This window comes from Vicia villosa, linkage group LG4, assembly GCF_029867415.1.
Source record: "Vicia villosa cultivar HV-30 ecotype Madison, WI linkage group LG4, Vvil1.0, whole genome shotgun sequence".
Lineage (NCBI taxonomy): Eukaryota > Viridiplantae > Streptophyta > Magnoliopsida > Fabales > Fabaceae > Vicia > Vicia villosa.
The window spans coordinates 174,157,376-174,229,464 of record NC_081183.1 but is presented as its reverse complement, the minus strand read 5'-3'; the positions used below and the strand labels follow the sequence as shown (position 1 = coordinate 174,229,464).

Below are 72,089 nucleotides of genomic sequence, written 5' to 3'. Positions count from 1 at the left end.
GGAAAGGGAAAGTTGCATACAACAATCATTCTCTTTTTTGAATCAACAACATTAAAAGGCTTTGAAGTTGATCTAAGATCTACCATTGTTTTTGTTTTCGTTATCAAGCTTACATAAAAGTAAAAGAAGGAAGACACATTGGTTGAATCAACTGCATATAGAGTTCAAAGTTTTCGAACAATATAGCTAAATCTTTAAATCTTTAACGTTAATATGATTTATATGCTTCCTATCACGACTTTTCGGATTTTCTGTGAATTCTTCTTTTTGCAGTTCAAGCTATAACCTTATTTTTCGAATGAACTTTTATTCTTGGTTCATAATTTTTTTCATCATTTTTTAATTTTTTTTATGGTACATTAAATGTGTTTTCTTCATCTTACATTTTTATGCTTTTTGTTCTTGATTTTGAAGTTAAATATTCTAACATTATCAGATTAATCACTTCTTAAGTATCTAATATTATATTACTTCAAATATTTTTCCTTATTATATATTTTTTTGACTTTTTGTTTAACCTTTAGAATCTAATCTAAAGATTCTATCTTTTTGTGATTAATCATATGTTCAGTCTCTAAAATTTGTAACTATATGTACTTGGTTTTAGTAGCTATGTTGTTCAAGAATGTACTAAACACTTCATTCATGGCTTTACGATTTTTGTGTATTTATGTATTGAATTTGTGTACTTCTGCCTATTACATTTTCATACAAATTTGTAATGCTTTCTTCTTGTTTTTTCCACCTTTTGAGTGGCTAAAATATTATACTTGAAATCTTTTGAAATTAAAGATTCTACCTTTTTACCCTATGAATGAGATGTTCAATCTGTTGGTAATGATGTTGATTCTTTAATAACATAGTTAATGTGAATTTATTTTCAGTTTAATTTCCATTGACAAATGGCACGTCCAACTACAAATATTAAAGTTATCAATGACTCTAAAAATTTGTGGAAATTGCTGTTAGGATTATAGATATGTGGTCTATCACAAATGCCAAACAAAGAGCACTTGAAAATGGTTATAAGATGCAAATCTATTTGTTTTATCTCTCCTGATAACTATTTGGTTATTTTTTTTAAACAGAATCCTTCTTTCATATCTCATGTTGTTTATTTTTATTTTATTTTTTAGTGTGATATGAACCAAGTCATCGTATCAACCCATTTGGTTCAAAAGCTTAAGTCCGACTTTATCATAGAAAATTCATACATCTTGTAGAACTTCAAGGTTGCTATAATAATTTCTCTTTCAAAGCAACCACTCATACTTTTAAGTTGATATTTTATGGTGCATCGTCCTCTCAAAGTGTAGATTTGTCTGACATTCTTTCAACATATTTGAACATGATTAGTTTGATTGATAACTTTCAAAAAAATTTTGTCTTGATTTCTTAGTTGGTAATCACATTCTTGATATTAGTTTTTTCAGGTTTGTTATTATTCTCTTCTTTTTTTCTTTTTTTAACTATATCATTTATTTATATATGTTATTGGAGGAATGCATGAAATCATTCAGACCCATATGCCTGTATCAAACAACAAAAATAAAGTTGTCTTTACCATAAAAGACATGAGTTATTTCCATATTATTCATATTTATTTAAGTTGAAGTTATATTTTATTACACTATTTAAGTCAAGGTAAGTTGGCTTGATTATTTCATTATAGTAGGTCTTTGGTTCATTATACTCTTTGGGGGGTGAACTTGCGTCACGGTTATGAAATTACTACAACAATACAACAATATTAATGTCTATGATTATGTCATTATACTAATACAAAATGCAAGAATCTAGAAAATTAAAGGTATTGATGAGTTCTATTTGCCTTTCATTAACTAATGAGTTTTTCCACTTTGTTTCAACCATATGTCTTTATATAACAATATGTGGTATCTCATCAATATTAGCTTATTAATTATATTAAATTTATTCAAAGCATATCATATCAACATACACTTACATATTGAAGATTATTTATTTTAGCAAGACTTAAGTCGCATGTCCCTAATACATTCATGGGGAGCACCCCTAATATGGTTATTTTGTTGCTTGTCTTATCGCTTTCGTTTATTATCGTTTATTGATTTTCTTTCATGATTGCACATCTCTGAATCAAGTTTGAATCAATTCTTTTCTTAGCATGCATAAATCGATGATTATATTTAAGCTTGATCATGATGCTTTTAGTTAATTGCATGAGGCAATGAAATAACAACCATGTGTGTTATTGATTCAAGTTAGGTGGAAAGAAAATTTTCAAAATTATAAAAAATTGAGATTTTGCGTGTTTGATTTGAATCAAGCGCATATTCTAACTTAAATCAAATTGAACAGGGGCAAATCAAAATTTTCAAACACCTTAATTCGAATCAAAATTTACACTTAATTCGAATCAGGAAATTCCTAGTCGCATCTGCTTGATTTGATTTAAAACTGACTTTACACCTTATTCAAATCAATCAGATTTTCCACATTTCTCTTTTGGCTCTAATTGAAGTGATTTAAATCAGAATTTACTCTTAATTTGAATCATGGGGTCTCTGTTTCGAATCAGACTTTACACTTGATTCAAATCATATGAGAAATGGGTCAAAATCTTTTTGCTTTTTTATTCCATTTCACTTGCTTATTTGAATCAAATCATGAAATGTTCTTAATTTGAATCTAACTATCTTTTTCCATCAATTTTTGTGCTTATCCTCAAGCACATATAAAATCATTTTGTCATCATTTTTCACGAGTGAAAAGTCATAATCAACATTGTGATTTTGGTGAAACTAACTTCTTCTTACTTTTGAAAGCTTCAAAACTCTTGAAAAAAAATTCTTTCATCTTTAACCTCTAGTTTGATTTCATATATTGATAATGAGAAATTTTTAATTGATTGAGTGAGACGTTGTCTTTAAACTAATTGTTCTTGAAGATTTGGTTGAGATTTTTAGGTAGCTTGCAAGATTGAGGTTGTTGTCCTTGGTGCTGACAAATTCTAGTGAAAAGAAGCAGATTCTTCTCTTCCGATTACCTTGGTAGTGGCTATGTGGAAGGCTATGGACAAGGTGAAGTTTTTCTCAAATCTTCAGACAGTTCATCGTCATGGAATTGTTAGGATCAAGGGGTGATTACTACACATGAAGGTTTGAAGTAGATTTGTGATACTGGAAGATTCAAGAAGCACGAATCGAGTAAAGATTGCGCAAAAGATTTTGGCATTATGCTATATACACCTCAAGATCCCGATAGGAGATTTATTTTTCTCAATATTATTGTGGATTGGTGATTATTTCAACTCTTGAAGCTCTGACTGGATCAACATTTGTTGGAATGACAGCCGAGGCAGCCAATTGCTTTGACAAGACTTCAATTTGTGCTAATAGAGCAAATTGAAAGTTAATTCCATCATATATGTTTCCTTTACCTCACATACATAATCTATAGAAACATACCTTAGTAGCACTGAACTTAAATATATATATATATATATATATATATATATATATATATATATATAATAACACAAAAATAAAATTCTAAGTATTTACAATTAAAAATTAGAAACTAAAAAAAAGATAAACAGCTAATAACTAGCAAAAAAAAATTCAAATTTAAACCTAAAAAAAAACTCCACACAAAAATTGCCTTGTTGAAATCAACAATTCCCGACAATGGCGTCAAAAACTTGATGACTTCTCGGCAAGTGCATCAATAGTGTCGAGGTAATAATTAAAAAAATTGTCTCCACGAGAATTGTAATTTAACAAGAAAATTAAATGTGATATTAAGAAATTAAAAGGGGGTTTTTGTTCGAAAAGGGCTTTTAAGACGAGAAACTAACAGAATGAAATTCAAGGCGAGAAAAGTGATTAGGTCTTTATTATCGAATCCCCTTATTTTTACCCGCAGATGAACTGTGTATCTATTGCGTTTTAATTAAATTAGTATTTCAATGTGAATTAACATAACCACTACACCCAATTTATTGGTGTGTAGCTCACTAATTTATACAATAACTCCATAATTTCTTAAGTTAATTCAAAGCTAAATTAGACGTTCTAAGGGCTTTAATTCATAAGCAACAACTTCTAATTACCCATCTCTAGTTAATTACAAAGTTGAATAATTTTCCTATTTCAGATAATTAGACTAACATTAAAAAATTCCTAATTATCTATGTAATACGGTGAACTGACATTTTAATAATCGAAAATGTCGCGGTTAAGCATGAGTCGCCACCGACTTTTATTTTATCCAATTTTAGGAAAGGCAAAAAGAACAGGAAAGACCTTTGAAAGAGATTTTGAGTTCGGGGGGTAAATTATGCAAAGGGAAGGTGTAAGGCACCCTTTGCATCCATGGTTATCCATGGGCTCTTAATTGCTTAGCTCACTTTGTTTATTTGAAATGTTTGAAAATTGTCGTGTGTGAATAGTAAAAGATTTCGTTAAGGACTTTAGCTTGTAAATAAGCGTAGCCTTGTGAAAAGTATTTGAAATTTAATGGAAAGAGAGTTTGAATTTGAATTTTGAATTGAGCAAGCAATTAATAGCAACTTACCCTAAGTTTAAAAATTTGTTCTTTTAGCTTTTCGAAGTGAAAGGATCTATCCATGCCATAAGAGGGCAGGAAGCCTTTCAATTGGATTTAAGGGTCATCGAGAAATCGTTCGCCATAAGACTGTCCCTACCATAAAGAGGGCAGGTAGTCTAAGGGAATGATATAATAGTCATTAATCTTTTTAGGCATCATGCGAGGATACCTTAGCAATTGGGACAATCATCTTATAAGGCAACTTCGAGGGACAACATTGATGATAATGAACTGAGGGCAACGTTTGTTTTGCTTTAGGTATCCCCGGAATTGAGGGACTTTGACTATTTTAGTACTATTAAAGGCAACAGGCAACAGTAATAAGGCAACGAGAAGGGTTACCCTAGAGGTGTGTGGGTGCAACAATCACGTGGTTAACTTCGATTACATTTATCTTGTATAATTAATGATCTATGTTCAGTTCATGGTTTGCACTCCCTAAATTACTAACCATGCAGCAATATAATAATAATATATCAGATTAAGTGCCTTTGAGGCCAAACAATACAACCAGTAAACATTTACATAATAATAGGGGAAGGGGACAGTGAAACCAGCGGATCCCTTAATAGGGTTTTGACATAAGTAATAGCTGAGGGTTTTAGGATTACCAATGTTCGTAGCTTTGGCAGTTTGACAATTCTTTGGCTTTGATTGATGAAGGTTGATGGGCAGAGGTTTGCCTTGGAGCATGAAGCATTGACTCTGACCATTGAGAATTAAACAGAAAATAAATAGCATAGGAAAGATTCATGGGCATTTGAAAATAAATCCTAATTGGCAAAATAAAAATTAAAATAATATTAAAACGAAATAAATAAATAACAAAGGTTTAGAAACTTAGCTTCTTGATTAACATAGCGCGTAGTCGGAGGCTTCTGAAGATAACCCTGGAAAATTGGGCATAAAGAAAAAGGATGTGGTGAGTGTATGGCTAATTCAAGGCAAACCCCACTTTGGGGCGAAAAGGCAAAAAAAAATAAAAGTTAAATAATATTTAAATAAGGAAAGATTTAAAAACTTAGCTTTCGTTGGTGGGGGCGCGTAGGCTGAGAATTTCTGATTAAACCCTGGCAATTTGCACAAGAGGAAAGAGGCATTACAGGTTCATAGTCAATCAGTATAAACCCTATTTTAAACCCAAAAGGGTAAATAAAAAATAAATGATGTTACTGAAACCTTGAAAGGTAGGCAAAGAAATCTATTAAATAGAACAATGGATTAAAATAAACATAAAGGTTAATCCTAATTTTTAATTAAAAAAAAAAGTATTCGAATTTTAATATGTAAAAACAATTATTTGTGAAAAATCGGGTTTCTTTGATTAAATCTTAATGATTAAAATTTATTAGGTAAATTAATTTATAAAAATATAAAAGAATTATAAAAAGAAAAAGGAAAGAAAAGAGTGTAAAATTGTTTTTGTAATTAAAAATAAAATTAAAGAATAAAAACACTTAGCTGGGCGCATGGGATCCAGTGTGGAGTGCCTTAGGACGTTCATGGTGGGCGCGCGTCCAGGGACGTTGGATGAGAGTCTCCAGGAGATCTTATGGCAAGGCTTTGAGGTTGCGTCGTGGAGATGCGCTGGACTTTCCGCGTGGGATCTGAAAGCAATATCACTCAACAAATAGTTTGCAAAAAATAACAAAATAAAGAACAGCCACTGGGGATCGAACCCAGGCCTGTTAGTGAATATTCCTTTTCACTTAGCCAACCGTGCAAGTTTCGCTAGCTGTTAATTAATCAATTAATAGATAATATATTAATAAAATATATTCAAATATTCAGAAACAAACTTGTGCGCCCAGGGTCTTCTTCTTCCTGGCCTGTTCCTGAAACTTTCGGCCACGGTTTTTGCGTGTGTTCTTAGACCTTCAATTTCCTCATCTGCAAATCAAAACAAAATAATGCAAAATAATGACCCAGACCAACCTTAAATCTCCCTACGAATCCAATGGGACTATTAGTTCCGGCCAATTTTGCCTCTATTAGGAAGCCCCAACTCAAAACCTCGGAACCCTAACCATGGTGTAATACGATCCCCGCGTCGAAACTTCAATCAAAGTGCCCAGAAAGTTTACCAATATGATTATGAATATGATTATGCATTTAAATTCCGTTTGTAATTCGTAAAACATTGAAATCTAAATCTTAAAAAAGAAGAGTAAACCGGACTCGTATTTTCCAGCATCAGGACGATTAGGTTACTTGTGAACGTCCATGGTGGATCAGATGAGCGTGAGGAAGCTATTGGAATGTTTGGAATGGCTCGAAATCACACAAATCTTGGTCTCCTCATTGCTTGCAAACCACGTTTTTTGTGAGTTCTAGGAGGCTGCCGAACCCTTGTGAAAAATCCTCTCCTCTGTACGTGAGATTGTCCTTGATTTATATGCCAATGAATTAGGTTAAGAATTCTGGATTCAATCTTTGCAAATTATGAAGATTCAGATATGATATATTCTTAATTAGAGTTTGATTGAAAATTTTCTAGGTTGATATCAAATCTTTCCAACCACACCTTAAACGAAATTCCAAAAGATTTTGCCTTGATTTGTGATGAGATATTGGACCAAGTTTTTTAGAATAAAGTAATCTTTTGATTATTTCTAGTATTTATTTAATTTAATTTGAATTTAAATTTAAATGATTAAATCCAAAATAAATAATAAACACTAAAAATAAATGAAATGGCCTATGGATCATGGATGGTCCATTAATCAAGTTTGGGATCAATTTATTCGGGCCCTTTTAGTCAAAAGAATTTAAATTCACCACTTTGGTCTTCATGCATTTCCTCGAAATTTGTTCGACTTTAACACGCCATAATTCCTTCAATATTTATTGTATGAGGGTGTTCTAGGACTTTTGTGTATTGATTTGTATTTGTACAAGAGAAATTGTATGGGCAAATTTTGGGGTATGACAATCTAGATCGATTCTTATGCCCGTAAGTGATAAAAAGCATTAAACACAAGAATAATTTAAATAAAATAATAAAATTAAAAGTACTCGTCATTAAAATATATGGAAGAATTGTTCTCCAATGACTATAATGTGCTCTAAAATCGCTCTTTGAAACTCCTTAGCTGTCACATTCTCTCTAAATTTCAAAACCCTTAAAAAGTAAGCAAACAAACCTTTAAATAACGAAAATACGTGTCAGGAAAAAGCCGTCTATCATGCCGCGATAAGTCAGGGTTGTATTTCGATGCAAGTTTCGTCATGTCGGGATGGGATGCATCGCGGGCACGAAAATTCTAAAATCAAAACCTTATTTTTCTTCACTTTTCCTCACAAATTTCACTAAGTCTTTGTTCTTTCCTTGTGTTGCCTTTTTGCTCAATTATTCACGCTGTTACATGCTTTTTGGTCATAATTCTTTTGAATTCATCCAAATTTCTTCATAATAATCACATAATGACGACTTTTATCACAACTTGATCCAAGCAATTTAATATCTCAACATAGATATGTTTTTTATCACAATTGAAACTCATAAAAAGACCCTAGCGAGTGAGGCAGCGGTGAAATCCAATATTTTGTTGTAAGACTAAAATTTCAAGGCATATTTCCACAAATCTCCACCTTGACTTAAAAACAATGACAATGTTAATTCACCCACCAACCATCTTGCTAGTCTCGCCATACTTGAATTAGTTTCTAGCAAATTTGATCCAGTCCGAGAAATGCTTAAAACCTTAATCTTGGAATTCACTTGGTGAACACATGATTATCTTCACAAGCTATCTTCTCAACCACAATCTCATTGTACTCGACCGTGTCCATTATGAAGTGCAAACGAATGTCAATTTGCTCTGTCCACTAATTATACACTTGATGATTTTCCAAGTGAATGGCACTTGGACTATCATAATATATCTTCACACATTGACGAGTGATCCATAACTCTCCAATCACATCTCTCCAATCATGTCTCTTAACTATATGGCGTCGTCGACCCCTTTAACTAGGGCAATATATTTCGTATGAGTCATTTCAAACAACGTAAACACCAAACTCGATAATGATTCTTAGTGATACCCGTACAACCCTCAAAAGCATCTTTCTTTTGAGCTGCCTTTGTGTACTTCAAACCACCTGTTAATAAACAATTCAAAACCTTTAAGTTACTTAATGTAAATAGTCTCTTCAAGGTCTCCATGCAAGAAATTCTTTTTGACATTAACTCAAGATCATATTAATTCATAATTTCCATATGTACCCACATATAATATTATTTTATCACATGTGAAAAGATTTAATTGTGTTAAATTCCCTTAATCTGAGTAAACCTCTTTGCAACAAGCCTTACTTTAAACCTTAGTTCTTCAATTCCTTGAATAACATCCTTCTTCTTGAAGTTCCACTTACATCCAACCATTATTTATTTTTTAGGTAGTCTCACAAGTTCTCAAGTATGATTCTTCATCAATGAATGCATTTTATCATTCACCTCCTTTAATCATTTTGACTATATTTATTTTTGAATGGTTTCTTGAAGTTCTCCGTGAGTTTTGCAACTCTCTAACCACATATAAAACATAACAAATAAGATCATGATAAACATATCTCTACAATTTCTCTTCTCATTATATCACGTGCCAATTAATAATTTAGAGTTCAAAAATATCTATATATTTCCTAACTCGTAAAACCATATCTTATTTTCTATCATATTTATGATTCAACCTCTCATCCTCTCTCTCAATTTATAAATTACACTTTAAAGTGTTTAAAAGTATTGTTTAAAATTTAGATTACATTCAAATATAATCAAAATTTATAAAATACTTAATCCTATGAGTTCTCTCTACATCTCTCTACATCTCTCTCCATAAACTCTCTTATACAACAACAAAAATTACATAAACCAAAAACAAATTTATCAATTCAGACTTCCACCAATATTAAACTTTTCTTGTAGGAAAGAAATATATACAAGCTAGTTTGACGTTTGCCTCAGAAAATTAAACTCCCACAATCCTATTTTGCCTTGGAAGACAGGAATCTTGTTTGCGTCTAGGTCTTAGCTTTATTCCACAAATTATCTTAGCTCTAAACTAGTTTCGGAAACATATGAAATATTGAGGTATCCAAGATAGACAATTTGTCTGTTTTAGTGCTTGTTACAAAATGATTCCTGTAATTAATACTCTCTTTTAATTTTAGTAATTTTTTTGTCTCTTATTGTATAATACTTCTTGTTAATTTAGATTTATTATGCTTTTAGATCCCTAGCATTGGTTAATTGATCTTCAATTGTCTAGCTTGTAAACACACAACTCTTAATATCATCTATAATAAACAAATGTCTAGCTTGTAAACCAATCAATAATTTATTTATGATCATGTATGAGAAAATACAAATGTCTGTTACTAGTACTACTATAAATTGTTTACATCATAAGAAAATACAAATAGTACTACTGTAAATTGTTTACACCATAAGAAAATATAAATAAATGTCTGAACTAACACATATCAACATAAAATAAATAGTTAGGGCAAAAAAATTCGAACTCGCGATCTCGAAATGATTATAAAAGTGTTTTATTTATTTAATTTAGTTTCAAAGAGAATTATGACAATCAAATTCTGAAACTGTGAATTCAAACTCAAATCTATTAATCAATTTTTATTTTGCAATCTTTTTATCAATTGAAATAAATTGTATATAAAAAAAATGAATTTATTTATTTTTATTTAAAAATGAATTCATATTTTGCTAAACCAAAATATCATCTATAAACAGTTGTGAAGACTAAATAACTGAAATTCATTTAAATATTTTACATTTTGCAATAATTAATTATTATATATATATATATATATATATATATATATATATATATATATATATATATATATATATATATCTAAAATTAAATGATAAACTTATAAATAATAAAGTCATGCAACATCCACCACTTACTAACTGTGATTTGAAGACATTTTTATTCCACCTTTTTTGAAATATGTTATAGTAAAGTGGTGGAAATCATATAAATTTCATCAAATAAAAGAGAGTAACATAGAAAGTGTTGATAAAAAAAAATTATTTCAATCCATGTAATATTTAATTCATCTATGTGTAGGTACATCCGAATACCCGAGTATCCATTTGAATCAGTAATATCTATTTATTCATTTTTTCAAAGTATAAATCTTTTGCCTGCAACGGTAGAAATTAATCCTTTAAACTTTGTAGGATTATAATAGATGACAAACTCTATCTAAAAGATTTAACACTACTTTATCATCTGCATGTATATGGCTGAATTCAAAGTCAAGACCTCTAATTAATCTGGAAGAAATTCCATCATCTTAGCCGAAAGAGATCCCGCCATATTTTCTAAATGCTTTTGAGTATTTTTAAAAGGTAAAATTTCAGTCACCAAACTAATAGATAAAAAGAATTAGGTTTGAATTAAATAATTATATATAATGCTCATAAATTTTAATTTGAGTTGCCAATTTAGATTGGTTTGGCATGTGTTTGATTTTGGGAAAATAATTGATTTTGAATGAATTATTTTATAAAATTGATTTTATTTAAAAATAAATATTAAATTAAATATTTTTCGTGCGCAATTAAATTAATCTCTTAAGCCGTGAATTCAAATTCAAAATCTATGATTAAGAGGAACATCTAATTCAACTGCTATTGAATTATTTAAAAATGAGTTTTAGATAAATTGATTTATATTTTGAATAGATTTTTATAAAAATTAATTAAATAATAAATTTTAATATAAAAATTATATTTAAATATAAAATTAGAATAATTCCAGAAAAAAATCAATTAAATTGTACACCTTAAAATTATACAATCAAACACCTTAAAATTATTAGGAAATCAATTCCACATCTTTGGATACATAAAAAATAAGGGAGCGGAGGAGGATAGAACTGAGCGGAACGGAGCGTAATAGAATAAAGATGTTATTCCATTGTTTGGATATGTCTTGATGGAATAGAGTAATTTTATTATTCCGCCTAAATCGGAGGATATAAAAAATGATGGAAAGCATTCCATCCGTTACCGCTCTATTTCATTCGTTTTTAATCAATTCAAACGATGGAACACAACTTTATTCTATTCCATTATGCTTCATTCCATCGTATTCCATCAATCTAAAATACCCATTAACAATTTGTTTGTTTAAGTGCTTGTTACAAAATGATTCCGGTAATTAATACTATTCTTTATTTTCGGCAATTGTTTTTGTCTCTATTGTATACTTATACATCTTTATTAATTTAGATTTATTATGATTCTTTATCCCTTTTGAGAGGGTGATTTTAGATGCCTTAGTTAGGGATGACAAGCATACCAAAATCCGCGGAGTCCCTCCACATCCAAATTTGAGTTAATGGGTGAAAATTCGAGTTGATTGAGTTTGGGTTCAAGTTCGGATGTCATCCGATATTTCGGGTGCGAGTTTGGGTAGTGTGAAACCCGCACTCGAAACCCAAAATCACATTTGTTTATATATATATATATATATATATATATGGAGAATTGTAAGAAAAATGTATTTTATGTATTTTGCTCCGGGTTTGGGTGAAAAAACACGAACCCAATAGGTGTGGACGTGAGTGTTATTTTGCCACCCAAACAATCTTTGAATTTAGGTTTGGGTTCGAGTGCCGATTTCGGATGCGAGATTGGATAGTGTGAAATCCGCACTCGATCCGACCCATTGTCATCCCTAACCTTAACTTAGCACGGCTTGTAAACAAGATTATTGGGGGAATAATAGTTTTTTTATTTCTTTTAATAAATATTAATGGAGAATCATGATCCAGGTAGAGTTACTTTGTTTGTCATTATAGGCAATGTTAATGTAGGAAAATCACTAGTTGACTTGGTCGATACCATCAATCTGATCTCCTTGTCAGTTATTAAAAAAATTGGCGATCTCGAATAAAAAAGGACAAAAATGACTTTCTAGCTAGACGACAAATATGTAAAGCAACCCTCTGATATTGCAAAAGATGTATTGGTAAGAGTGGACAAATTCTTGTTCCCAGTAAATTTCGTAGTGATGGATATTGAAGAATATCACAAAGTCCCTCTTATTGTAGGAAGACTTTTCATGAAAATGACTCGAATGATGATCGACGTCGAACATGGATAGGTGAATTCTAGAGTGCAAGATTAAGAGGTAAAATTCAATCTTTTGAAACTACGAAACACCCTTAAGATAAATGAATTTGTTTTCAAATATATGCCACAAAAGAAGCCATATAAGAAGTTAAGAAACAGTTACTGTAGCGGTAAAAATGTGACTCGAGCGTTTATCGCGCGCTCGAAGTACAACAGAGTCGCCACCGAACTTTATTTATTCCAAAAGGAAAGGGAAAATATCGATAAAACCCACAAATAAAAAGAAATGATGGATAAGGTGGTCGTCGTAACCAAAATTAGGTTCGGGAGTCGGTTAAGCAAGGGGAAGGTATTAGCACCCCTCACCTCCATCGTACTCGATGGGACCCATTTAGTTATTCTTGTGATTAATTGTTAGCTTATTATCTACTTGCGTTTATTTATTAGGTTGGAAAAAAAGAAAGGGACAAAAAAAGGTTTTTTTATTATTGTGCTCGCCAAGACATTTGTATCTTGTGCCTACGTATTCCCTAGTGCAATGGGAAAGTCAGAGCAATCGTAGTTCGGGCTAAAACGCCGAATTTGTTGGTTGATTTTAGCGAGAGGTACTCGATCGCATTCAAACAATACTATGCGCACATGGATAATAGATTGTTTGCATCACTAAAGAATGGATGACTAAATCGCAGTTAAAACAGGATTTTGGCCATCATCGCATTCGAGTGGAAAACATTCGTGCTTCACATGTGGAAGTATAATTGCATTTGAATTTTGACTAAGTGTCTCGTTTTATGAAAAAAAAGTGTTTTAGAATGTAAAAGGGTGTGAATGAATTGAAAGTTTGTTTGTTAAGAGAAATCAAACATTTAAACAAAAGCTTAACGGCCATCGCCCAAATGTTTGAAAGAGAAAATTGTATAAGTACGTACAACCTCCTCGTAGGTGATGAAGATGATTTGATGAGTTGAAAGACATTTAATTGGATCCAAGTATTTAAACAAAAGCTTAACGGCCATCGCTTAAGATACTTGAAAGAGTGTTTGTTAAATTGATTTTTATAAAGTCTTTAATGGAGTTTAAACATTCGAACAATGGCTTAACGGCCATCGCCTAAATGTTTAAAGAACAAATTGTACAAGTACGTACAAACTCTTCTTTCCATTATAGATAAAATGATTTGAATGTTAAAAAGAATGCATTTTGTAAAACAAGGTGAATTAAATCGAGTTTTATGGAGGTTTTTAATGGAGTATAAACATCCAAACAATGGCTTAACGGCCATCGCCTAAATGTTTAAAGAACAAATTGTACAAGTACGTACAAACTCTTCTTTCCATTTGAAACTCAAAATTCGATTCGAGTAAAAGATATTTTTTTAAATCATTTTGAAAATATTTAGAAAGAAATTCTATATGTAGAAAAGAATACGTATTTTATTTTTGTCTTTTAATAAATATAGTAACATAAAACAAATAATAAACATTTTTTGTGATTTTAGTATTATATAAATAAAACTTTAAAAAAGATTCATTCATTTTCTTGAATAAAGAAAACCATTTATAAAAACTAAAAAAAAGAATGATGGACCAGTGGGGTGTAAAACTTGGAATGAGGGTATAGGGGATATAAAAAAAACAGAAATAATAAATTAAAAAAAACAATGGGCTGGATCCGGTTTAAAATACCCGGTTTGTAAGATAGAAACGGGTTAAGAAACCCTAGAGGCAAATCCAGCGCCTCTCTTCTCATACTCGACTCTTCTCCTTCGTTTTCAGGGTGAGAGTTTCATCTCTCTCGTCTTCACTCACTCTGCTTTTGGTCGACATGAACAACAATGACACCATAAAATCCTTCTCGATCTCACCTCTCTCGCTCGATCTCAGACTCTGCTCTCCAATTTCTCGTTTCTCTCGTGATGCGTTCACGGTTCAAACTCAAACACAAACAAACATATCAACAGAGAATCTAATCCCAAATAAACCAATACCCCATGATTTCAATATATTCAGTGGAGATTACAAGATACAACCGGGAATTAAAATGCAGAAATAAAGAAGACAATCAAATACGAAGAACAAAATGGAAGTGGAGATAAAGAGCACAACAAAATACGATGAAGGCGAATGAAAAAAGAAGGTATGTTACTCTGATTTCTTTATGGTTTTGATTCAGTTTTCTTTTTGTCTTCTTCTTCTGATATTTAGTTTATGGCCTCTATTTTGCGATTTGCTCTGTTGTTCTGCTTCTTTGTGAGTATGGTGAGGTTGTTGGGTTGTGGTTTTAGGTGCGGTTGAGTGATTTAAGGATATAAAAGGTTTCGTTGATTGTATGAGTACGGTGATGTATGAATGTATGCGTCGGTGTTGAGGGTGAATATTGATGTGTAGTGAGGTTAACGAAGGCGGTTATGAATGTGAGTGAAATTGAAGGTGTGAAAGGTTTGTGAAGTTTGTGAAGGGAGTTCTAGTGAAGGTTTAAGTATGGTTGAAGGTTCTGTTATTGTTGTGAGGTTTGTAGAGTGACTGAAGGAGAGGTTCAAGGTGTTTGAAGTGCAGAAGGTTTTGGTGGTAATCGTCGCTGCCCCTTTACTGAATCGCCCCCCACTTTATGGTGTTACTGAGTTGTTTTTTTATAGAAGAATTGAGATGGTTTTGGGGGGAAAGTTTGGTGAGGATTTGAACTATTATAGCTACTGATTTTGATATCTTCTTGATGCAGGGATTTGTTCTACCATTTCTATGCAATGTTTGGCATGCTGTGTGCAGCAAGGGTGCAGAGTTTTTGGAGTGTAGTGTTGGTTCAGGGCAGGCTTGACAAATGATGGTACAAATATGCAGAGTGCTGTTGGTGAAGGCAGAGGCGTGGGATAGAGCAAGAAGTGAAGACAAAATATGTTATTATTTTTTGTTTTCTTTTAGTGTAAAAAAAAAATGTAAATGGACCTTATAGAAGAGAATAAATTGGGCCAAAACACACAAAGCCTTTTTGCATATTCTATTGCCAATCAAAATAATAATAATAATAATAAAATTTAAAATATAACTATTATTAAAAAAGAAAAACAAAACATAATTTGTACTATAATGTAAAAATAAATAAAAAGCTTGCTTTGGATGCAACTTTAATTAAAAGATAAAAAAAGAAATTAATGTTATTTACAAAGTGCTAATTTAGTTAATAATGAATTTAATTATTAAAAGAAATATTTATTTCAATAATAACCAACTTGACTATTAACTTAATCAACACATGATACAAAAAAAAAATCAAATATGTAAGGTGCAAAAGTCGATCACAACTTAGATGTGACGAGATTAACAAATCGACTGGGCCAATGAACTTCACGAACAATCAATTATTAATCAGAACACAGTCAACACAAACGATTCAAATGAAATTGTGAAAAATAGTAAAAAAAAGACTAGGTCAAAAATTGGGGTGCGACAGATGCCCCTATTTAAGTTTCTTCCATCGAAGATGTGAAGAGACTTAAATACAAAGTACACAATTTTTGTCCTAAGATCGCCGCGACAATGCTTATGACATGAATGCAATGGAAACTTTTTTGAATGCAATATGATATGAGACACTCTGAATTCTGTGGGGAATAAAATTTGAAACATGCAATCACATCAAAGGTAATCAGGAGTAAAACTTGAATGAAATCGTAGAGGAAAGACAAGCTACAAAGGCGGTCAGGGTAAAGCATGGTTGAACTTTAGGAGGAGAACATCTGAGATGTTCAAGATAAAACATGAACGAGGCTGTATTAAATGACAATCAAGGTAAAACATGATTGGAGAATATCAAATGCAATCAAGGTAAAACATGATTGGGGAACATCAAAGGACAATCAAGGTAAAACATGATTGGAGAACACGAAGGCCAACAAAGATAAAACGTGATTGGACTTTTGAAAAGAAAATATTCAGAGACATTCAAGATAAAACATGAACGAGCCAACATCAGAGGACAATCAAGGTAAAACGTGATTGAACGACATCGAATGGGATTCAAGATAAAACATGACTGAAGACAATCAAGATAAAACATGATTGAAGAATATCAAGATAAAACATGATTGAAGAATATCAAGATAAAACATGATTGAAGAACACCAAGATAAAACATGACTGAAGAACATCAAGATAAAACATGACTGAAGAACATCAAGATAAAATATGATCGAAGACAACCAAGATAAAACATGATTGACTCAAGTGTTAGATAGCAACCAAGATAAAACATGATCGAAGACAACCAAGATAAAACACGACTGACTCAAGTACAAGATGAAAATCAAGATAAAACATGACCGAAGACAACCAAGATAAAACATGACTGACTCGGGTATTATATATGAATCAAGATAAAACATGATTAAAGAATATCAAGATAAAACATGACTGAAGAGCATCAAGATAAAACATGACTGAAGACAACCAAGATAAAACATGACTGACTCAAATATTAGAGGGGAATCAAGATAAAACATGATTAAAGACAACCAAGATAAAACATGACTGACTCAAGTATTAGATGGGAATCAAGATAAAACATGATCAAACCAGCGAAGGCAATCAAGATAAAACATGACAGAAGATCATCAAGATAAAACATGATTGAAGAACATCAGATAAAACATGAATGAAGCAACAAAGACAATCGAGGTAAAACATGATTGGACTTTGAAAAGGAAATATCAGAGACATTCAAGATAAAACATGATTGAAACAACACCAAAGACAATCAAGATAAAACAGGATTGGACTTCGAGAAGAAAACATCGAAGACATTCAAGGTAAAACATGAATGAGACAGAAAATTTGATAAATGCCAAATAAGTTGGACTTAGACCATAGGGTAATATGTTATAAACAACAATAATTGAGACATTTTGCATGAATATGCATGGTATATGAATTTTTCTATGCATGATACATGAATGATCAATGCAATGCAATTGGTTATGACAATTGAGATAGACTCTTTTATGAGGGAAGAATGGAACTCTGATTCCTCAACACAAGAGCATTTCCAACTTTGTTATGTCACACTAATGATCCTCTTTGAGAAGGACTGATAAACTGCTTTGGGGATTGCTGAAGAAAACTGCCCCGGACTGGATGATTGTTATCTGATCGTTGCTTCAGTTCTTTGAAATGAATGTTGGTAATACTTGCCCCTAATATAACTTTTGAAAAACAAGATCTTTGAAGTAAGGTGCCCCTGATAGGATCACTGGTCAAGTTTCTCGTCTGTTTGAACTTCCTTGAAAGATGAGTACTTACTTGCAAATAAAATGTTCATTCAAAAAATGGTAATTTTAATACAACACTCAAAACATATTTTGAAATTCAAAGTCATTTTATTGAAAAGGTGGTATTGATGTAAAGAAAATGAATCAAAAGTCCAAACACAGTTGTCTGGACATTCAAAGTGATGGATAAACCAAAAGGTATGGTAAAACAAACAATTTGCAAAAATCTTTAGGAGTCAGGTTAACGCAACCTTGTTGTAGTATGCTTTCAAAATAAACCTTGCTTCAATTAGGTCTTTTGAAGGTTGTAACGTGGCTTGGTTCATGGTTTTAGAAACAAAGGATATAGGCTCAAAATTTATTTGTACCCACCCCATTCTTCGCGATGAACTTCAATCCTACGCTCAGTTAATTCAAATTACACATTCAGGTTCCAAAAGGCTTTTGGATTGCACCTATTTAAGCGATGATGACTCGTAAGTAAAGGGAATCTTTGTGATGGCAGTCACTTCTTCCTTTTGATAGTCACAACATTTTATGGTTGTTCAAGGAACTTATTGACTTCTCTTTTTTGCTTTATATCCCTAACTTTGGCCTGAACTGTTTCTTTTTGAGATTACAGTCAGCGGGATGCCCCAATTTTGCCTAAGTCTCCTTCATAGGTTTTGACTTAGCGGGCTTTTTCTTTGAATTTTTTTGTATTGGAAAGATAGTGACTGCCTTGAGAATGATTAATGATAACCATCTTGGTCACTTTTGATTGAAACCCTTATTGAAAGGCGTACTTAATGATTATCTTGAAATTGAATGCACAAACAAATTAACTGAGAACTACCCTGCCCCAGGTTAAAATTGCGGGTTTTTTCGTTTAAAAGAAACTCCAACTTCGAAGGCTCAGAGGGGTTGACAAGGGATTAACTTCCTTATTTCTCCAGTGTTTGGGAATTGAAACAATGCCTGTACATCATCAGCAAAGTTTTATTTGAAAGCATATAATTCAACAACCTTGGTATTTCGCTGTCATCATTCTCCCTTCAATCTTTGCATAAAACACAAGTTTGATAAAGAAAGTGAAAAAGAGATTTTTTTTTTAAGATAAAGCATAAAGATAAACACAATGGGTTGAATCAAAATACGCAATGCTCATTTCATTAAAATTAAACACTCAGGAACAAACAAAGTTTAAATGCAGTACATGAAACAAAACAAGGAAATTGCAAACATAAAGAAACAAGGCCTAATGACTAATCAGTGACGAGGAGGAGCTATCCTGTCTGAAACACTTGGCTTTAGGAAACAACTTGTCATTCTCAACTTCAGCCACTCTTGTCATGCTCGGGTAAAGGATTGTTGACAACATTGGGATAAGTCTCTTCAAAAGAGAGAATCTTTGCATTGATCAACCCTTTCACTATAGTCTTTAGCGCATAGCAACCTTCTAAGTCATGGCCTACAACACCTTGATGAAATTCACAGCGAAGGTCGAATCGGAATCCTTTTGGAGGAGGGTCTCGAAGAGGAGGTGGAGCCCTAGTTGTAATCAAGCCTCTCTGGACCAACACGAGATACAATTCAGTGTATGATATCGGAATAGGATCAAAGCGAGTCCTATCGCGATTTGGATTTTGGTTAGCAGCTTGAGGTTGAGGAGCTTCAACATTCAACATTGAAATTGGACCAGAGTTGTGAGGCCTCTTTTGTTGTTTCCTCAATGTTTTGTTCAGATTCTTGCCTTGCCCCTGATTTCCTTGGCTTTGTTGAGGAGTAGACAGAGAATGTTGACCAGAAAGTTTTGAGAAGGAAGGTTTAGGAAGATCCTTGGGAGATGGGCCATAGGCTTCCACTTGAGCAATCACTGGATGATACTGCCTTTGGGCTATAGGAGCGTGCACTTCTGGTGCAATGATCGGTGGAGAGATTTTTCCTCCTTTCAGCAAGGCTTCCAGAATTCCCATGATATGATTCATCTGGCTCTTCAACTGACTGACTTCCATTCTCAACAACTCTTGATCTTGTTGAAGTTCTTCCATAGTCTTTGGATACATGCTTCTAGTTCAATGTGTCGAGGAATCAACTTGACGATGAACAGAAAACTCTGGAGATGAAGATGGACAATATGAGTCGACCACTTGAATGTATGAATATGGATGCATGAATTATTTTTTTATGCAAAGATGTATGCCATGTCATGTCATGTATGGTTTAAATGTAGTGGATTTCAAATCATACAGAAACATTCTGATTTCTCAGCACAAAGTGGCACACAATAGGATAGTTCTAAGGTTCTTTCCAACGAGGTTCTAGACACGGTTCTCAGAGTTACGAGCTCCTTTTGAAAACTTGATCATCTAGCAAATAACTTCCCACACAACCATGTTTTCAAATGAAGCCTATTCTGAGTGTGGTTTTCGCACTTACCCACGGTAATAGTTACGTTACGCAAGTTGGGCGCGAAACCACCATTTCCTAAAAAGTCATGGTTTAAGGGTTTTTCTAAAGGTCCCTAGAGTTAACGATCCAAATTGAAAACATCATCGCTCAAGTAAATAACTTACTTAACCAAAGACATCTTCTCAAAGGACCTACTCTAGGCGGGGTATTAGTACCTCCCACTTGACACTACGTCAAGCAAGTTTAATACTAAACCACCATCTTATCTTATATGTTTCTTGAGCTCGGGTGTAGAGCTTTGTCCATAAAGTGCCAATAATCAAAATATTCCAACCATACAATAAGAAATCAAACAATAAAAGAAATAAATAAGCAAATAAATAAAGCTAACAATAATACAAGAAAAAACTAAACTAGGGTTGACTCTCTTAGGTAGTCCCCAGCAGAGTCGCCACTTTCTGTAGCGGTAAAAATGTGACTCGAGCGTTTATCGCGCGCTCGAAGTACAACAGAGTCGCCACCGAACTTTATTTATTCCAAAAGGAAAGGGAAAATATCGATAAAACCCACAAATAAAAAGAAATGATGGATAAGGTGGTCGTCGTAACCAAAATTAGGTTCGGGAGTCGGTTAAGCAAGGGGAAGGTATTAGCACCCCTCACCTCCATCGTACTCGATGGGACCCATTTAGTTATTCTTGTGATTAATTGTTAGCTTATTATCTACTTGCGTTTATTTATTAGGTTGGAAAAAAAGAAAGGGACAAAAAAAGGTTTTTTTATTATTGTGCTCGCCAAGACATTTGTATCTTGTGCCTACGTATTCCCTAGTGCAATGGGAAAGTCAGAGCAATCGTAGTTCGGGCTAAAACGCCGAATTTGTTGGTTGATTTTAGCGAGAGGTACTCGATCGCATTCAAACAATACTATGCGCACATGGATAATAGATTGTTTGCATCACTAAAGAATGGATGACTAAATCGCAGTTAAAACAGGATTTTGGCCATCATCGCATTCGAGTGGAAAACATTCGTGCTTCACATGTGGAAGTATAATTGCATTTGAATTTTGACTAAGTGTCTCGTTTTATGAAAAAAAAGTGTTTTAGAATGTAAAAGGGTGTGAATGAATTGAAAGTTTGTTTGTTAAGAGAAATCAAACATTTAAACAAAAGCTTAACGGCCATCGCCCAAATGTTTGAAAGAGAAAATTGTATAAGTACGTACAATCTCCTCGTAGGTGATGAAGATGATTTGATGAGTTGAAAGACATTTAATTGGATCCAAGTATTTAAACAAAAGCTTAACGGCCATCGCTTAAGATACTTGAAAGAGTGTTTGTTAAATTGATTTTTATAAAGTCTTTAATGGAGTTTAAACATTCGAACAATGGCTTAACGGCCATCGCCTAAATGTTTAAAGAACAAATTGTACAAGTACGTACAAACTCTTCTTTCCATTATAGATAAAATGATTTGAATGTTAAAAAGAATGCATTTTGTAAAACAAGGTGAATTAAATCGAGTTTTATGGAGGTTTTTAATGGAGTATAAACATCCAAACAATGGCTTAACGGCCATCGCCTAAATGTTTAAAGAACAAATTGTACAAGTACGTACAAACTCTTCTTTCCATTTGAAACTCAAAATTCGATTCGAGTAAAAGATATTTTTTTAAATCATTTTGAAAATATTTAGAAAGAAATTCTATATGTACAAAAGAATACGTATTTTATTTTTGTCTTTTAATAAATATAGTAACATAAAACAAATAATAAACATTTTTTGTGATTTTAGTATTATATAAATAAAACTTTAAAAAAGATTCATTCATTTTCTTGAATAAAGAAAACCATTTATAAAAACTAAAAAAAAGAATGATGGACCAGTGGGGTGTAAAACTTGGAATGAGGGTATAGGGGATATAAAAAAAACAGAAATAATAAATTAAAAAAAACAATGGGCTGGATCCGGTTAAAAATACCCGGTTTGTAAGATAGAAACGGGTTAAGAAACCCTAGAGGAAAATCCAGCGCCTCTCTTCTCATACTCGACTCTTCTCCTTCGTTTTCAGGGTGAGAGTTTCATCTCTCTCGTCTTCACTCACTCTGCTTTTGGTCGACATGAACAACAATGACACCATAAAATCCTTCTCGATCTCACCTCTCTCGCTCGATCTCAGACTCTGCTCTCCAATTTCTCGTTTCTCTCGTGATGCGTTCACGGTTCAAACTCAAACACAAACAAACATATCAACAGAGAATCTAATCCCAAATAAACCAATACCCCATGATTTCAATATATTCAGTGGAGATTACAAGATACAACCGAGAATTAAAATGCAGAAATAAAGAAGACAATCAAATACGAAGAACAAAATGGAAGTGGAGATAAAGAGCACAACAAAATACGATGAAGGCGAATGAAAAAAGAAGGTATGTTACTCTGATTTCTTTATGGTTTTGATTCAGTTTTCTTTTTGTCTTCTTCTTCTGATATTTAGTTTATGGCCTCTATTTTGCGATTTGCTCTGTTGTTCTGCTTCTTTGTGAGTATGGTGAGGTTGTTGGGTTGTGGTTTTAGGTGCGGTTGAGTGATTTAAGGATATAAAAGGTTTCGTTGATTGTATGAGTACGGTGATGTATGAATGTATGCGTCGGTGTTGAGGGTGAATATTGATGTGTAGTGAGGTTAACGAAGGCGGTTATGAATGTGAGTGAAATTGAAGGTGTGAAAGGTTTGTGAAGTTTGTGAAGGGAGTTCTAGTGAAGGTTTAAGTATGGTTGAAGGTTCTGTTATTGTTGTGAGGTTTGTAGAGTGACTGAAGGAGAGGTTCAAGGTGTTTGAAGTGCAGAAGGTTTTGGTGGTAATCGTCGCTGCCCCTTTACTGAATCGCCCCCCACTTTATGGTGTTACTGAGTTGTTTTTTTATAGAAGAATTGAGATGGTTTTGGGGGGAAAGTTTGTTCTACCATTTCTATGCAATGTTTGGCATGCTGTGTGCAGCAAGGGTGCAGAGTTTTTGGAGTGTAGTGTTGGTTCAGGGCAGGCTTGACAAATGATGGTACAAATATGCAGAGTGCTGTTGGTGAAGGCAGAGGCGTGGGATAGAGCAAGAAGTGAAGACAAAATATGTTATTATTTTTTGTTTTCTTTTAGTGTAAAAAAAAAAATGTAAATGGACCTTATAGAAGAGAATAAATTGGGCCAAAACACACAAAGCCTTTTTGCATATTCTATTGCCAATCAAAATAATAATAATAATAATAATAATAAAATTTAAAATATAACTATTATTAAAAAAGAAAAACAAAACATAATTTGTACTATAATGTAAAAATAAATAAAAAGCTTGCTTTGGATGCAACTTTAATTAAAAGATAAAAAAAGAAATTAATGTTATTTACAAAGTGCTAATTTAGTTAATAATGAATTTAATTATTAAAAGAAATATTTATTTCAATAATAACCAACTTGACTATTAACTTAATCAACACATGATACAAAAAAAAAATCAAATATGTAAGGTGCAAAAGTCGATCACAACTTAGATGTGACGAGATTAACAAATCGACTGGGCCAATGAACTTCACGAACAATCAATTATTAATCAGAACACAGTCAACACAAACGATTCAAATGAAATTGTGAAAAATAGTAAAAAAAAGACTAGGTCAAAAATTGGGGTGCGACAGTTACATAATCGCTCTCCTTTAGAACAAGCTTTATTAGATACTTACAAAGTATTTGATACAAAAGAGAAGCACGAGTTTTAAGAAAGATTGAAAGAGCTGGATGTCGCAAAGGAAATCCCTCTAGAGAAATCCCAAGTGAAAATATTGAAGGAAAAATCCATTCCATACCATACAACATTTAAAATATGTCTTTTTAGAAGACGAAAGTAATAAACTAATAATTATAAGCAACTTTATTTCACTACAACAAGAAAGAAAACTGGTTCTAATACCGGAGAAAAATAATGAAGTAGTAAATTGAAAATCATCTGATTTAAAAGGAATTAGTCTGTCATTCTGAATGCATAAAATATATGAAGGGAATGAGAAATTTCTAAATCTTATTTTTTGACTCATTTAAATTTTTTTAAATTTAACTTAAAAAAATACTTCATAAATTTACATAATCTTAACACTTCAACATATATTTTTTTATCCAAATAATAAATTTCAATCAAATTATTTAAAATTTCTTCAAAAATTATTATTTTTAATTAAAATGTTTCATTCTAACTCAATCTTATAAAATAAATATGCATTATAAGATAATTCATGGAGAAAAAAAAGATCAATTCATATTTCCAATATTAAACTTTTCTCGTAGGAAAGAAATACAGGCTAGTTTGACGTTTACCTAAGAAAATTAAACTCCCACAATCTTATTTTTTGCCTTAGGAAAAAAGGAATCTTCTTTGCATATAGGCGTCACCTTCATTCCACAAGTTATCTTGGCTCAAAACTAGTTTCGGAAACATATGAATTATTGAGGTTTCAAAAATGAACAATTTTGCTTGTTTTAGTGTTCGTTACAAAATGATTCATTTAATTATTACTACTATTTTTAATTTAGGTATTTCTTTTTCTATTGTATACTAGTACTATGCAGTACATTTTGGTTAATTTAGATTTATTATACTACTTTTCGATAGTCTAGTTGTAAACAAACATTTCTTAGAAGAAAAAAAAGCTTGTAAGATAATGAGGGGCAAAATACCTAATTTTTTTTTTATGAATATTGATTTTCTTTTATGATTATTTCTTTTTTAAGTTAAAGGATTTTCTTTTTTAGAAGATAATGTTAGAAGATTGTTAATCATTATTTTCAATTAAAGTCTTGTTTTTTTTTTAAAAAAAATTATTAAAATATAATAAAATCAAAAGAAAAGTATTACATTCCATAACATCTACTAAAAAAATTGTCTAATGTGATTTGGACAAATATCCACACTAATAAGGAATTCACTAGAATCACATTTAGGATTAGCCAAAACACTTATGCATAAATTGACATAAGAATAACACATTTTTACTTTACAATCTAATTGAATAAACATCAAATCCAAAATTTAATCCGAACCTATTGAAGAGTAATTCAATATTCAGAAGATGAGCATTAAAAGTTTTGATATGGGCTGATCTTCTGATGGTTACTCAGAAGATAGTGTTGACCAAAAGATGATACCCTCTGGGTCCTGATAGCATAGCTGTTTAGTAGTAAGGGTACTTTAGTATTTTGTAGTACTGTACTGTTTGTACCCTAAACTTGTTCACTAAGTTTAGTCTGTTAGGGCTTAGGTGGCAATTTTTTCTTTTGTATAAATAGCCTTGTAGTAGCTATCATTTATTATCAACGCAAGTAGAATACACAACTTTATTCTCTCATTAATCTTTGCGCCGTTATTCTCTTTGTCATCATCTTTATTCGTTGTGCACCAACAATTGGTATCTAGAGCTCCGGTTCCAAACACAAGGAAACACGAGTGAACGTGAGTTTGTGTGACTGTATGATTGATTTTGTTTCTAGGAAACAAAGTTGTGTTGAATCACATTTTCTCTTGGCTGTTTGTGGGTTGGGAAACACTGTGTGAGTGTGAGTGAAATCTTTGTCTGCACAAGTTTAAAGATGAGTGGAAGCAACTTGAATACCAAACTTCCAGTTCTTGATGGTAAAAACTGGAATAGATGGATGATTCAAATGCGTGTATTATTTGGTGCTCAAGATGTTCTAGATCTTGTCACTGGAGGATATGTTCCGGTTGCAGCGGATGCAACGAAAGAACAAAGAGAAGCGCAGAGAGAGACGAAGAAGAGAGATCAAAAGGCGTTGTTCTTCATCCATCAATGTGTGGATGTGAATGTGTTTGAGAAGATTGCTGATTTTATGACGTCAAAGGAGGCGTGGGATATACTGGTCAGGTGTTACGGTGGTGACATATCAGTAAAGAAGGTGAAGCTTCAATCCCTGAGAAAGCAATATGAGAATCTCAACATGAAGAACAATGAGAAAATCTCTGAGTATATCTCTAGAGTGATTTTGATCACTAATGAGATGAAGGCTTGTGGAGAAACTCTTTCTGAACAAGTAATCATAGAGAAGATATTGAGGTCACTTACTCCTCAATTTGATTATATTATTGTATCTATTGAACATTCTAAAGACCTAGAAACCATGAGAATAGAAGAGTTGCAAAGCAGTTTAGAAGCACAAGAGTTGCGTCTGACTGAGAGAACTTATGAGAGAGAAGTTGAGCAAGCTCTGAAGGCTTCTTTTGTCAAGAAGGACCAGAAGCATAGACGTGGTGATAGATTCCAAAAGGAAGCCTCAACTTCTGATGAGATGAGATATCAGAAGGGAAAGGATAAGAAGAAAGTTCAATGTTACTGTTGCAAACAGTTTGCCCATTTTGCTAGAGACTGTTTGGCAAACAAAGGAAGGAGATCAGAAGAAGCAAATATAGCCAGAGGAGCTTCAGATGATGAACCTGTGCTATTGATGGCTTCAGAGTCTGACGGAAGATGTTCGTCAGAGTGGTGGTATATGGACACTGGGTGTTCAAATCACTTGACTGGAAACAAACAATGGCTGATAGATTTTGACTCTGAAAGGAGGACAAAAATCAGATTTGCTGATGATAAGTATCTTTAATGAGAAGGTATGGGAAATGTCAAAGTCAGAGTGAAGAATGGGATGAATGTTCTGATCAAAGATGTTTGGTATGTTCCTGGAATCAAAAGCAATCTGATGAGTGTGGGTCAGCTCATTGAAAAAGGTTTCTCAGTTGTTATGAAGAACAGCCTCTTGAAGCTGTATGATTCCAATCAGAAGTTGATCATGCAATCTGAACAGGGAAGCAACAGAACATTTAAGGTGAATGTAGAAACAGCTGAAACAGAGTGTCTGAGTGCTGAAGGCTCAGAAGGTGATAGTAAGATGTGGCACAAGAGGTTGGGGCATTTGAACTATAGAAGCCTGGGGCATCTAAGTTCTAAGAAGCTTGTACATGGAATTCCTAAGATTGTAAAGCCTGAGAAGTCATGTGAGGTATGCATGAAAGGCAAACAACCCAGATTGCCATTTGTATCAGAAGTTGCTCCAAGAGCAAAGCATGCTCTGGGAGTAGTGCACTCTGATGTGTGTGGACCATTTCCAGAACCTTCACTTGGAGGAAATAGGTATTTTGTGTCTTTTGTGGATGAGTTCACAAGAATGACGTGGGTAACACTTATCAAGTTTAAAACTGAGGTGTTCACAGAATTCCAGAAGTTCAAGGTGAAGGCTGAGAAGCAGAGTGGTTAGAAGATAAAGATTCTCAGAACGGATGGTGGAGGTGAGTATAACTTTACAGAATTCCAGAAGTTCTGTGATGATAATGGAATTGAGCATGAGGTTACTACTCCTTATACTCCTCAACATAATGGTCTTGCTGAACGTAGAAGTTGTACTTTGCTTGATATGACGAGAAGTATGCTAAAAGAGAAGAAGCTTCCTCATAATCTATGGGGATAAGCTGTTGCTACTATAGCATATGTGCTCAACAGGTGTCCAACGAAGAGGCTGAAGGAAATTGTTCCTTTAGAAAAGTGGACTAAAGAGAAGCAAGTGTTAGTCATCTGAAGGTTTTTGGTTTTGTGTGTTACAAACACGTTCCAGAAGCTAGAAGGAAGAAGCTGGATGATAGGAGTAGAGTGATGTTATTGGTGGGGTACCACAGTACAGGTGCATACAAGCTCTATTATCCAGAGACTAACAAAGTTAAAGTCAGCAGAGACGTCATTGTAAAAGAATCAAAAGTTTGGTATTGGAAAGAGTCTCAACCAACTTCTGGTGTAGAGATAACTTTTGAAGAAGAGTTAGAGTCAGAAGATGAAGAATCTTCTGAAGATGAGTCAGATGGTGAATCTGATTCTGATCCTGATTCTGATGATGATCCAGAGTCTGGTGGTAGTCATGATTCTGGAAGGGAAAACTCTGAAGACATAGAGTCTGGAGGACAAGCTTCTAGAGATGATCATGAAGGTGGTGACTCTGGAGTAGCTGACTCTGAAGTAGCTCAGCGACCATAAAGAGTCAGAACTATACCAAGAAGGTTTGCAGATTTTGACATGTTGCAAGACACAGAAGTTGACTCAGAAGGAGAGGTTATTCAATATGCCATGTTAGTAGATTCTGAACCAGTGGGTATTGAAGATGCGCTCAAGAAGAAAGTCTGGCTGAATGCCATGAAAGAAGAACTTGAGGCTATAGAAAGAAACAAGACTTGGAAGCTGACAGAACTTCCAAAGAAGAAGAAAGTCATCAGCGGTAGATGGGTTTTCAAGGTAAAGATGAAGCCAGATGGATCAGTTGGTAAACACAAAGCGAGGCTAGTGGCAAGAGGTTTTCTTCAGAAACCTGGGCTAGATTACTTTGAGGTGTTTGCTCCTGTAGCTAGACATTAAACATTCATACTGGTGATTGCGTTAGCTGCAAACAGAGGTTGGTCCTTGATGCATCTGGATGTAAAGTATGCATTTCTGAACGGTCCATTACAAGAGGAGGTATACGTGTCACAACCCCCTGGCTTTGTGAAAAAGAATAAGGAAATGATGGTGTACAAATTACACAAAGCTCAGTATGGATTGAAGCAAGCACCCAGAGCTTGGAAATTGAAGATTGATTCATTTTTCAAGAAGCAAGGGTTTCAGAAGTGTGAGATGGAATATGGAGTCTCTGTACAACATTCTGGAAGCAATATGATTCTGTTGTGTCTTTATGTTGATGACATATTGCTTACAGGAAGTTGTCCAGAAGATCTGATGAAGTTCACGAAGGTGCTGATGAATGATTTTGAGATTACAGACCTTGGGAAAATGTCATATTTTCTAGGGATGGAGATTCTGTACTCAGAAGATGGTATCATTCTGCATCAGCTGAAGTATGAGTTAGAACTTCTGAAGAAATTCAAGCTGGAGAATTGCAAAGCTGCCATTACACCGTCAGAAACGAATCAGAAGTTGGACTCTGACTCTGAAGGTGAAGATGTTGATGCTACGATCTTCAAACAGCTGGTGGGTTCTCTGAGGTATTTGTGTAATACCATACCTGATATATGCTTTACAGTTGGATTGGTTAGTAGGTTCATGAGTAAACCTAAGTGGTCCCATTACCAAGCTATTGTCAGAGTCTTGAGATATGTCAAGGGAACTCTGAAATATGGCATATTGTTTCCTTCTAGGAGAAAGGAAGAATCAGAGTTATTGAGTTATTCTGACTTTGATTGGTGTGGAGACAGAGTTGATAGAAGGAGTACCTCTGGGTATTTGTTTATGTTTCTGGGAGGTCCTATTTCTTGGAGTTCCAAGAAGCAAGCTGTTGTTGCTTTATCAACCTGTGAAGGTGAGTACATTGCAGGCGTTGTAGATGCATGTCAAGCTGTGTGGCTTCTGAACTTATTAGAAGATCTGAAGATTAAAGTGAAGAAGCCTCTGAAGTTGATGATTGATAACAAGTCTGCAATCAATCTTGCCAAGAATCCGGTGTTACACGGAAGAAGCAAGCGTATTGAGACTAAGTATCATTTCTTGAGAAGCCAAGTCCAGAATGGAACATTAGAAGTTGTGCACTGTAGCACCCAGAAGTAGATGGCAGATGTTCTGACGAAGGCGATCAAGACGGATCAATTTCTGCTTTTAAGGGATGGAATTGGCGTTGTCAGCTTTGATTGAAGAATATGAATTAAGGGATGGTATTGAAGAGTAATTCAATATTCAGAAGATGAGCATCAGAAGTTCTGATGTGGGCTGATCTTCTGATGGTTACTCAGAAGATAGTGTTGACCAGAAGATGATACCTTCTGGGTCCTGATAGCGTAGCTGTTTAGTAGTAAGGGTACTTTAGTATTTTGTAGTACTGTACTGTTTGTACCCTAAACTTGTTCACTAAGTTTAGTCTGTTAGGGCTTAGGTGGCAATTTTTTCTTTTGTATAAATAGCCTTGTAGTAGCTATCATTTATTATCAACGCAAGTAGAATATACAACTTTATTCTCTCATTAATCTTTGCGTCGTTATTCTCTTTGTCATCATCTTTATTCGTTGTGCACCAACAGAACTAACAATTATATATTTATCTCAATTAACATATATCAATCAAATTATCTTACTCAACTAAATTAAATAATTGTGAGTAAAAGAATTTAGAACTCAATACCTTAAACTCACTATAATTAGTATTTTATTTACTTAGTTTTAAAAAGAATGATGATAAAATTAAGAAATTGTGAATTCAAATTCAAATCTACCGTATCAATTTTTTTACAACATTCTTTTATCAATTGAACTGAGTTTTATTTATAAAAAAAAATCCAATACAATTTTTTGCTAAATCAAAATATCATCTCTAAATAATTGTGAAGATTAAATAACCAAAAGTTTTAAAAACATTTCTCAATAAATATTTTTTTATAAATTATACCAGGATCGGCCAAGTCCAAGGGCTATCACTTTAGGCCTCAAATTTTCGGACATTTAAATAGGTCAAACTAAACCTCAACTTTTATATAATAAATAAATGGTTCACAAAACTTAAAAGAAAACACAATGACTTAGAGGTAAATAGTCTTAGTAATTATCTTTTGACACACGAAATTAATTAAAGTCGTTAAATTAATGATAATCAATAGTTAAGATTTGGATTAATATATATATATATATATATATATATATAAGTTTAAATTTAATTAAATATTATTTTAAAAATATTTTAAATCAAATAAATAATGATAATGCAATAAATATATATATATATATATATATATATATATATATATATATATATATATATATATATAAATTAAAATTTATTTAAATATTACTATTTAAATAAATTAAATTAAATTTCTCCTTAAACCTTTGCACCGGCTAAAACAATGATAAACTTAATAGTTAAGTCAAGCAACATCTACCTCTTATCACTTTTAGTAAATTTTTAATACATTTTTGTTCCATCTTTTTAGAAATATGCTTCATAGTAAAGTGGTGGAAATCATATAAATTTCACCCGATAAAAAAGAGTAACATAGTAGGTGTTGCTAAAAAACCTTATTTGCAAAACGAAGATACAGATAAAATAATATTTGCAAAAAAAAATAAATATAAAAAGTAAGTATGTTGCAGAGACAAGTATATTTATTTAAGTCTTTTTTTTTTGAATAAGGCAGAAATATATATATATATATATATATATATATATATATATATATATATATATATATATATATATATATATATATATATATAACAAAATAAACGATACAAAAGAGCCTAAAGTGGGAACAAGTTAGCCCCCAATAATACACCTTCTAAAAAATTTTAATTTAGATGTTGTCGGTCATTGATAATTTATTTTAAACAGAAAGAAAAACACAATAATTCATTAAGAATGCATAATACAAATCGTGAATAAAAAAATCAAGCATAAAAAAATCTATGCATCTCAATATCTATGATCGTTTAATTAAAATCAAACCAACATTATAAATCCAAATTTTTATTTTTGTCCTATCATAAGAATCTTAAAAAAATATTTTTGCACATCTTTCAACTAAACTGATTTAACCTATCACAATATTTTTTGCATCTGATATTCTTGCCAAATTTTCAATATGCATACAAATTTTGATTTGAGTTGCCAAATTTAGACCAGACAGTTACATTGAAAACTTTATCCTTTTCATGAAAACTGTTAAACTTTAATCCGACGGTCCAGATTAATTAATCTTTCCCAACTCTTATATCTTAATACTACAATATAAATCATTGACCGATTAAAAAAAACCATTGACCCATTCTCTTATCAACACTAGTCTTCTCTAATATAGTCTTCTCCGCCTCTTCATCTTCTTCTTCATCACACCAAAACACAATCTCTCTCTCTCTCTTCTCAAACCAAAAAACATGGACAGAGAACAAGAAGACATGCAATTCCTCGGTTTCTTCGGTTGCTACAAACAAACCTTCAAAATCATCTTCTCATGGCGAAAAATCTTCTCACAAATCACCTTAACTCTCATCCTCCCTCTCTCCTTCATCTTCCTCTTCCATATAGAAGTCTCCAACCTCATCTTCAAGAAAATCGTACACACCGAACAACAAATCGACCAAACCCAACAAGGCACGCCAAAATACGACAAACTCACCGACATAGTTTCATCGCAGTTCATCACTCTTGTACTCTTCAAACTATTCTACTTCACTTTCCTCTTAATCTTCTCTCTTCTCTCCACCTCGGCTATTGTCTATACAACAGCATCCATCTTCACTTCCAAAGATCTCTCCTTCAAAAAAGTCATGAAAATCGTTCCTAAGGTTTGGAAGAGACTCATGCTCACTTTCCTATGTGCCTATGCTGCTTTCTTCGTTTACAATGTTCTAACCTTTCTGGTTATTATCTTCGTAGTGATGACAGTTGGTGAGAAAAACGGTGGTGCTGTTTTGCTTATTTTCTTGATAATATTCTATTTTATTGGATTTGTTTACTTAACTTTGATATGGCAACTAGCTAGTGTTGTGACAGTGTTGGAGGATTTGTATGGATTCAAGGCTATGGTGAAGAGCAAGGACTTGATAAAAGGGAAAATGGGTTTGTCGATATTTATATTTTTGGTGCTGAACGTTTCGTTTTTCTTGATAAGGTTGGTTTTTAAGGTAGTGGTTGTGAATGGAACATGGTGTTTTGGTTATGTGGACAGAACAGGTTATGGGATATTGTGTTTCTTGTTGCTGTCTTGTTTGTTCTTGTTTGGGCTTGTTTTGCAAACTGTGTTGTATTTGGTTTGCAAGAGTTATCATCATGAGAATATTGATAAGTCTGCTTTGGCTGATCATCTTGAAGTTTATCTGGGAGAGTATGTGCCATTGACAGCTAAGGATGTTCAGCTGGAGAATTATAGGGTTTGAGTTGGAATTAATGGAACTATATGTTATGTTATAAGATTGTTACATGGTACAATGAAACATTAATATGAGTATGTGTAAGTTTATTAATTATATGCTATGTAATTTGTTGATGCTACAAGAAATTGATATGCTTTTATGTGAAATCCAATGACTAATCTCATCTGGTTAGATCAGATTGATAATATGTTCTAATGTGTTATAAAGTAATGTATGGTCATATGTGGCTGCTGTAGCAAATTGAGATAGTATTAATAAATGCTTTGACTTTTCTTGATGAGTTGAGACTTTTTTTTAATTAGGAGTGTCAATCAAGGAAGTTAAAGACCTTTTTTGATTAGCAGTGTCAATGAAGGAATTTAAGCATAGAAAAGTTGGCTAAGTCATGTCACTATTCCATCCCCACATCAACACATTCATTAAAACTAATCAATCTTTTCAAATCTGTAAAAGAAATTTTTGGAGCACAGGATAAAGAGCCTCTTCCTGCAAGTTACTTAGACGGCTCTTGAAAGTCATCCTTGGTGTAGCACCTGACCTTAGCTGATACTTACAACAATAGCATTCCTTCCAAACTAAATTACATGTCTAGAAAACAACCCAACTCAAACTGTTCAATCTTTCTCTCCCCCAACTGCTTTATACAAAAAAAAAAAATGCTTAAGCATATACTAGCTTACATTAGTCCATACAAAACAACAATGACAGGTCAATCTAATAAGCTCTAGAATTCAATGTGAACCAAAGGAACTTGTCTTTCAAGTATAATTATTATTAATCTAGAGTTTACATGTGGCTATTGCACGATGCCCTATCAAGTATGTATCATTCAAATAAATAAAAGTTTACATGTGGGTGAAATCCTTGGGCATGAAGATAAATCTATTAAAATTTGAAGCTTTATATTTGTGTCAAAGAGTTTGTCACTCTGAATTGTCATGGTGTTTAGTAGTCTTGAATTCTGCATTATATATTTCGCAAATCGAAGCTCACAATCTATGTGAGTGTAATTTCTAAAGGAGCATGTTGTAAGATGAGATAAAAGACATTCTGGAACAATTTCTGGGTCCTTCCATTCTTTAATAGGAAAATAGTTTACCGCGTAAGCATCAACCTGAATGATAAACAATTGAAGATTTTTAAAATATATAGAAGTCAAACACTAAAAAAAAGGAGAGGGGGAAATGGTAGTAACCTTAAAGACTTCATGAATGATAAGAGTTTGAAGGTTGGGGGTATTTTGAAGCATTTGTACAAGCCAACGCCACTTGGAAACCGCAAAATGTTCACGGTCAAAGCTGAATATAAGGTTGAGGTGGGTTAAATTGTGAAACATGCCACGAATAGTAGGTGGCGTCCAGTTCTGCATTGAGTAAGAAAGAGGTTAGTATGGAAGAATCAAAGTGATAAATTTGGACAAGTTAAGAGATATTGATACTTACCAGCTGTATGTGGAGATGGTCCACATTATGAAGCCACTCAAGGCCAATAGTATTATTACCGGAAATGTTAGCTGTGACCAAATTGGATAGGCTTGCAGTAGCTGTAGCAGACATCATAGTTCGGGTTTTTATTGTTAAATCATTAGTTTCCAACTCTCGTAAAATGGGGCAGCCAGATAGAAGTTTATGGAGACAGTGCAAAAATGTGAAAGTGACATCTTCCAAGTGAAGGACTTGGAGGGAGGGAAGATCAACGTAACGAACGTAGTTCAATAATATCCTCTTCAATTTGAGGACTGTCAAGGTTTTTGTGGTTAGAACTAAAGAAGGCAGTGTGGCTGGGTAGCAGAGATCGATAATTAGGATTTGGACTCCTCTTGCAATTGGCGCATAAACAAAATCGTGGAAATGGTGTTTGCGGAAGAAGGCGCAGTGGCATTTAAGGTGGAATGAGAGGATGGGTAGGGTGTTATCTCGCATGGTGATGAGGGAATTGAAGAATTGGTGAAAGGCGAGAGTGTCTGGAAAGGGTCTGTCATCCAAGTTGATGTTGAGTTGTGAACGCCAGAGATGTTTCCAACTTTTTGAAAGGATGCTTGTGGCGAAGGCATCTTTGGTCGGAAGGAATGAGAGAATGTGGTCAATAAGTGAATCCGGCAGAGCACTTAATCTGTCCTCTTTCCTTACGATGCGAATCCTTAGCCGCCGCCGCGACATTGCAGTCGACGAATTTGTAACAACAACCGAATCGAGTGACATGACAGTCAACGAGTTTGTAATTGCAACTAGTTGAGTAACATAGCCTATGTTTTATAAACATCTTGCTCTATGTGTTTTACAAAGTTTTCGATGTGGGACTTGTTTGATTAAAATTTGAATAATTAGACTCCAACCCTTCAATTCAACTTACATTTCATGTTTCAAATGAAAACACCTTTAATTTCTTCCTCACATTAACCCTTCATAGGGGATGGATGGTATTTGACTTGCAGAATTGCATCAATGGAATAATATTTATATTTTTGGTGCTGAACGTTTCGTTTTTCTTGATAAGGTTGGTTTTTAAGGTAGTGGTTGTGAATGGAACATGGTGTTTTGGTTATGTGGACAGAATAGGTTATGGGATATTGTGTTTCTTGTTGTTGTCTTGTTTGTTCTTGTTTGGGCTTGTTTTGCAAACTGTGTTGTATTTGGTTTGCAAGAGTTATCATCATTAATATAAGTATGTGTAAGTTTATTGATTATATGCTATGTAATTTGTTGATGCTACAAGAGATTGATATACTTTTGTGTGAAATCCAATGACTAATCTCATCTGGTTAGTTGAGATTGATTATAATGTTCTAATGTGTTTTTTTTTGACCAAATAATGTTCTAATGTGTTATAAAGTAATATAAGGTCATATGTGGCTGCTGTTGCAAATTGAGATATTAATTAATGCTTTGACTTTTCTTGATGAGTTAAGACTTTTTTTTAGTTAGCAGTGTCAATGAAGGAATTTAAGCTGATTGGAAATGTCAAGTAGTTTCTAGTAGTTTTTAATGATAACATCTGATTAATAAAAGAATATTTCAAGTCTCATGATGATTAAAGTTTTAATTGAAATTCTAATCAATCCAGAATCAAAGAGTCTGTCTTGAGGTACTAAAGCAACCAAACACACATCACTTTTCAAATCTCTTATATTTTTTATTAAACTTCTTAAAATTCAATCCAAACAAGTATGTAATCGATTATGAAGTATTTATATTCCATGAGAAAATCTAACCCATTTGTTTAATCGATTAAGCCTTTGATATTAAAACAAAGAGAACGTCTTTTAGTTCACATAATCTATTTTTTCTTCCTGTTTATTTGATTAAAGTTACGGAAATTACTTTAGACATTATGAAAATTATTCATAATCATATCCAAATTATCTTTCAAAATATAAATGTAAGAATATTCCATAAAAATTTAATTAAACCAACTTTTCTTTTTCAATTTTTTTATATTATGGTAAATAAAAATATATAAAATTACAAAATGATTTAAAAAAAAAATCTGAAATAAGTTCATGGTTTCTCCAAACCAAACAAACCGGTTTTTATATTCCATAGAGAGCCGAAAAAACCACCGGTTCACCGCAGGAAGTAAAGCATATCACAAAACCTTCAATTCAACGTTTCTTTGACTTTCGGCAACCTTCTAAATACACTTTTGTTCCTACCTTCTTTCCATTGAATTCATTCAACACAACACAAGTCCAGATTCTTCCAACAAACAGAACGAAAAACACAAAACCACTCTAAGTAGCTTAAACCTAACCTTGCCGAATGGATGTTTCTTCCTCTTCGTCGAGTCACACTGAATTCGATTACTTGTTCAAGCTTCTCATGATTGGTGATTCTGGAGTTGGAAAAAGCACGCTGCTTCTCAGATTCACTTCTGATAATTTTGAAGATCTTTCTCCCACCATCGGTTTGTTCACTTCACTTCCAAACGAAACCCTTATTTCCATTTTCATCATGCGCTTTTTCTTTTTATTCATACATTTTGGTTTTAGGTTTAGATGATTATTATGTTTCCTTTTAGAATACTTGTATGAGGTGTTATTATATAGATTTTGTAAGTGTATGATGTAAATGCGTTGGAGATTTGGATAACAAAATTGATTTTAACTGATTTTTTTTAACTTGATTTTGGTTGGGAGCTAGGTAAAGTGATTTTTATCAATTTGTGTTTGGAATTTGGATCAGAATTGTTTTTGTGTCTAAATGTGGTTATACCAATGTTAATATAGATGTAAACAAACTTTATGTTTCCTTGGGAAGGTCTTGAGTTTTCATTGGTGTAAGAAGTTAAATGAAATGTGATGGTTTGTATGTGGTTCATGATACTGTTTTATCATCCCTACCACCCAATTATAAGTTAAAGTGCAGCTTTCTTCATTTATTTGCATTGACTCTTTTGAACATAATGCAGGTGTAGACTTCAAAGTTAAATATGTTACACTTGGTGGAAAAAAGTTAAAACTTGCTATTTGGGACACAGGTAATGTCTAATGTGACAAGCTGATTTTCTTTTTTTGGAAAGTTATAATACTAAATAATTTAAGGTGTGAAACTTCCTTTTATAATCACAAACCCGTGTGCTGCATATTGAGTGTGGAAGTACTAAAGTTCTCATTTACTTGACCGTTCTGTTTTGAGCTATAATTGCAATGGATGCCATATCGATTTCAATTTTCAAAATTTATTTTTGAATTTTCACCATTGGTTATTAACATATCTTAGAATGACATGTATTGCACCAAACTCTGTAATATTGTTTAAAATCAGAAAATTCAAAATAGACCTTATATTCAAGTTAAAAGACTGAGTAAACTTTAGTTTGCAGAGTGTCATTATCATATTATTAGACACTTATATTTCAAATCTACTTTGTTGAATTGAACGGAAGATTGAAAGTTTCTTGTGTCTATTTAAGAAAACATATATTGTATAGTGCAATGGTTTAGTTGCTATGTGCAATATAAAGTATGAAGCAGTTTTTATAGATAGAGATGAGCAGCTTGTTTTGGCATACTAAATTCTCCTCTCTTTGTTACAAATTTACCTGACTATAAATTTGCAGAATTCTATTCAACCATATCTGTAATAAGCTAGCTGCGTAATTTTGTATTTTCATATCGTGCAGCTGGACAGGAAAGGTTTAGAACACTTACAGGTTCATATTATAGAGGTGCACAAGGAATAATTATGGGTATGCTCCTTGATTTTTTTTCCTTCCATTTCATAGCTATGCATTGCTTTCTGCTTGCTATCTTGTGATGTATGTTTTTGCTGTTCTGTTTGAATTCTGTTATCGTTTTGAGCCGTAAATCATTCAACATGGCTATGTGTATAGTTCATACCAATTTCTATTTTATTTTTATCCCTTTTGGTTTTTTTTTTTTATGGTAAATGGATGGCAAACTTTAATTGTAATTATTGCTAGCATTTCTGTTATTAACCTGCTGTATCATTTATCTTTGGTGACATAGATAGCCTAAACTAATTGATTTAATTTAGAAATTCAGGGATCACGATACTGTTTCCTCTGGTATGAATATCTGTATATTTCCTTTTTAAGTGTTATATTCGTTATCATTATTGTGGAATTCTATTGAACCAAGATTTGTGGTGCACTTCCGTCCTTATAAACACATGTTATGAAGCTCAAAGGAAGGAACAAACTATTAACACTAATACAAAGATAATATGAGACCATTCATAGCTCGGTGACACACTAGAGTCTAAATGACTGATCTTGATTTTCCTTTCTATTAGAATAAATGCTAATTCTAATATTCATGAGCTTTATTTATAAAATTTAGTAAATTTAACCAACATCTTGACACAATTTGTTGGGAGGTGCACCGTTCTATATTTTGAAGTACTAATGATAGGGTAATTCATTTCTGGAGTACGTTAATGGTATTGTTGTTACAAGTGATGATCAAGAAGATATTGAGGATTTGAAGCAATTTTTACTCAGACATTTCAAACTAAAATTCTATGTCGATTTTGTACCCCAAAAAAAAAAATTCTATGTCGATTGCGATACTTTCTTAGATTAAACTGGCTCAATTAAAGACAGTATTGCGTCAATTTTTACTTCTCAGTGTAATGAGAATGTTTTAACTCTTTAGCTGTGGCAGCCACATTTCTCTATCAGTTTATATTATAAACCTATCAATGAATCTGGGTTATGAATACAGTATATGATGTAACGAGGCGGGACACCTTTACAAATCTATCTGACATATGGGCTAAAGAAATTGACCTATACTCAACAAATCAAGATTGCATCAAGATGCTTGTAGGGAACAAAGTTGACAAGGTGCACCATTTATGAATTTGCATGTGTACTACTTTACTCTACCAGATTGTGTATCAAGTTTTGATTTACCGACTCAGTAAGAAGTTTGCTTATATCGTGGTTTAGGAAAGTGAAAGGGTTGTTACCAAAAAGGAAGCGGTGGACTTTGCAAGGCAATATGGATGCCTTTATACTGAATGCAGTGCCAAAACTCGAGTAAATGTTGAGCAGTGTTTTGAGGAGCTTGTAATGAAGGTACATATTCAACTCACCCCATCTCCTCAAAATTAAGAAAATAAATAAATAAACTCGAGTATGCTGAACGTTGGTATTTGAGAATTGAGACATTGATCCCATCCTAGACCTTTCTTGGGGTTCTCCTGTAACAGGAGGGCTTGATTGCGTACTATTTTTTTTTTTTGTCTCTATCCTTCCTTGACGATTTTTTGTTGTGAATTATGTTTTAAGAAAAATCTCATTTAAGTAATGAAACCAATCTGTAACTCAACTGTTCTTGGATACATAGAAACCTTTTTTTTCGTAGATTCATAGTATTTATTATAGGTTGCAGCAAAATATATAACTTAATTAAGAGTATGTTGGTACATAAATTATTAATGCAGTTGAAAGTTTGAAAATGATTCTATAGAAAGGGACAAGAAAAAATCTCAAGAGAATCATATATTTAGAAATAGTACAACTATGCAAGTGACCCTCATGATGTTAGAAAAGAAGCCTGTGAGAAAGAGATCTGGGACAGCCAAAAGAGAGATTGTCTTCTGGCTAGCCACTAAACCTAGCTGTTAAGAACTTGAACCAAAAGATAAGATTAAAAAATTGTTTTGTTCCCACTATTGCTTCTATTTGTTTGCATTAAGTACAACTCAGCACCTTCAAAAAATGAAAGTAATTTTGGATTCTCTTTGTCATTTTCAGATTTTGGATACACCCAGCCTCTTGGCCGAGGGCTCATCTGGTGTGAAAAAGAACATCTTCAAGCAGAAACCCCAAGAGTCCGATGCATCAACTAGTAGCTGTTGCTCATGGTGATGTGATTGTAATGTTTTTAAGCAGCTGTTACCTTTCACTCTGCCGCATAATGTGAATTTCAAGCGCCATCGAACTTCATCACATGTACCAAAAAATTTAATTTTATTATAGCCCGCATATCATGATCAATCTTCTGAATTTGCCTACTTTTTAATTATCTCTTCTATTTTATTGGATGTGAGCATTAGTACCTATCAGCTGCAACTTTCCTGATTTCACATGAGGAAGACTTTTATCTATATTTATGCCTTGATGTTTCAACATGGTAGCTGTAACTCAAAAGTGGCGCCTATATTTGGACATGGTCTGATGAAAACCTCCACCACTTTATAATAATTTCTATACATAATTGAAATGTAACCAAATACAGTAATGTCCACTCTACACGCAAGTATCAACACAGTCCAGGGAAAATATAGAGGATGCTGTGCAAGTGTAACAAGGGATTTGTTAAAAGCAAACTCCTAGGTCTTTTGAAAAATTATCCTCTAATGCGAACTGTTCTAATAGAAGAGATAGGCACAGTTACTTGAAATGAAAATATTTCTTAAATAAAAGTAAAATTGTGCATATTCCATTTTCAAGTGTGTTAACAAAAAAATAGCTTTATGTTTTGAGCTGGAAACATAAACAAAAAGAAAAAAAAAATGGGTTTAGAACCCCTCCAGAACTATCTCGTTTAAATTCTTGTGCCTTTCACTCTCTATCATTTTTCTCGCCTTTTCTATTTATTATATTTTTTCTATTTGGTTTATTTGAAAGGATGGATGGAGAGAATCCAATGTGTAAAAAAAAGTTATTTAATTTAGGGAATTTCTTAATACATCTTAGTGGTAGTGATGGAAAAATACTCTATGAAAATTTGAAAATGTCTTTTAAATTTCAGACACATCTCATATATGCACATCTCATATATGCATTGATGCATTGAAGTAAGCTCCAATTTTATGGTTAAAATTATTTTGAAAATGTATTTTCGAAGGGTACTTCAGAAATGCATTCTTGAACTTGTTGAGTAAATAACTTATTTGAAAAAAAAATTGGAACTTGCTAAGTAAATAACTTATTTGAAAAAAAAAGTAAGAAAGAGAGAGAATTACATATTTCAATGGTCTAGTAGGAGATAACACTTATGTTTGTTAAATAAAATTTCGTCTGGAAAGTATTTTTGGGGACATTTCAGAAATACATTTTCAAAATAAATTTAATCACAAAATTAGAGCTTGTTTCATTAACAATTGAATTGTGTGTATTTGAAACATGTCTAAAAACATATTTTAAAAATCTAGAGAAATTATTGTATTTTCACATGATATGCTAAAAATATTTAAAGTGCATTAAAAACTTCCTATTAATTTATTCTATAAAAAGCAATTATAAACAAACACGACACACCCCATTTCCAAAAAAGCCCAAAAAAAAAGAGGAACCAAGAAAAAGTACCCTCATAGTACACCTAAGGATGGAACCCAAGGCCCACTGACAGCTCCAAAAGTGATTCTCTTTTTTCCAACTTTTTGACAAATGAATAAGAAAATAGGAATATGATGATAAAAGAACTTAAAAAACAGTTATCTCCCGCGAAAAAGCACTTGCCGTGATCATGAAATCATAGTATACACATTTACAACTAACTGTAAAGCCTACACCTCCTCGTGACTCGTCACTCATTCACTCGCTCATTTCCCTTTCTCATTCTTTCTTTTCTTTCTTTCTCTCTCTTTCTCTTCTCTCTCTTCCTTCCCCAAGCTTCCATCGATAATGGTGAAGGAAACAGAGTATTACGATATCCTCGGAGTCTCTCCTTCTGCTTCCGATGATCAAATTCGCAAGGCTTATTATCAAAAGGTTTCGTAATTTCATCAATCTTTTCTTGTTTTTCCTTTTTTGTGTTATGAATTTTGCATTGCAAATTTTGGTTACTTGTTTGTTACAGGCAAAGCAAGTTCATCCTGATAGAAACCAAAACGATCCTAATGCTGCACACAAATTCCAGGTACTAACTCTATGTATATCTTTATTTTTTATTTTTTTAATTTATGCGGATTTGAACTATAATAAATAATTCTATAATTATAATTATGTTGTTGGTAGATTTTGGGCGAAGCGTATCAGGTTTTGAGTGATCCGGTACAGAGGAAGGGGTATGATCAAAATGGAAAGCATTCTGTATCTAGGTACACAGAAACACACCATCATGCTACTTTATTAATTATACACCTCAATGAGCTAGCACGGACACGATACTGACACACTGACACGTCGACATTGGTAAATATTTAAAATAAATAAATAAATTGAATGTAATCACAAGTGTCAGTGTTGTGTCGGTGTCCGACGCCGACATGGATACACATTTATTCAGAGGTGTCGGAGTTACGGAGCTTATCGGTTATTTGTGTGACAAGATTATGTAGCAAATAACAATGATACTTTGGACTAATGGCATGTTCAATGTCCAACATATTTGATTACATTCCATCACTATATTATTTTAAAAGCTAGAACATGTTTATATGTTGGTGTCTGATTCGTGTTTGGAGTATGTGTTGGTACTTCGTAATCGAGATATGATTGAATCACGGTATAAAAAAGGTTTACATGATTGGTATATAGGTTAAATATTAGTCATGACTTCTTTTATTCTCTCATTGCATTATTGTGTATATAACATCATCCAGTTTTCCGTTACCTGAATAAATGTTGAAACAGAATGCTAGAGTTTCTATTCTTGTTGTTATTTTAATACTCATTAATTTTACTCCTACTCTTTTTAAATAAACTTTTTTGCTGGCTAATATAGAGGTATTATAGAGTCACAATTCTACTTGGCTGGTTAGAAAAAGGATAGGAAAAGAGAAAAAGAAAACTTGGGTGTAATGTAATCACAAAATATTTCTTCCTTTAAGGTGAAGATGTTTTCAAAAAATATTAACATGGGTTCCTTGACAGAGAAACTATGCTTGACCCCATGGCCGTCTTCGCCCTGCTTTTTGGAAGTGAATTGTTTGAAGACTACGTTGGGCATCTAGCTGTTGCATCAATGGCTTCTTCTGAACTAGCTGATGAAAGTGAGGATTTGCAGGAAAAGCTTAAGGCAAGTGTGTTCCGAAATTCACTTTTCATATATTATAGCTTTTTTTCTAGACTTATTTATATTTTCAATGTTCTTTCCATATGTTTCTAGAACACAATAAGTAAGTAGTACAACTCCAACTCCACAGTTTCTCCGCTGTTTCTTTATTATAAAAGGAAACATTATTATCTGTAATTAGCCTGGTAGAAGCTGTTCATATTTGATTACTGTAACACTCCCACAAAAATTAAGTCCCAGATATTGTGTTGACACATGGTACACATCAGTGTGATTAGGAGAGCCTAGCAGAAGCTTAGTCACGAGGTAGAATGCTGGAGTAAGGGGCATTTTTTTATTTTAATTTTATAGTAAAGATTAGTTAAGCTATTATTGCTGAATTTTAAGGTTTGGACTCTTTTCCCTGTCTTGCAATGCCTGGTTTCGAACCGAGTATGGAAAGGTTATGATGCATGCATAAAACCAACAAACCACTCAGAAGCTGGAGCTAGGGTTCCATGCTAGCATTTTCTTTGATGTAAAAAAAAAGATTTTGTTTTTTTCCAATCTCATTATGTGATTATTTTTTCTTCCTAAGAATTTAAAGCAAATGTACAATGTCTACTTCTCACTCTGTTCTTTTTTCCGATCTTTCCTTGAATCCTAATACATAAGTACACACACATGTATAATACATCTATTCTTCCCTTGGAATCTATTTTATGAATTTTAAGTTACGCTGTGCTTCAATATAGGCTGTCCAGAAAGAAAGGGAAGAAAAGCTAGCAAGATTTTTGAAAGATTATCTCAGCCAATATGTCCGCGGTGACCAAAAAGGTTTCTTGCAGCGCGCTGAATCTGAAGCACAACGGCTTTCTCATGCAGGTTAGTGAGTTCTAAGTCCTAAACCCATGCTGAAGTTGGTTATTAATATCTTGACTTACCAGCTGTTAATAACGCCCAACATTGCCTAACTAGTTACCCTTGTCACTGTTTGCAGCTTTTGGAGTTGACATGTTACATACCATAGGCTATATATACTCAAGACAAGCAGCTCAAGAACTAGGGAAAAAGGCCCTTTATCTTGGAGTGCCATTTCTGGCTGAATGGGTTCGCAATAAAGGACACTTTTGGAAATCACAGTTAACAGCTGCTAAAGGTATAATGGCTCCAATCTCCATTAACCACCGCTTCCCTTAAGTGTCAACAGCTTATTATTGGAAGTTAGCTATTCCAAACAATGTTTAATCATATTGTGCACATATGATTCAGGTGCTTTTCAGTTGCTCCAACTTCAAGAAGAACTCAGCAGGCAATTTAAAACGGATGGTAGTTGCTCTGAGAATGTTGACTCCCATATTCGTCTTAATAAGGATACTTTGTTGAATTCACTGTGGAAGTTAAATGTAGTGGACATAGAAGTAACCCTTGCACACGTGTGTCAAATGGTGAGTTCTGAATTCCTGTTAGAGATTTATCCTTATCTCTTTTTATATAAAACCTTTCAAATTTTTAACTGCATTAATTAATCTCTTACCAACATACTTCTAATTATGTTACATATTTTTCAACTTGTAAAGCTAATTCTCTTTCTTCTAAAGTGTAGATCTGTAAAACTATTAACTGAAAATAAATTCAGTAACACTTATTTTTAAAGACAAGCGTATTATATAGTTATACACTGTATGCTTTTCTGTTTGTGTAATTGATATTAGTAATTGATCAGAAAACAGGTTATTGTATTCAGTGCCTTTTGTCCACAGATATCATGAAAGACATTGTTACGAAAATATAAGTTTCTTACCGTATGATGAAATGATGAATTTATAGCTATAAAAGCTTGAACCTAATGTACTTAAGACGAGTGATAGTGAATTCGATGACTTCGGGAAATAAAAAAGGTAGAAAATTCTTACTCATATATTTGCTATTGCAGGTGCTAAAGGAAAATAATGTTCGGAAAGAGGAACTTAAAGTTCGAGCTACCGCTCTTAAAATTCTTGGGAAGATATTTCAGGTGCACATATTAACTTATTTAGCATTAATTATTCTAACTTTCATCTTTATAGGAAAACAGGCTAATAATTATTGCGTGTATGTATTATTCTTGTCACCCACAAGACCCCTTCTTAATCAGACTTAGATCATTTGCAGCCAGTTTTATTGTGGAGTTAGATGGAGACCGTTAAATAAGAGAGAAAGATCATAAAAGACAGCTGCTGAGGATCTATTTTGGTTTTAATATAAGCATTATACTTATCATCTCTGATAAGATTTGATACCAATTATTGATGTCAAATGAAAAATTTGATTGAATATTACCTTCTGAAACAACTAGTTGTGTTGAACAAAAAAATAAGACACAGATTTTCATCTTCAGTATACTTACTCTCTTTCTGTCCAAAAATCCTCTATTCAAAACTCAAACAAGAGAGTGAAGAAAGCTATTTCGCAATGATAAGAATCTGTTTTTTTCCAGCTAGTAACTGATATATTATGATGTGCTTCCTTCAGGAAAAGAATGCAAAAGGAGAAACACTGAAGAAGAAACACGCTGTTGATTCTGATGACGAAGGAAGCAGCTCTGATTCATCAGACGATGAATCATCACATAGAGCACTTACCTATCGAACTCCTTTTTTCACTCAGGTATGATAAAAGCTATTTTGATCTAATGACAGTTGTTTCGCATATTTGCATGCTCACGTATAATATCAGCTTTCAAATATATGATAACATCATGTTTATACCACAAAGCATGGGTTGATCTATGTGGTGCTGACATTTTAAATTAAAGGCGTGTACTGTAAACACAAACACTTGTAGTGTCCAATACCGTTGCTATAGTCATATGGTTACGTTTTCATAAATTATCATAGGTATATGTGTGTTGGTGCTTTCATAGGTGTTGAAACTTTGATTACACAAAATGTAAATATTTCTGCTTTTCAGGGTATTGGTAGGCTCTTCAAATGTCTTTGTAATCCAGCATTTGATGTGGATGATGAAGAGATAGTTTACAAAAGCAAATAATCCATATGCCTATGGAATACAAAACCAAAATTTAGCCCTTGTCAATATTTCGTTGGATGATATTACTGAAAGAAATTGAGCATAGTTTTGTGAAGACAATGGTGCAAACCATTAATATTTTGTTGTTTGTTGTAATTACCTTGTCATCAAATTACATGGGCATACTATACATAACATTTAATCAAATGTTAATGCACTTGACTACAGCACATGGCAAACTATGTAATCGACTAGCCATGGTGAAAATCTCTCTGTATGAATGTACTACAGGTGGCTCTAGAATTTAAGAACCTGGAAATTAAAAATTGAAATCTACATTTTTCATTGGATATAAATACATGTTCTACCAACTCTGTTTTGGACCTTTTCACTGTTTCACTGACAATGACTCCTTATTGGTGTCCAACACGTGCATCATAGTCAAGTCATGAAAAGAGCCCCACAAAATTCATGTTTTTTTTCTTAAATTCTAGAGAGTTTAGAGGTTTAGTGTTGTGTTGAGAAGTGGAAGGACCACAAATTTGCTGTTTGTAAAATAGCTATGTTTATTAAAGTTTCTTTTACCAGTACAGATTCCATTTTCCTTCAAATTACTCCATAAAAATCAATTTCTAGAAGTGCATTTCTCATTAAGAAAAATACAAATCAAAGAAATTTAACATCATATTAACATCCTTCCATAAAACCATACAGATTTGAAAGTCTATGTATGATGTCCTACCATAAATTCATAGCCAAACTTGTAATAAACCAATATTTACATCCAAAATATCCTAAACTAGCATCACATGAAATTCAGAGAATACAAGAAACTCCAAAGAAGTTTAAGCTTTTTTACATAATATACAGACCAGAACATAAACATCTAACTTGTACATAATACACAGACCTCAACAAAAACATCTACTAGAGGTAAATTATTTATCAATTCTCTAGGCCTTTCAAGGCACTTCTTAACGGGACTTTACCCTCTCTGCATCAATGAGCAGAGTGAGGGAAAGAGTTTATAGCGCGGTGAGGCCGGATGCAACAAGCACAATGCACAGATGTGAGATTCAAACAACCACTAATAATGAGTGAATGTCTTCCTGAGCAGGTGTGAAGTGCAGGGAACGAGTCACAAACAGCCTGAACAGCTGAAGGAGTGAGTGATGTACACTGACTAATGTTCAAAGACCTTAAACCATCCTCATCATATTCACCATTCACAGATCCCCACATCTTGTTATTCACTTTACTTTGTGCCAATGAGTACATTGCTCTGTCTGTTATGTTTTTGCAGTAGTACAGCCCAAGTGACCTCAAATGAGGACACCTATTCGCCAACGCTATTACACTATCATCTGCAGCAACAACATTAGAGTCAGGGTTGCACTGTTGGTAATCTAGAGATGAAAGCTGAATCACAAAAACTAAGAACTACACAACTAATTAGCAATTAAAATATATAGAAAAATGCTTGCAAATGAAATACCTGTTATAAGGACACAACCACATAAGTCGAGTGTTCTAAGATCAGGGCATCCATATGCTAAACTCATGACTCCAACATCACTGATTTGTTCACACCATCCAAGGTTCAAAAACTGTAACTCATTGCAGTAATGTCCAATTGCCTGGATCATAGATCATAACCATCTTAAGGCTTTGTTTTCATAAAAACATGAATTGATTGTTTTTGTATAAACTATTTTTGTAACAAGAATCAAATTAAGGAAAACTGCTTTAGTATAAGTAAATCTAAACAAACCCTAGTTCTTATATGAAATTGATGACCAATATACCTGTAATGCAGTATCTGATACAGCTTTAACACAGCCACATAGATTCAAAACTTTCAACTTTCTACATAAACTAGCTAGGTAAGCCAAAGCTGTGTCACTAAAGGTTGAACAGCCACTGATGTTGAGTTTTCTAAGATCACAACCACTAAGAGCTATAGCATATAGTGAACGATCCGTAAGCTTGAAACTTTTACTGAGGTCCAGAACCTGCAGGTCGGGACAGAATTTTGAAACAGCCTCAACAGCATTGTCCTCTAGTTGAGGCTTGTCTTGGCGAAGGATTAGAGTATGCAACTTTGTGAACTTAGGAGCTAAAGATAGGACCAAGTTATTCATGTTCTTGCTACACCTAATAATAATAATAATAAGGTGAAGATGAAATAACAGTAATAAAATCATAGCTTCTACATAGAAAACAAAGAAGAAGAAAATATAGGATATACCATGAGAGTGATAAGTGAGTAAGAGCAAAAGAAATGGAATCTCTCCAGCCATGGCAAACATGAGAAGCTGTAATAACTGTTTGATCATCTAAAAGTGACAAAATCTGCATCAAAAGTTCATCTGGAATATCCTTCCATTCTCTAATCATCATCATCTTCACTTCTTCTTCTTCTTCTTTCACTACCGCCACAACTAGTAACTATCATAAGCTTCTCTTAGTTCTCAACTTTTCTTTAATATTTCTAACTTCACCGTTCTTTAAATACAAACAAAACACAAATTATTACTAACCCCAAACACAGTACAAATGACGTCATAGATGGTAAATGGATAAGGCGTAAAAAAATCCAGAACATACACGTTTCTGGTAATATTTAAACGGATATGAACAACATAGGATAGGACACCACTGCTGCTACTGCTAGTACATGACAATATTGTAAAGATATTTTAGACACTTATGTATATAATAATATGTTGTTATCTAATCAGTGTTAAAATATATTAATTAGCAAGGTGTGTTTAAAATATTTTTATAACGATATGTGTACTTATATCGAAATAATGAACATCGAATAACTAGACATGTCACGTTAATTCGCATTGATCACATGTCAATTTTGAATGAGACTGTTCATATGATGCCACAAAATTAATGATGTTCAAATGTTTGAGACTTTAGTATTTGACGAGTTATTCCTAGTAGTAATTTTAATACTCAACTATTTTTTAAAAAGAAATTACTATAAGTATCAATGGAATGCTGAGACCTTGAGAGGAGTATACTCTCAGGGCCCAAACGTTTCACAGCTAGATCACACACGCACACATCAATATTTTAAGATTACAAGAGAGAAAAATATTATATTTCTATCCAAAATTTTAAAAATATTAGATATGTACTTTTACCTTATAAATTTAATATTCAATCATTCTTAGACACTTTCACACCAACACCCACATCGTATTATTTATCAAAAATATTTTTTAAAAATTTTAATAGTTTTTTTTTGTCTAGCTTTAAAATTTTAGTACTTGATCCATTGCATACAATACAGTGTAAACGTAGATGGTGTCAAAAATTGGAGTAAACATAGCATATTACAAGACCTCCGGTAAACTCAACTAACTCTTATTCAAAAATATTTTAAATTTATTAATTTATATATATATATATATATATATATATATATATATATATATATATATATATATATATATATATACACACAAACATATATATATATATATACACATATATATATATATATATATATATAATCTTAATGATTTAAATAAAAATAATATTAATTTTATTAAATAATTTAGATAATTATAAAATAACACAAAATATTATATCTCTCTGTATAAGAAGAATAATAATAAAGTAAATACATATGTTATATTTTATTATAAAAGTTTAATAATAAATGAGATGGTAATTTTTTTAAATATTTATTTGTAAAATATCAATATTATCTAAAATTTATTTTTTTTAAATAAAATAAAACTCAAATAATAATTAATAACAAATATAATTACATTATAAAGAAACACTTATTGAATTTGGCTCAATACTGTTATTTTGGCAGTTTTAGAAAATTAAGATTTTTTTTTTCATCCGTTTTTGAAAATAAGAAAAAATTGTCATAAGGCTAAGTGCAGGGAATTGAAAAAAAATATATATTCTTAAGTACCCTCTTTTGCAAAAATTGTAGTTAGAAAACTTGTTAAGTCGGCTAAACAGGATACCTAACTTAACAAGTGTAAATTTTAGATTCCGCACTTGTTAAGTCAGGTATCCTGTTTAACCGACTTAACAAATTTTCTTCAATTTTTAAAATGTAAGTCGATATATATATATATATATATATATATATATATATATATATATATATATATAGTTTATTTTTTAATTTTTAAAGCTCATGTCTAAAAATTATGAGACCCCATAATTTTGGAGGTCCTGAGTTGTGGGCTTGGTTGCTTTGGCCCAGGACCGGACCTGATTATTATATCTCCACCCAAAATTTTAAGAAATTAAATATATGACTTCTATCTTATAAATTTAACATTAAGTTATTCTTAGGCAATTAAGTGTTTTCCTTTCTTGTAGTGGAGTAGCATTAGCTTTATCGGTCTTCCCGACTTTTCCGATCTCCCCAACATGAATAATACAATTTAGTAATAAGTTATCAGTTTTTTTCACAATTAATAGACTTAATTAATATTTTGGTTTCATATCTTAGTTTAAAATTTCACTTTAATATTTATATAATAAACATTCCTTTTTAATCCCTCGATAATTATTCGGTTAGCTAACTTGCTTCTTCCCATTATATTTTGACCGAAAAAATTGTTAAGTTCTGATGACATGGCAATCTAGTTGGTATAGTTTAATATGACATGGTTTTTTAAACTTCGTATAATGTGGGCAACATTCAAGAGACACAAAAGGAATAAATCCTAATATTCTAATTTGTTGTAAATTAACAAAATGAACAAAGGAAGTGAGCAAACGAAGCGAACGAAGAATCCCCGAATCCTTGAACATATTGCTACTAATCTGAACTTCCTCCCCTTTCATTAAGGATATTCCACACTCTCGTATTCAACGATTCGTAGAGAAGGATATGCCACATTGTGTTGGCATTCCCTCGAAAGAGGGAGATTTTATTAAGATGTCTTAATAATTGAGGTAGAACACTATTTTAAAGTTGAAACGATAAAAAAAACTTCAATTAATCCTTTAAAATAGTGCGTATAATTTTACTCATCGTCTAAAATTATTTTGCTAACCAAATAGACGAGCTTTCTAGTGATGTTTAGAAAGAGATGCAAATAAGTTGGGCAGGGGTGCAAAAACTGAGAAAGCCAAAGCAAATTTAGCACAAGGCCCAAAAAATACCAAGGAGGTTGATTTGTAAAAGACCAATTTGGGTTTTAAGCCAATCGACTGGATCACCTTGGCGTGCTTCTTTTCAAATCAAATCTGATTGAAACTTCCTTTATAAGTTAATCAAATCCACGCATTAATGAAAATTGCTAAAGATCTCTTGAGATTCGATCATCCAACCAATTTTAGCCTTAAGCCTATCAACTGGGTATCCACTTCTAGAAATACTTTGCTCCAATTTTGAAAGAGCACAATCTCCAATAATTTCTTACGATATTTACACGCTTAAATTCGTTAGAAGCTACGTTATAAATAAATAACATTTTTTTATTCGTCTGCATCTCAAACTTCTTCTCTGTTCTTACTCTCTTAAGTGAGTTTTCTCTCTCTCACCATAAGTATCATCATGGCCTCATCAAAAAGCCACAAATTTGGAGATACCCAACCGAGAAATGTTTTTGTCGCTGGTATAATAGAGAGAACACAAAAAAGGAAGATGAAGATCCACCAGAAAGTGATCCAATCATCGTTCATGGAGGAAGCTTCATTAAGAGCTACAAATCATATATCCATATATGCCAAGGATCACTAAGGGAGTTCTTCACAACGGTACCTGATAGAATTTTTCCAAATCTTGTGAAGAAATTTTATTCAAATTTATTAACTGTTGGAACATCCATGAGATCATCCGTAAAAGGGAACAAAGTAGATATCCACAAAGATAAATTTAGTAGGATGTTTGAGCTACCCTTTCAAGGGACATCCTACACGTATGAAGCACCCTTAGGATCTAAGAATCTCAAGCATTCCATAGCCTTAAACTCCATTGTTGTGAACCCTATGGAGAAAAGAAAATTCCATATATAGTCTATCTTCTTAAAACCAAAAGTTCATGTATCCACCACTTCCTATAAAAAATCCTCCTCCCATGGAACTTCAACCTTAACTTTGTCATAAGATATGATATCATCCATCTTTGGATCTTAACTGAAAAAAGATTCCAACCAACTGAGTTGAAGTAATATTTCTCCATATGATACACTATAAAGAAAATTAGCCAGGAAGACTTCTATATGGAGCAATAATCAATAAACTCTCTAGTGTCTTAAACGTTGATAATATGGGAGAAACAATAGATTCATCGGGAAATAGGATTGATTACTCCTCCCCAAAAATATGAAGATTCGCATCAAACATGGAGAGTTAAAGGATGACTCAATATATGAGGAAGAGGACTTAGAAGAATCAGAAGACACGACAATCAACAAGGTCATGGAGATATGTAAGATTCTAGCCAAAGATGTGGCAGAGATGAAGAATATCATCTCAAGGAATGAAGATGCTTATGGCAATGAGTAGTCTTAGTTTCTAAGTGTGTTTGCTTTTCTATTTTCACATTATTTCAGTTCTCGCAATTTCTCGCTTTCCTTACTTTGAGTTCTAGTAAAATTTGATTTAATAAAGTGTTTGATATAATGTGAATTTAATGAGAAAATCGTTTGATACAGGGTGGATTTAATGAAAAATATTTTAATCTAACTAAATCATTATTTTGATGCAAATGAAAATTAACTTTAATGCATATGAAAAAAAATAGTTATGATGCATATGAAGAATAATTTTGATGCATATGAAAAATAATTTTGATGCATGAACGACTATGATGCAAACAAAACAATTAAAACAAAAATAAGATAAATAAATTGCAACTACATGAAAATAAAGGAGAATGAAACGATCATACCAATTACGATGATTTAGGACTTAACTTTCTCCACAAGTAAAGTTAGCAAATAACAACGATAATACAGCAAAAAGAATATAATACGATCAAAAATATGATTGGATACATCTTCCTTAACTTGTCTTGAGAATCCACAAAGATTCCTATACATTCCTGCACAAAACATCAATAGATAGAACTAGGTATCTAATTTTAGCTGGGTCCTTTGGGGTTAGTTGAGGTTCACTTGGGAATCCATGTCATTTTATCACTAGGAACTTAAATTTTCCAAATATGAAAAATACGCCCAATGTGTCCCTTCTCACTACAATAATGACAAATAGTTTTAAATGAAATGCTTCTTCTATTTCTCCTAGTGACACGAGGGTTTTTCTTAAAAATTGTCTCGCTATCACTTGAAGAGTTAGAACAAGAACAAGATAGTGAAGTAGCATGAGTTAGTTATCCTTTGAGATTTTCAATTTTAAATTTTAAAGTTAGACACTCAACACATTCTACTTTTTCTACCTTTTCAACTAAAGTTTCAGAAACATTATAATGCTCTTTAACCTGAAATGTATGTGCGTCTTTAAGACAATCTAAAGCACAATTAAGATTATTGATCTCCCTTTAAAGTGTCAAAATAATTTCTTTTTGGAGATAAATCTTCTTAAAAACATTTATAAATTCTAGATACATATCATTAAAAGCTTGTGATAATTCACTGTATGAATATTTATTACCAAATTCAAAAGTATATACATTTGACGTTTCACCTTTCTTACACACTCGTAATATGAACTTGAGCAAGAATTAGAGGAGGAGCTCTCATCCTCTTCTTCCCACGTGATATAGGCTCTAAACCTTTATAACTTTTTCCTTTCGTCGTGTAGAATTCATTTTCTTTCTTTTAATGATGTTTGGTGAGACTTGGACAAGTAGTTCTCAAATTTATCAATTCTTTATCAATATGCTTGAGCTTGTTAATCTTTAGGTATTTATAGCATTTGACGAATAAACCCATTTCCTCTCTTTTAGGAGTCCATTCGTGAGATTTATCACTTTCTTCCTTTGATTTACTAGCTTTTGATGACGAATCCTTCAAAGAAAGATCATGTTTCTCTTCTTTTACTTTCTTTTTATTTTCCGACTTTATTTTGCTATCAGCAAGTCGTTTCAGTTCATTTTCATGCTCCGCTTACTTTCTAAACAACTTCGTGATATCCAAAATATCAATATTATTAGATTCTTTTATAGCGGTAACCTTTGGTTGCCACTCCCTGCTCATAGATGTGAGTGCACTTGCCCATTAGATGTTTTGAATGATGTCAAAACTAGGAAAACTTTAACATTTTTGTACATTGAACGTTATATCGGAGTCATCTTGTGCACCTTTGCATTAGGGATCTTAAAATGCACCTAGAATATGTATGGAAAAGGTATCATGCATAAAAAATGAATTACATAACATTAAAAATCGATTGCAAGCTTTAAAAATCATTGTTTGTTCAAAATATGTTGTGTTTCTATGTGCTGATTCATGTGTCAACATATGTTGTGTATATGTCAACACATGTATTTTTCATGTCGACACATGTGTTGCAGTTTTAAAGCCTGTAAGTCCATGTGTCGATACATACGATTTTCAGGACGACGCATGTGTTGGTGTTTTAAAGCTTATAGCTTTTGTTTGAATGTGTCGACACATGACCAGATGCAGGTTGACACATGCATTTACATAGGTCGACACATGACTTACATGTGTCGACACATGCTGTTGTTTTTCCAAAAATTTGCATCCTTTTTCACATTTTTAGGGTTCCTTTTTTCCTCCAACTTGTACCACTATAAATACATCATACATGCATCATTTTCAATTTGATGAAACTATAAACACATACTAATATTGCTCATTATCTTCAACCTTGCATCTATGCATACACACAAACAACGTACACATAATCATTCATTGTTTAGGTACCATCTAGACTTGGTTGATAACGTTCAATTTAGGTTGGTTGTAACCTAAGGTTGGGTTGAGAATCATAGGGGGTTTCATCAGAAAAACTATGAGAATTTTTACTCCAAGATCAAGGTGTTGATTTGGGGGTTTTCGACAAGAGTTATGCTATTGGATTCGATCGAGCGAGAGGCTTTGAAGAAAGGGAGGTTCTTGCAAATGAGTAGCGTGAGACGATGAATCAATTGGTAATATTGGGTGACAACAACTCGCAATTTGGATTCGACCGAGTGTAAGCTTTGAAGAACGGTGGTTTCTTACAAAGGAGTAATGCTAGATGGTGAATCAATTGTTGTTTGTTGGGTGACTTGATCAAACTCAAATCAAGGGAAGAGAAGTGCAAGGATCAACACTAATGCTAGCCTTGTTGAGAAAGGGATATGGGGGATATGTATGACAATCACAAATGTGGAAAAAGGCATCATCATGTAGGAGGCAATCAAAAGAATCTGAAACAAATACGTTCTTGCGACGGAAGTGTTGACTCTTAAGATGACGATGGAGATATCGATAAAGCTAATTCTCAAGAAAGTAGATTTTGCCCCAGACAACTTGACGTTGGTGAATATGATATGACAACGAGGATATCCCTCAAATTGGAACTATTATGACGTGCAAGATGATAAAGAAGTTAAAGGAAAGGTTTGAAGTTGTGAACTTTAGACATACACCAAGAGAAAAAAATACGGCCGCTCATAAGCTTGCTAGGGTTTCTTTGTGTAATAAGACTAAATTTACTAGACTGGATCTTTACTTTTTTTTTCATCCGGCCCAACTATAATGGTTTGGTCTTGTTTTTAATTATATGATGTCTTATGATAATATATATATATATATATATATATATATATATATATATATATATATATATATATATATATATATATATATATATATATATATATATATATATATATATATATATATATATATATATATATATATATATATATATATATAGGGAGCGTATCCGGTGAGAACTGATATCTTTTATGAGAAATGAGAACTATTGATATCAGCCATTAGATTTAATTAACGTTTAAGATTTATTGATTCTATATTAAGAGCACTTTACTAAATTTTTATCAATTATGATCAATATTTAAAAATTTCATAAATAAAGTATCTTTTCAAAAGAATATTTCTATTTCTTTAATTATTAAAATATTATCAAAATAAGAGAATCCTTTTCTGAATTATTACACTTAATATTTTAATGTTATCATAAATTTTTTTTTTACTAATGTGCTATTATTTGATCAAATAAGATTAGAACATTGGTGATAAATATATTTTAATCTTATGCTTGAATAAATAATATTTTAATCATATTTATCACTTATAAGATTTATTAATTCCATACAAATAGCATATTATTGTCTTTTTATCTAGTATGCTCAGTATTTAAATTTTTCATAAAAAGATATTATTCTCGATTTTTTTTACTTGTTTTAATTATTAAAATTTTAACACAAGTATAATTTATTTTAAATGGTGATGATCGTTGAAATTTTAAAAAAAGAAAAATTACCAAGCTTGCAAGTTAATAATTCAACCAAATTTATATATATCTAATAATTTTACATTCTTAAAACTTTTAATCAAATTAAAATATATCTGATAAATCAATAATGTATTTTAATTTAAAATAGTCGCAATAATAACTTGCAAAAACAAAATATTTCGAACTTTCAAATAAATAAATCAAACAAATTAAAACATAAGTAATAATTTTGTTTTCTTCAATATTTTTAATCAAATACAAATATAAATAATAAATTTTTGAAAAAAAAAATTTAAAATGGTTAGAATAGTATAGCATGCAAAAAAAAATTAATTTAAAAATAAATAAATCATCCAAATCAAAATATCATTAATAAATTTACATTCTTAAGTTTTTAGTTGAATGAAAATATAAGTGACAAATTAATAACAAGTTATATTTATAATTATGTGAAGAATAAAAATTTATGAATTTGTAAGTTTAAAATTAAATTTTGTATTCATAGTATTATTCAAAATTAAATAATGAACAAATCAAAATCAATTATGAAGAATAAAAAAATATATTATAAATAATATAATTTATTTCATTCAAAATAAATTATAGATCAAATTAAAATGGAGTTAGAATTATAGTGAAAATAAAAATTATTGTGATAACAATAATTTCGAAAAAATTCTCTAATTTTGACAATATTCTAATAATTAAAGAAATAAAAATATTCTATTGAAAATATACTTTATTTATGGAATGTTTAAATATTGATCATAATTGATAAAAATCCAGTAAGGTGCTCTTAATATGAAATCAATAAATCTAAAACGTTAATTAAATCTGATGGCTGATATCAATAGTTCTTATTTCTCATAAAAGATATCAGTTCTCACTAGATACGCTCCCATATATATATATATATATATATATATATATATATATATATATATATATATATAGTTATTTTTATTTAATTAAAATTAAAATATGATTTATACCATTAAAAATAATAATAAATTATTTATAAATTTATTATATATTTAGAAAATCAAATTCAAATCTTTGCCACGTAAAAGAACCGCTACAAGTTTAATGCAAGAGATTGAGTTAAATCAACATAATCGACCTTTTAATGGTCGTGATTCATTGTTCTAATAAATTAACATATTAAGAATCATAGAAAGAGAAACCAATCTAGTCCATTAAAATCAACAAAATCAAAATTTAATGGTCGTGATTCATTGTTCTCATTTCTCATAATAACCAAGTGTTCTCACTTGAGTCGTCCCATATATATATATATATATATATATATATATATATATATATATATATATATATATATATATATATATATATATATATATATATATATATATATATATATATAAAAGGCATATCATATGAGAATGCTTTTTTTATATGAGAATGTGAGAATGAATCTGAACCATTAGATTTTAAAATAAATGGTGGAGATTATGTGAGAATCTTTTTTTTCTCTCTCCTACATCATTTATTTTAGTAATCGAGGAGAGAGAAAAAAAGATTCTCACATAATCTCCACAATTTATTTTAAAATATAATGGTTCAGATTCATTCTTAGATTCTCATATAAAAAAGGCATTATATATATATATATATAAATATATATATATATATATATATATATATATATATATATATATATATATATATATATAATTTGTTATAAATAATGATCTAAAGCATATAATCATCCTATTGGGATGCGTTAAAATTATTTGTGTTATTCTTCTGGAATGACAATCTTTTTTTGAGCATATTACAAATTATAAATTTTTAGATCGATACAACAAAAAAACTTTATGAAATCCTTCAGGAATATTTTAATATTACCCTTGCAATATTTGTGTGATGCATGAAGATCCCAATTGATATTATCTTGAGAGCTTCGTTTTACTAAGAAAATTACAATATTTGCAATCTTTCATAATGCATACCATTAAATTATGAAAATTGGATCATTTTTATGCAATTTTATTTCTCAAAAATGTATGTTACAAATCTTTACATCAATAAAAGGAAAAATAAATTTTTTGTGAAATCCTTTAAAGATACTTCACTATTATTGATTCAGTCATTCTAGAACTCCATAATATTATTGAAGCAATTATTTTAAACATAATTGATGCAATCCTTCTAGGATTCATTAATATTACATATGCGACCTTTTAAAGGTGATTGAATGTTGAATTCTTATGGAATTCATCAATTATTGATAAACACAATAATTGATTTAACTCAATCTTTGAACAATAATTTGGAGATAATTTAATATTAATCTTTAGTGTACAAAGATCACATCACAAACTATGTGTTAAAATTCAATTCCGGACAAACATATATAAACGCTTTAATGTTAAATTCTTCCGAAATTTAACAAGAATGATCAAAGAAATCTAATATGATTGTACATGGTAAATAAATTTCTCTACAAAATATATAAAAAATAAATATAAAAAAATAGTATAAAATTAACATAGAACCTGACTATATCATCACTGAAACGGTAGAGTCTCGTGTTGAAAACGTATTATGAAACTAACCAAAACAATATAGAGATGAATGAGAGAAAGAGAAGAGAGAAAATAATATTGTATTATCATCTTCTTTCAAATACCATTTACATTGCAATGTGGGTCTTTATTTATAGAACCAGAAAAGATGAAAAAACACGAGAAAAAACAAAAAGAAAGATCAACATCTATTAATATAAATATTCATAACACTAACAATTTAATAAAAGATAAATAAATTAGTAGGAGTGGCTACTGATTAAGAGTTTAAACTTAGTGATATGTGTTGAGACTTGAGGGGCTGCTCATGCATATTTGTGCATTATGGATATGGATGGATAGTTGGATAGGAGATATTGATGAGTTTGTGGAGATTCGAAAACGCGAGTAACAAGACAAAATGATGCGTACATATCTATGCCTCTATGAGAGCCGTTCTTTTGTTAATGCAATTGCTTCTCTTATAACTTTTAGTGGTTACATTCAACTCAAGAGTTTGACTCAACCTTCCCACGTTTTACAACCACAACACATCCATCCTACGAGACAGAGTTACGTCTTGAGCATAATAGATTATAAACTATTGTCAAAACATTGTTCATTTAGATTATCCTATTTTATTTTAATCAATTAACATTTTTTATATAATAAAACAGCAAGAAAAACATTTTGTAAAATCTATTTATCGCACTTATGGGACAGATTGAATATTTATTTGATTACGCAGAAAAAATTTGAGTGAAAATTATTTCTGTTTGGAAGTTACCTTTCTAATGCATTATTATATTAGAAAATTTCCTATCCCATCCTTTGAGGTGGAAAAGAATTCTATAAAAAATTAAAAATGTCCTTCCTCTTTTGGAGATGTATCTCGGGATGCATCATTTACATCACTCGACGTACAAAATAAGTGGCATCCCATCTCAAAACTAAATTTAATTTTAGAGAAGTAGCTCTGAACAAATCAATTCAATGTATTGTTTATAGAGCATCCCAGTGAAGTTTCTGAAAATGTATTCCTAGAGTTTTGAAGCAAAGATTTGAAAACATGTCATATTTGCATGTCAGACATTTCTGGAGATGCATTTTCAGAAATGTCAAATGTGATTTTAATAAAACATACACCTGCATGTTCAAACTTCGCACTCGTTTTATCTTGAAACCCTTTCCAAAAAACTTTTCATTCTCAATAAAGATTTCCGCTCTAAAACTTCATTTTTGTGTTTCATCACATCAAAAAAAACAAATGAAGCTGAAATTCAAGATAAAATTCATTTATTTCAAACCTCATTGTTCACATTAGTTTTGTTTTAAAATGTAATTCTATAAGATTTACGGATATGCGTCTCTGGATTAAAAATAGACACGGTCATAGAACTTGACTCAAAATCAGCCTAGGTGAGTGATATGTGATAGGTGCGTCCAAATATACATCTCCAAAATTTGGAGATATTATTATATTTTCACATGGTGTGAAATCCATAAAGTGCATTAAAAAATTCCCTTATATGATGGTTCATTTAACTCACAGGAAAATTAAAGAAGTGTATCCTGAAATCATCTTCTAACCGGTGTTTGAAAATTATCTTTTGAACTCACTCATTACCCTATGTCATTCATTTGACATCTCTACGTAAAAGTTTAAAAAAAAAATTCCAAAACATAACTTCCTAACACAATTGAAAATAGAAGCAAAACCAAAAGATATCAATTGTTGTTACAAAGTCTGAACCCAAACAAAATCTTACAAAAACTAAACCAAAAGCAACACAAGTCCTAATTCCTAAGCAACCAAGAGAATGGGTGCACTAATAGTGAAAATCAAATTGGAATCCTTTCTCATGAAGTACGACAGAAGCTTAACATCCTCAAAATTGAAAATGACTATGTTCTTCCTTTTTCAAATGGACTAAATTGTTGTCAACCAAATAACACAAAAACCAAACCACTAAACTGATGACCATGTTCTAACGCTACATTTGATAAAACGAAAAAAATCCCGAACCAAGATAAGATATCATACCACACTTGCTCAAATGGGTGACAATCAAAAAATAAATGTTCAAGAGACTCTGTCACTTTACAAAGAACTATCATTTAAAATACTAGGATGAAGCAAAATCTCCATTGATGGTAATTTGTTGATCAACAATCGCCATATAAACAATGAAGCCTTCAGCGGAACTAATTTGTTAATTTGTTCCACACCATCACGAGTCTCAAAAGACACTAAAAACTGAAATTAAAACATGATACATGAGCGATGGACATGATAGAGAAGAGGGAACACAAGTTACATCTTACAAGTATTGTTAGGTTTGAAACAAAAGGACCAAGTTTAAGCACTGTCCAAATTTGACACACAACAGCTTTATTCTTGTAAATACAATTGTGTTGTGTAATTTACAAATCACATCAACCAGAATCAGGTGCATGATTCTCAACTCATTCTAATTAGTTCAAGAACCTTTCCAACAAGTTCCCAAAGAAGAAGCTTACTCTAGCCCATCCTCGGGATGTTTCTGGCGCTTTCGTGTGGGCTGGTACCTTCTTCACATTGACCATTACAGTCTGGCCGATTTCTTTACGCAACGCATCAATAATGTTCATGTCCACAGGGTTTCCATATGCATCTCTTACATAGAAAACATTTAGTCCTTTCTCTCCAATGGTTGATACACCTGCCCTACAAACTGTCAAGCCATTCTCTCGTAGAATCCTAGTCACTTCAGACAGCAAGCCCACTCTATCCTTTGCACACAGCTCAAGGCTCACACCCTGTGTCCATCATCCAGAAGATCAATGGTAATAACACTATCATCTTCTATCTGTTATTTTCTTCATCATTCATTTATTAATTCATTTATTGTATGAAGAATAATTAATGTCAAACTTAGAAGATGATAACAATATGCATAATAGCTGATTCAGCTTTATATATGACTGATAATGGCATGCATTTGTCACATTCAACACCATTAATTAGTTATAGCCCTACAAAATCACGACTGCCCAACTTTAGTCTATAAAACTTTTGCCATTTTATACTTTTGTAAGATATAAAAACTGTGTTTTTAGTCCTGTCAAGAAACAATTAAAATCACAGTTTTTGTTAAATAGAGATTAAAAATGAATAGAACTTTAAAAGGACTAAAGCTAGACAATCATGAGTTTATAAGAACTAAAAATATATTTAGCATTTTGTTTATTTTGAGATTATAGAGATGTGGATGATATTACGTGTGGAGCATAAGGATTCTTAAGCTCTAGTGAAGACAAAAGACCATCAACCGTCACCGATTCATTGGTGGATACGATGGTCAGATACAATCTGAGTGGAACTTATCACCATGTATGTATACCGTACCATTCGCAACAAAACAAGCAGATAGCTGCAGGTTCAAAATGTATTCATTTGGTCAAACTCAGAAGACATTTCTGCTGAAGAATCACATGCAGAAAAGAATAGTAGATCGCTGACTTCAGCTAGAAGAACACATACATATGAAGCTACGGGGAATTGTACGTCAAAAGAAATATCCAAGTTCGTTAGTAAAGCAGGAAAGACTTACTAATAAGAGCTGAGAAGCAGGAGTTTATCCTTGGGTTGTTTTTTACTAAGGATTAATGTAGCTAGCATATACTTAAAAATCAAATTTAAACTGTGAGTTACATTACCTCGCTTACTCTTCTTTGAATAGCAGCTTCAATGCATTTGACGACCCTTTCTTTCTCCCCTTCAGTGTCAAGTGTGCACCCATCCACGTGTCTGATGAAATACTCCTAAAATTACAACATCAACAACTTAGTCCACTTCAAATTTTGTCAATTAGTAATTAATTTGATGCATGCGTTAACATTTCATACCTGTGATGCATAAGGGCCGTCAGATGAGATTGAGGCATGAAAAACAACATATTCCATGTCAGTGAGAGTGCAGACAATGTCAAACATCAATTTTGCACGATCTTTGCATTTCACACTAACAACTGAGTAGCCTTTTTCCTCGATACGTTCTATTCTGATATTTGGCCTGAAAGAGGGAGGACAATCAACATTTGTTGTGGTTACTCCAGCACTCTCATAATCCCTATCAGCAAACAACATTTGGTGGAGCCTTCTGTCCATGTGGGTGAAGGTGAAACCCATGGAGAAACTGGTTCGAGCCACTTTCTCATCATCCTCACATCCTCGTAGGATGTGGTTGAGCTGCTCCTCAATAATAGATAACCTTTTTGGGTCATCATCCATAGCTTGGTTTGTAGCGTCATTGACATAGAGAACACATGCTATTCGCCTGTTATGAGTCCAAACTTCAGCTGCAATCACGTTGAATTGGAGGCTTGCAAGGACAGCTGAGATCTCTGACAAGAGACCTGGGCGATCCTTACCAATGAGCTCAATGGCTGTATGATCACCAACAGAGTGCACACCAACTCGTTTGTCTGACCAACTTTTCCCACCTTCTGTGCTTTTGCGGCCCTTTGGTCCTAGAGCCTATTTAAGTGTTCACAAACAAGTTATTAGTATTTGATGTGTGTAACATACTTAAGTTGCTACATGGACGTGTTTCTGCTATATGTAATTATTGATTTTAATAAAAATATTTTGTATCATTCTATTTTTAGTAATTTTAAAATATTATTGATATTTAGATTCTGTTTAGGATATAGTGGGGTAGATACTAGCAGGAATTTGATCAATTCTTTCTTTGAGAATTATGAACACTGTCAGTAAAGGAGTTTGGATGTTCCTAGCGGTGTTTATAAAGTCTCCAAAGATTGGAAGTGCATTAGACACTCAAAAAAGGAGACGGACATGGTGCATATCTGGTTTCTACTCCTATCCTTGCTTTTGAGAGAACAAAGTAAGAATTGGAAAATCTTGCATGCTTCCTTTTCTAAGATGAAGTAAAGGCTACTAAAAGCATTGCTATCATATCTTACTAAAAGCATCTCGAATAAAAATAGAGGACAATGAAGACACATACCTTTTCAATGAAGTCGATAATTTTGATGTCTGTTATCTTCTTTCCTTGCTGATCCGTGACATGAAATACTGTTTATTGCATTAACTAAACATATTAACTACAATTTTTAATATGAAATGTTCTGGTATATCTAAAGCACGAATGTGCATAATTTGTGCAAAGTTTACAAGGTGAGATGACCTTTAATATTTCAGTTGCCGAAAAATGCGGCTAATACAATCTCAAAAATCATAGCTATCTAGGTAGGGACTACAACTGTTCGGTTTATTGTAGCATATAAATACGTCATGGGCATATTCACATATGCAGTCATGAAAAAATTGAAGATCATTCATGTTGATTGCAACCAATATTTACATATGCAATAAATATTTACCAGATTATAATTAAGTAAATAATAAATAACAAGCATGAACAAGACATTTATGTAGTATCGGTCAATGCATTTCCAGTTAAAGTTTGAATTTAATTGCAAACATACCATCCATAAACCATCCACCATCAGAAGATATGTAAGCTTTGGTGATAATGAAGTCAAGGTCTGTTAGGATTTGCACGACTTCCAGCAGAATTCCTGGTTTATTGACACTATCAATCTGCATTATGTAAAATGAAGCCATTATATATTGCAACAACTTATCTCCATGTGAATACTGTGGAAATTAGATGATCTAATGATGATGGCCACTTGATGTAGCCTAATGTGCTGCCTAATTTACCAGGAAATGAAGAAATTATTTAGAAATTCATTGAAAGAGGTTTTAACAGGAGTTCTATCTTCTCAATAAGCTTTCAGTTTAAATTTTCAACTAGTTTTTAGTAAAGAAAATATTGCTAAAGATAACTTTCTGCAAAAGTAAACTAATCATAGGAAATCCAGACGGCGTATCAGAATTGACTGAAGTTTAATTGAAAGAACTTAGGCTAGGTTAAAAAAACAATGCTACATGTTTTTTTCTCTTGTTGGTCTACAAAAAGCCAAAGGGTACAAATGACTTAAAATCCAGTGGCTAGGTTTCCTTCAGCTGACAAATTAAGACTCAGAATGAGGCCATGAAAAATATTAGAATTAATTAATTATTTTGAGGAATTATACCTTGATCAATGTACAATCATGGCAACTATCATTGTCCATAGAGACCCTGCGAAGTGGAAACAGAGTTCACCAAAACGAGCAACTTCTTCTAGATATTAAAAATTCCCACCATATTCCTCAAATCCACGAGTTTAACCTATGACACCACTAGGGATTGAACTGATAGCATCTACCTTGTAACAAAGGACTAGTTTTTTTTTTTTTTGACAAAACAAGAGCTAGTCATTATGAACTAAAAGAAGCTTTTAAATCTATGTTGTGCAATTCTTTTGCGTTTAAGATTATGTTAAAGCAAAAATGACTGAAAAATATGATAATATATAAATATCCATAAATGCCAATACTAAAAATTGTCATACTGTTATTTATTAAAAAGATTTGTGCATTTTTTTAGATTTTAAACTTTTTGCAGATCATTGGAAAAGAAAACAAATATTGTATTTCAAAGGAAGTTAACAGTGAACCTTGGAGGGTTGATTCTGTTGCTGAAGTTCTCATACTCAGGATCAAAGTATGGCCAACAAACTTTTGCCATTCAATCACCTTCTCCTGTCAAGAAACTGCTTAGTATTCCCTTAATCAAAAGCAACAAAATCTAGTTAGAGGGGAAAGTAGAAGTATTATTTTTTTATCTAATCTGCAAATTCCAACAATAAGCACATAGAGGAAAAGAAACAAAAAAGTGATCTTTTCAGGCACAGGAAACCATAGTGAAGGAAACAATTAAGTTTTGGGTTGATAGAATGTTTCTAGGATTTAATTGTTACCAATAAGGTTTCATACAAGAATATAACTACGATCAAATGTTCATTTATATCCTGTCTGTGACTATATGACAAAGACAGCGGAAACTATATTGTCGTTCATGAATTCAAAGATTATTTATTAGTGGCACTTTCCTGAAGATGCACTAGGAAAAAACATAGAGCGTTGTGATAGAGCATCTTGCATGTTGTCTTTAGCAAGGAGATCTCAAATGCATTTAGTCTGGGGATTGTGACATATAACTTTTTCTTCAAGAATGCTATTAAGGAAACTGCCTAGAAACAGGAATGGTGAGTATTGTTCGTATAGTAAGTGGTTTGACAACAGATGAAAAGGCTTATGTATAACAATTCATGTTGTTGATAATAGCCCTTAGCTACAAGTCAGACTTTGTTCTTGTTAATTGAACCTTCCAAGTTTTGTTTGATCCAAAACACCCATTTACATCCAATGGATCACCAATTATAAGGGATATGAACAAAAAACCATGTGTTGTTTAAGAAGGGGCTGATATTCAGTAGTCATGACTGCCAACCACTCAGGATTCTACAAGGCATATTTGTGATAAGTGGGTTCTAACTACTATGAGAAGAAGAGTAAAGTTGAGTCTTGGTTTTGGAATACCATCTACTCCCCTAGTTGTCATAGGATGAATATTATCTGGATGGATGAAAGGGAGAGCATCAAAAGGATTGGAGTTAGCTGGACGAGTGATATAAATTACAAGAGTACTGGCTACAAGGGTAGTAGATGCTGCAGCTGTACCTAATGCAAAATTATCAGATGCAGGGGTGCTTGGTGAGAGGTATCATTGAATATCATTGAATATCATTGAATAGCACTTGCAAAATTTATAATCAGAATTCGATGATACAATCAGAGGTAGGGTGACTCCAAGCAAAGAGTGACTGTGGTTATGCAGTTAAGAAGGCATGATCCAAATAAGAGAAGGGTATGCCAGCTTGTGAAAGAAGAGTGAGCCTAATTTTCACTGAGCCATTCTAATGATGAGAGTGTAGTTGTCTGCAATAAATGACACCATTGGTGGTAAGTACAAGGGTAAGACCTTAAATTCACCATTTCCATATGTGTGAATTAGGTACCAAACTGAACTTCTATCATAGTTTTGAAGTGACAAAAGATACTCAACAACACATCTGAACTTCTATCTTATAACATAAACTGATTACGTTATGAGCTAACAAGTTAATCTAACGAACTCTATCATTATCTAACAATACTAAAAGAACGCTATATTACTATATTAATTTATATTTAAAAATATGTGAAACTTTGAAGTATTGATGATGGTTGTAATTCAGTTCTTGATATTCAAATCGTAATCTTATTATGGAACAACTAATTAAAATCACCTATGAATTCAAAAATTCAGTTTACTGTGTATTCTGTTAATGTTTCTACAGAATATATCAGATTGAAAAACTGTAAAACAAACCTCTGAGTAATCTTTCACGCGCGTGAAGCGTGAAGACTAAGCGACCTACATTGCCGATATTTTTCATCGGCGATGACGGTGCTAACGTATACGGTGACGTCACCGTCGGCACAGGCTAGAGCCATCGCGCCAGGGTTTTCGCGAAAAAAACCAGACGCAACAACCGCGAATGCTAAAATCAGATGAATCCATCTCCGTCGGAGAATAGAACGACCGTGAGCGGTGGTAGTTTTTGGTGGTGCGGGAAAGGAGAAGAAAGAAGTTAAAATCTGATGTAGATGACTTACCGTAAGATCCGGTAAGTCTCATCATCATCTAACGGTTTAAAATAAGGCGTGGATCGTACACCAGTTATAGTAATGAGAATGCTAGAATTAATATATTATTAGATGTGTAATGAACATATTTCGTAACATAAACAAAAACTCATGATAAATATTTATAGTTGAATCATATAGTTAGTTAATCAGTAGATTTAGCATAATTTTCTTGATAAGCGATTATGTGACATAACATATAAATAAGTTGAATTGATTTGCAAGAAATCAATTCTCATGATATATATTGTGTAAGTGAACTTAAGCAGTTAATTCATAAACAAAAAGAAGAAGCAGATATACCTGTTGTTGAACGCCAATCTTTACATCCTCCACAGTTAGTTAGGTTGAGGAATATCTATAGATAGAGAGATGAGAAGTAATTATGAGAGAGAAGCACTTTTGAAAAACCTTTGTGCTATCCACGTTGGAATGACAAACAATGGAACATTTGTGTTTCGGACTTGGCACTACTACTGGCATAACAAAAACAAAAACAAAAACAAAAAAAATCATTCAATAAAGCTCTTGAATCTTTGTCCAATTTATTGGAAGATATTGTTACACTATTTCCTTCCAATAGTTAGCATCTAAGAGGCATCATATTCAATATTATTCAATAAAATTTGAGTGGTTAAGTTTCACATCGTTTCTGTGCTATCGTGGACGTGAGTGTTTTAATATGAAGTGTCAGTATTGTATTGGTGTCGAGAATATAAAATATTTAATCGAACCAATGATACACTTCCACGTGTGTTATATATGTAGTGCATATAATAATAGACATTATAAGAGGGGAAAAAAAGTACTAGTGCATAATAGTTTAATGTAGTAGGGCATATTAAATGAACGGTGTTGGTAGTTTTGTGAATTTTTAATTTGAAATCCAAGTGAAAACCATGAATTTAGAACCATATGTCTAGTCACTAGTCATAGTGGAGATGATTGAGCATTGGTGGATGAAGTGCTTTAAGCAAGCACAAAGGTGTTGATATGTACAAGAGAATCCACATGCTTCTTCTATTGACCTTGGAACATGAATATAGGAATAATCATTTAGGTATTGAACGTACCTTGTCCACTGCATTATCAAATGTGGGGAGAGATAAGAATAAGTGGCTACTAGGAGGAGTCTAGGAGAATCACGACATATGTAAAAGGGGACATTTTCGGTACATAATATGAGTTAAGGATGCCAATTGATCTAGATTTGTCAGGTAATGCAAAAAATATATAAGATAGATGGAAAATAAAATGAAATTTGATCTTGGGTGTAAAGGTTCTAGTTCAACTATTAAGTAGTGTTAGACTCAATATCAGTAATAGAATTTGAATCTAATTCAAATTTGAATCTAAAATTCCACTGTATTGAGTTTTTAGGTAATTTTTATTATTTTATTTATTAATAAAAAATTCCGTACTAGTATATCCAAAATTCATAACTCGAGAGATAAATTTTTCTTCACGAAATTTTACGAAGGAGCACATGAGTTCAACCCATAAGTTAGGTTTAGCCCCCAAATCTTATTCAACTTGTGCACTAATCACATGGAGTCTTCGACCCATATCTTGTTCGAATGTCACTCTGGTGTGTCTATTTGAAACGAGATAATTTTTAAATTTGAGATAAGAATTTTAGAAAAATCTATTGAGGATCTTCTACAGGTGACTAACTTAGTGTGGCATCCCAGACTTAAAGATGTGGTTTTGGAGGCTTGGTTGCACATGGTCCATCGCATCTGATTTTCTAGGAGTAACTGACTCATACGTGAGAAACAATTTAACAATCCCTATCCTAGGATACAGTTAATCGTCAGAATCATTTTGAAAACTCCTTCTTCTCAAATGGATGGGATGTGCAACGCACGTTAGAGTGAGACACTTTGGACAGATTGCATATTAGAATTAAATATAGAAGGGCTCGGAGAATTATTATTATTATTGTTTGAAAAAAGTCAAATTGGGATTTGACAAAAATTAAAACGGATGATATAGTTAGAGATAACTTAGCCGAAAGGGGAGTCATTACTATGGACCATCTGAGAAGGTTTCTTAGCGTTGTTTTTGCAAACTCAAGGCTAGGAAAAGTCGTAGATGTAGAGATTTTCTCTATTATGATAGCGTTAGAAAATGTGGTGATTAGAGGGTGGTCCATAGTCTGGATAGAAGAATATTTTCAAGGAGCTCTTAATTGCATTAAAAAATGAGTCTTTAATGCCTTGAGAACTCCAAAACATATGGAATAACTACAAGAACCTGCGTATTGTGAAGTATTTCACTCATATTTATAGAGAAGGAAACAAGTGCACGAATATGCTTGATAACCAAGGTCATGAGTTGTAGGACACTAAATGGTGGGACGCAACTCCTCATTTCATTATAGAAGAGTTCTTTCAGGCTAAGTTGGTGCTATCTCACTATTGATTCACTTGATTTTATTGGCGGACAGGATGTTGGATGAACATTATGGTAGGTTATTCATTTATGATCTACTTTAAATTCTTCTTCTTTTTTTGTCGGTTGGATCTCTATATGTCAGGTTTAGCTCCAAATGTATATATTTTTGTTTATATATATATATATATATATATATATATATATATATATATATATATATATATATATATATATATATATTAGCATTTATTTGTTTTAAAAAATAATAAATAATCAACTCTATTAACCACTCGATTGATAATCTACGATATTCGAATTGATATTTTCTACTAGAATGAAAGTTTGGAGGCATTTTTTTGTTCATTGTATTATATTTTATTGACTTTTTTAAAATACAAAAAGTATGTTATCAGATCACTATCTTACATTTTTTTAAATTGTATTTTTTTAAACATATGCATATAATATAGGAGTGTGTTTGGATAAGAGATTTTATTGAAAGGGAGTAATTTTTTGAGTAAATTATAAATAACTTGTCTAAAATTATTTGCTTGAATGAAACAAATACAAATATTTATTATAATAATATAATTTTATAAAATATTTTATCAAAATTAAATTTAAGAAAATTTAAATGATACATTAAAATAAGAAATTTGAAATTTCTCTCTCACTCAATACATTATAAATTATCATAATTAATCTTTCAAAATTTTAAAGTTGATTGCCAATTTTAATAAAATTTTAAAATTGACTCATGAATTTTTTTTGAAATTTCAAAATAGTCCTTAATAATTTTCAAATTTTACAAATAAATAAATCCCTTTAAATTTTCAAAAATTATAAATTGATCTCTATTTTTAAAATTTAAGTTTGTCCAACTTTTTTAATAAAGAATCATTTTAATCTTCTACACAAACAAGAAAAAAATTAGGCTTAAATACAATTTTAGTTCTTCTCTATTTTTTTCTAATTTATTAGTCCCCTATTAAAAAAAATAGGTTTTCGGTCTCTTCTTTTGAATATTCTTGGGATTTTTTGGTCCGTGGTAGCTTCATTTATGACGTGGCAAAGGAAATGTTCACTAAGTTTGAAAAATTATCTGCCACATCATTTAAAAATATTTTAAATAGAATAATTTAAATGAAAAACATTTTAAATTAAACAATTTGAATGAAAAGCATTATAAAATACGAGCTTGTTCTTCTCCTTCCCAAAAAACCTTAGATTTCGAATCAATCTTCACGCGACCATGTTCCCATATTCTACGTCAAGTAGTCGTACTATTTCTCGCTCCAATCATGTTGAATGCAAATTCGAGGAAACATTGGAACCTCTATTTTATTGTATTTTTAATTTGTAAATAAATATTCTAACGTGTCCTTAATCAAATCCTTGTCGTCCATT

The 72,089-nt window shown here is 32.1% G+C and overlaps 6 protein-coding genes and 1 long non-coding RNA gene across 12 annotated transcripts; 4 read left to right on the top strand and 3 right to left on the bottom strand.

Moving 5' to 3' along the window:
• The first annotated feature begins 14,444 nt into the window (after positions 1-14,444).
• LOC131600344 (uncharacterized) lies at positions 14,445-15,696 on the top strand. Its single transcript, XR_009283104.1, has 2 exons — positions 14,445-14,842; positions 15,425-15,696. It is a non-coding gene; the product is annotated as an uncharacterized LOC131600344 (long non-coding RNA).
• Positions 15,697-32,177: 16,481 nt separating this feature from the next.
• On the top strand, positions 32,178-33,446 carry LOC131596023 (uncharacterized). The gene has a single exon (XM_058868572.1). It carries the CDS (start codon positions 32,302-32,304, stop codon positions 33,301-33,303), a length of 1,002 nt encoding a protein of 333 aa, XP_058724555.1. The 5' UTR covers positions 32,178-32,301; the 3' UTR covers positions 33,304-33,446.
• On the bottom strand, positions 32,390-36,034 carry LOC131596021 (F-box/FBD/LRR-repeat protein At4g00160-like). Its single transcript, XM_058868571.1, has 3 exons — positions 34,743-36,034; positions 34,496-34,663; positions 32,390-34,414 (listed from the first exon to the last, which is right to left on the bottom strand). The coding sequence occupies exons 1-3, from the start codon at positions 35,499-35,501 to the stop codon at positions 34,130-34,132; spliced, it is 1,212 nt and encodes a 403-aa protein (XP_058724554.1). The 5' UTR covers positions 35,502-36,034; the 3' UTR covers positions 32,390-34,129.
• Positions 36,035-36,889: 855 nt separating this feature from the next.
• On the top strand, positions 36,890-40,764 carry LOC131596020 (ras-related protein RABC1-like). The gene is made up of 6 exons (XM_058868570.1): positions 36,890-37,203; positions 37,708-37,776; positions 38,422-38,487; positions 39,485-39,606; positions 39,712-39,840; positions 40,522-40,764. The coding sequence occupies exons 1-6, from the start codon at positions 37,059-37,061 to the stop codon at positions 40,633-40,635; spliced, it is 645 nt and encodes a 214-aa protein (XP_058724553.1). The 5' UTR covers positions 36,890-37,058; the 3' UTR covers positions 40,636-40,764.
• Positions 40,765-40,900: 136 nt separating this feature from the next.
• On the top strand, positions 40,901-47,054 carry LOC131596018 (chaperone protein dnaJ 10). Its single transcript, XM_058868568.1, has 10 exons — positions 40,901-42,483; positions 42,572-42,631; positions 42,730-42,812; positions 43,588-43,732; positions 44,464-44,593; positions 44,709-44,867; positions 44,981-45,156; positions 45,645-45,725; positions 46,223-46,357; positions 46,661-47,054. Exons 1-10 carry the CDS (start codon positions 42,397-42,399, stop codon positions 46,739-46,741), a joined length of 1,137 nt encoding a protein of 378 aa, XP_058724551.1. The 5' UTR covers positions 40,901-42,396; the 3' UTR covers positions 46,742-47,054.
• A 500-nt stretch (positions 47,055-47,554) lies between these two features.
• LOC131596019 (F-box protein SKP2A-like) lies at positions 47,555-49,235 on the bottom strand. The gene is made up of 4 exons (XM_058868569.1): positions 48,969-49,235; positions 48,526-48,874; positions 48,216-48,357; positions 47,555-48,084 (listed from the first exon to the last, which is right to left on the bottom strand). The coding sequence occupies exons 1-4, from the start codon at positions 49,121-49,123 to the stop codon at positions 47,720-47,722; spliced, it is 1,011 nt and encodes a 336-aa protein (XP_058724552.1). The 5' UTR covers positions 49,124-49,235; the 3' UTR covers positions 47,555-47,719.
• A 12,499-nt stretch (positions 49,236-61,734) lies between these two features.
• On the bottom strand, positions 61,735-68,876 carry LOC131596017 (ACT domain-containing protein ACR3-like). Of its 6 annotated transcripts, XR_009282138.1 has the most exons (9): positions 68,589-68,876; positions 66,212-66,321; positions 65,748-65,793; positions 65,133-65,247; positions 64,652-64,719; positions 63,529-64,158; positions 63,340-63,444; positions 62,902-63,053; positions 62,324-62,439 (listed from the first exon to the last, which is right to left on the bottom strand). XR_009282138.1 is itself a non-coding variant. In XM_058868565.1 (8 exons), exons 2-8 carry the CDS (start codon positions 66,280-66,282, stop codon positions 62,116-62,118), a joined length of 1,359 nt encoding a protein of 452 aa, XP_058724548.1. In that variant the 5' UTR covers positions 66,283-66,296; positions 68,589-68,864; the 3' UTR covers positions 61,735-62,115. The 6 variants fall into 6 exon arrangements, 5 of the variants coding, with proteins under 5 accessions (XP_058724548.1, XP_058724545.1, XP_058724547.1 ...); XM_058868565.1 differs by lacking the exon at positions 62,902-63,053 and having other exon boundaries at positions 61,735-62,439; positions 66,212-66,296; positions 68,589-68,864; XM_058868562.1 differs by lacking the exon at positions 62,902-63,053 and having other exon boundaries at positions 61,735-62,439; positions 68,589-68,861.
• Positions 68,877-72,089: the final 3,213 nt, after the last annotated feature.

Bases quoted from the DNA above. Each gene is read 5' to 3' on its own strand.
- LOC131596019 (XM_058868569.1), bottom strand. From the start codon at position 49,123: ATGATGATGATTAGAGAATGGAAGGATATTCCAGATGAACTTTTGATG. The intron at 48,875-48,968 runs GTATATCCTATA...TATTATTATTAG, and splicing joins ACTCACTTATCACTCTCATG to GTGTAGCAAGAACATGAATA. The intron at 48,085-48,215 runs GTATTTCATTTG...TTGTTGCTGCAG, and splicing joins TGGTTGTGTCCTTATAACAG to ATGATAGTGTAATAGCGTTG.
- LOC131596020 (XM_058868570.1), top strand. From the start codon at position 37,059: ATGGATGTTTCTTCCTCTTCGTCGAGTCACACTGAATTCGATTACTTG. The intron at 37,204-37,707 runs GTTTGTTCACTT...AACATAATGCAG, and splicing joins AGATCTTTCTCCCACCATCG to GTGTAGACTTCAAAGTTAAA. The intron at 38,488-39,484 runs GTATGCTCCTTG...TTATGAATACAG, and splicing joins TGCACAAGGAATAATTATGG to TATATGATGTAACGAGGCGG.
- LOC131596021 (XM_058868571.1), bottom strand. From the start codon at position 35,501: ATGTCACTCGATTCGGTTGTTGTTACAAATTCGTCGACTGCAATGTCG. The intron at 34,664-34,742 runs GTAAGTATCAAT...TACTCAATGCAG, and splicing joins ACCATCTCCACATACAGCTG to AACTGGACGCCACCTACTAT. The intron at 34,415-34,495 runs GTTACTACCATT...TTTATCATTCAG, and splicing joins TCATTCATGAAGTCTTTAAG to GTTGATGCTTACGCGGTAAA.
- LOC131596018 (XM_058868568.1), top strand. From the start codon at position 42,397: ATGGTGAAGGAAACAGAGTATTACGATATCCTCGGAGTCTCTCCTTCT. The intron at 43,733-44,463 runs GCAAGTGTGTTC...GCTTCAATATAG, and splicing joins ATTTGCAGGAAAAGCTTAAG to GCTGTCCAGAAAGAAAGGGA. The intron at 44,868-44,980 runs GTATAATGGCTC...CATATGATTCAG, and splicing joins ACAGTTAACAGCTGCTAAAG to GTGCTTTTCAGTTGCTCCAA.
- LOC131596023 (XM_058868572.1), top strand. From the start codon at position 32,302: ATGGACAGAGAACAAGAAGACATGCAATTCCTCGGTTTCTTCGGTTGC.
- LOC131596017 (XM_058868565.1), bottom strand. From the start codon at position 66,282: ATGGCAAAAGTTTGTTGGCCATACTTTGATCCTGAGTATGAGAACTTC. The intron at 63,445-63,528 runs GTATGAAATGTT...TTGTAATTTTAG, and splicing joins ACGGCCCTTATGCATCACAG to GAGTATTTCATCAGACACGT. The intron at 62,440-63,339 runs GTAATGTAACTC...TGATGGACACAG, and splicing joins TTCAAAGAAGAGTAAGCGAG to GGTGTGAGCCTTGAGCTGTG.